This window comes from Rhinoraja longicauda, chromosome 8 (assembly GCF_053455715.1).
Source record: "Rhinoraja longicauda isolate Sanriku21f chromosome 8, sRhiLon1.1, whole genome shotgun sequence".
Taxonomy (NCBI): domain Eukaryota; kingdom Metazoa; phylum Chordata; class Chondrichthyes; order Rajiformes; family Arhynchobatidae; genus Rhinoraja; species Rhinoraja longicauda.
Genome location: NC_135960.1, coordinates 46,773,172 through 46,845,260, shown reverse-complemented (window position 1 = coordinate 46,845,260; position 72,089 = coordinate 46,773,172). Strand labels below are relative to the sequence as shown.

The 72,089-nt window shown below is 43.4% G+C and overlaps 2 protein-coding genes across 2 annotated transcripts; one reads left to right on the top strand and one right to left on the bottom strand.

Moving 5' to 3' along the window:
• Positions 1–20,209: 20,209 nt before the first annotated feature.
• On the top strand, positions 20,210–51,366 carry galnt5 (polypeptide N-acetylgalactosaminyltransferase 5). The gene is made up of 10 exons (XM_078404514.1): positions 20,210–22,468; positions 26,209–26,375; positions 29,528–29,647; positions 34,726–34,861; positions 41,308–41,427; positions 41,927–42,044; positions 43,153–43,488; positions 45,840–45,920; positions 46,570–46,728; positions 49,482–51,366. Exons 1-10 carry the CDS (start codon positions 21,093–21,095, stop codon positions 49,620–49,622), a joined length of 2,754 nt encoding a protein of 917 aa, XP_078260640.1. The 5' UTR covers positions 20,210–21,092; the 3' UTR covers positions 49,623–51,366.
• A 9,006-nt stretch (positions 51,367–60,372) lies between these two features.
• On the bottom strand, positions 60,373–67,593 carry ermn (ermin). Its single transcript, XM_078403861.1, has 2 exons — positions 66,638–67,593; positions 60,373–64,051 (listed from the first exon to the last, which is right to left on the bottom strand). The coding sequence occupies exons 1-2, from the start codon at positions 67,404–67,406 to the stop codon at positions 63,687–63,689; spliced, it is 1,134 nt and encodes a 377-aa protein (XP_078259987.1). The 5' UTR covers positions 67,407–67,593; the 3' UTR covers positions 60,373–63,686.
• Positions 67,594–72,089: the final 4,496 nt, after the last annotated feature.

Below are 72,089 nucleotides of genomic sequence, written 5' to 3'. Positions count from 1 at the left end.
TTAGGGTTGTGCAGATTGGTTCAAGAACATGATGGCTGTAGGAAATTGCTGTTCCTGAACCTGGCGGAGTGTGACTTCAGGCCTCTATATGTCCTGCCCGACAGTAGCAGCGAGAAGAGGGCATGGCCTAGATAGAGGATGGTGCTTTCTTGATGATAGATGCCACCTTCTTGAGACAGCACCCCATGTAGATGCTTTCGACGAGGCCCATCACTCTCTGCAGCCTCTTTCATTCTTGTGCATTGAAATTGCTGTACCAGACCATGATGTAAATAATCAGGATACTCTTCACAGTACATCTGTAGCAGTTTGTTAGTATAGTTTCTAGGTGCACCTTTTTAGTGAATACATATGTGTGCTGGGCCCAGGACATCAAGGAAATTGAAGCTCAGTATCGTCAGAAACGGCTACTCCACCATCAGTGAAGCCTATCGCTTCATTCCTCACCCACACTTTAGAAAATCAGACCACCTGACTGTGTTCCTTCTTCCTGCCTATAGGTAGCGACTGAAGAGCACAGCATGGGTGGTGAGGATTGTACAGAGCTAGTTAGGGGGAGCTGCTACCTCACAGCGCCAGATACCTGGGTTCCATCCTGACGTCAGGTGCTGTTTGTGTGCTGTCTGCACGTTCTCCCTGTGACCGAGTGGGTTTCCTCTCACATCCCAAAGACGTGTAAGATGTAAGTTAATTATTCTCTGTAAATTGCCCCTCGTGTGTAGGGAGCAGATGTGAAACTGGGATAACAGAACTAGTGTGAATGAGTGATCGATATTTGGCATGGACGTGATGGGCCACAGGGCCTGTTTCCATGCTGTATTTCAATCAATCAATATTTCTGTCTTATGTTTTGTTTGACATGATTTTATAATACATAATCCTACAAGTTGCTAGTTGAAAATTTGAATATTTTTCACTGTATATTTTGACTTTTCTTTTCATTTCAGGTTAATAGAATATGCATGTACCTTATCTTCAGACTAAAATGATCAAAAGTAAGTTCCTGATTTCCTTTAACAAAAAAGCTGCTTTAGTTTTAGTTAGAATGCTGCTTAGAAGAATCATCAGAATCCAGATACGACTGCACAAAATATGAGCACAAGAATAATTAAAATAGTCAAATCCCTTATTTTATCCCTTACTTTATAATTCAAAGTATTTATCACAACCATTTCACAAATAAGACAATTTATGCCTGATCTGTTAGATTTCCAATGTGAATCATTTCGTTTAAATAAATTTACATCTTCAAATTTAATTTGAAATTTACACCCAAAGTCAATAAATGTGGGCAAGTCTGACAAAAAGTGCTTATAAACATCTTGCCTGGATCCCTAATCTCAGAATTCTGTGCATTTTTTCATTTGTTTTGTAGATTGTTTAAATTGAGATGATTTATCCGGGTGAAATATTTATGCCATAAAATAATAAGTATAAATAAGCTCTTCGTATTTTTAGTTTTCCAGTCAAGAGAAATAAGTAAAAACAGCCTGACAGTCAATAAAATTGACTGTTACGGTCAATAAAACTCATAACTATACTGCCACTTTCTGGCAAGCAAGGGTAGGGCAGGCCTTTGGTATTTTTCATGAGGCATAGAAACATGCACATTTCCGTAATGTTAAAAAATGATTTAAAATTTGTTATTGTGGCTTTTCTCTAGCTATCGTATCCCTCAGATACCTTTACTCAGATGGTACTTAGAAGAAATTATTCAACAAGTCCTTCAGGATTCACGAGATTGCAAAGGCTGTTTTTCGATTGTGATATTAATGATAGCTGCAAGTCTTTTAAATGTCTGCAAATAATTCAGTTTGAAACTTTATTTATTGCAACAATTAATTTACCCACATACTAGATCAAGAATTTATCGCAACACAATGGGTCAGTGGTGCAGCTGGTAGAGCTGCTGCCTCACAGCGCCAGTGACCCGAGTGACCCGCGCCAAGGCACTCACGGTACTGTGCTTGGAAATTGAATTATAATCCTATGCTGTAAATGGTGGAATAGCCGCACGATGGCAGTTAGGATCAGCAGGCTGTCAGCAAATAGAGTGTGTATGTTTTGAACGATAGATTTTATTATATGAACCATTGAAATGATAAACAAAAAAAGCAATGGAGCTGCTTTCACTTACCTTCATAACTCTGAGTAAGTTTGTGAATTCCACACAAGTGTGTAGCAATGTGAAAGTCGTCAATATCCACACAATTCATTGCTACTGGCAGGACTCTTGCACAACAATGCTGGAAAAATTGCATGCTGGTACTATGGCAGGACAGATCTGGTGCAGATCATTGAGTTAATTCACTTGAGTGGAAAGGAACGGCTGCAAGGAAGAATGATAAGCATAAGATAACCTGTTTTTGAATTAATGTATTTAATCCTCTTAAATGTTGTCTAGTGTCTTAAGTGTTTTTTACTTTTTTTTACAATTGGGGAATACTAAAAAAAGAAACATTTTAAATTATTGATATTTATGTCAGGCTTGATTGCTGGTAAACATAAAAGCACGTTTTAACAACAAATTCTGTGGAAGCAGCACGCTCTTTACAATTGGAACAACCTGCGCTATTGAAGGCCACACCAGTGAACTAACAACTGACTTACCTGAGGCAATTCCCATAAAGAAATGCAGTCCAGCTAGAGTCGGTTTAGTCAGCAGATACCCACAAGCACACATGGCAGACAGTCCACAATGGATTTGACAGATTTAACTCTATATCAATCAAATAGATTGCTGCCCTATAATACATCTTCAGTTATAAAGATAGACACAAGGTGCTGGGGTAACTCAGCGCATCAGGAAACATCTCTGGAGAAGGATGGGTAACATTTCAGACGGGGACCCTTTTCAGTGTCTGAAGAAGAGTCCCGACCTGAAACATCACCCATTCTTTTTCTCCAGAGATGCTGCCTGACTCGCTGAGTTACTCCAGCACCTTGAGTCTTTCATATAAACCAGTATCTGCAGTTGTTTCTTCAGTTTTGAAGGGTTTTTTTCTTTAATCTTGTCTAACTGTTCCTTATTCAATCCATGCTTCCATCCCCCAAATCCTCTCAAACTACATTTATTGCTATTCTGCTTATTTTGGAGAAAGGAACTTGCTGTAATCTTTCAATAACATCACTCCCCCCCCCACCCCTTCCCCACCAATCTATCTTATCTGAAAGAAGATCAATGTTTTTGAGGTGACTTGAAAATAAGGAGATGTAATTTGATATTTTCTTGGCAACGGCAACCCAGTTTGGGCAAAGTAGATGCAATGCTCTGTCCAACTAATCTCTCATTGTTGAGGGACATAAGTTAATTCCTTATATGATCAGATCCTCCAGAATATTTCTTTCTAGATTTGTGCCTGTAGTTTCATAGGAATTCGTGAAGTGTAATTGGTACAATGTGCAACGCTATATCACAGAGCCATCTAGTGTTCAGTTAATTTGCAAATACATGATGGGGCAGTTCTTTGAGACATTTGCCTGAATTCATCCAAAGTTAAGTGTTTTATCATCATATGTACTGAAGCGAAACATATGAATATACACAGTTCAATGGTGCTTTTATTGTCACATGTGCGAAGTGCTAACAGAGTGAAAAGGCTTCCCGCGGGGCCGCAGACTGGGAATGCGGCAGGAGGCCTTTATCCAGGCGCCGCGGTCTCGAAGCCTCCCAGATGGCCGTGGAGCCTCGCGGGGCGGAGCCCGGGTCGTCAGAGCCTGGGCTGGTGGGTCCGAACGGACCCGGGTTGGTGGAGCGGCCGACGGAGCTCACGGCCGGCGACCGATGATGGTGCAGACTGACAGACGGGGACGGACATGTTGATGGCCCTTCCAGAGAAAGGACTGCATTCAATCCCCACTGAAGAATTGAGACTGGGCAAGTTGCTGATATCTCAAAGGAGGTGCAGTTTGGGACCAGTGACCATTCTTTATTAATTCTTTATTAATTATAACTAATTAATTCTAAATTAGTCATGAAAGACTGGAGCGACTGGGCTTGTATACACTGGAATTTAGAAGGATGAGAGGGAATCTTATTGAAACATATAAGATTATTAAGGGATTGGACACGCTAGAGGCAGGAAACATGTTCCCTATGTTGGGGGAGTCCAGAACCAGGGGCCACAGCATAAGAATAAGGGGTAGGCAATTTAGAACGGAGATGAGGAGAAACTTTTTCACTCAGGGTTGTAAATCTGTGGAATTCTCTGCCTCAGAAAGCAGTGGAGGCCAATTCTCTGGATGCTTTCAAGAGAGAGTTAGATAGAGCTCTTAATGATAGCGGAGTCAGGGGGGTTTGGGGAGAGGGCAGGAACGGGGTACTGATTGTGGATGATCAGCCATGATCACATTGAATGGCGGTGTTGGCTCGAAGGGCCGAATGGCTTACTCCTGCACCTATTGTCTATTGAAAAATATAGGACTGCTCCTCCAGTTGAAGTCTAAAATTTGTATGAGGCTAATTTTCATGGCATTACACAGGAACTTGCAAAGGTTGATTGGGAGTGGATGTTAGCAGGTAAAGGAATGTTGGGCAAGTGGAAGGCTTTTAATAGTGAGATGGGAGAGCTCAAGGCCAGCATGTTGCTACAAGAGTTAAGGGCATGGCTGGCAGGATGAAGGAACCTTAGTTGATGAGTGTTATTGAGGCTCTGGTTAGATAAAAGGAGGGATATGTCAGGTATAGGCAGCTGCAATAAAGTTAGTACTTTGAGTAGTATAAGGGACATGGGAGCACACTTCAGAAGGAAATTAGACAAGCAATTATGAGATATTCCTTGCAGGTAGGGTAAAGGAAAATCCTTAAATATTGTACAAATACATTAAGAGATAAAGGCATCTAGGGAGAAGTTGTTCCCCTTAAGGATCGGTGTGGTTATCTATGTCTGGTGCCATGGGAGATGGGTGAGGTCTTGAATGAATACTTCTCACCTGCATTTACCATTGAGGACATAGAAGCTAGTAATTTCAGGATAGAGAATAGTGTTATCCTGAAACATCAAAATCATGAGAGGTTTTTGAGCATCTTGAAATGTTTAACGGTACAAAAATCACTAAGGCCTGAGCAATTATATCCGAGGATGTTGTAGGAAGCAACACAAAAAAAATGTTATTGGTATTGGTTTATTACTGTCATGTGTACTGAGATACTGTGAAAAGCTTGTTTGTGCACTATCCCGTAAAATCAAACTATACCATATATGAATATAATTAAGCCATAGACAAGTACAACAAGTCATGTAAAGGGAAAAATACCAGAGTGCAGCATATAGTGTTACAGCTTTATAGTGTTACAGTTACAGAGGAAAAGTCCACTCCCGAAAGAGATCTCTATTCTGACCTCTGCGATCGAAGATTACCAGGCAGGCAAAGGAGACAATTCAAGGATGTGCTTAAAGTTCCTTCGAGGAAACGCAAAAAAATCACAGAGATTTATGGACAAAACCAAGACCATCATGCAAACCAACCTCCCTTCCATTGACTCCATCTACACTTTAAGGGCCTGTCCCAGTTACGCAATTTTTAAGGCGACTGCCGGCGACTGTCAAAGTCGGAGCAGATCACCAAAATGTTCTTTTACCCTACGACAATGACCACGACAATGCCGAGTCAGGTCGCTACAAGTTACTTTTTTTGTGAAACTAGCACCTGGCTAAGAGATTACATCGTCTTCGGACACATCGCGAAATTCCCACGCTTACCTGACCGTCAAACTGTCGCCTCCAATCTACCTGTCAAATGTCCTGACGGTAAATAAATTGGTTAAACAAAACTATCTTCTGGTATCTTCAAATGCCTTTTCTTAATTTAATATTACGTGCTTCTAAATGCATCTGCGACAATCTCGCAAACCTGGGGACAGCATGCGACAGCGCCCGCAATAAGCTACAATACCTTGCAACAAGCCAGCTGTCGTTGAGAAATTTCTAGGTAAATTTTTCCGCGACACGCCAAGATCCGCTTCGATTCATTGAAGACTCCTCACGATCATGCCTGCGACACCCCGGCGAACGTTCGGCGACAGCTTAGTCGCTGGCAGTCGCCTTAAAATCGCCTAACTGGGACAGGCCCTTAACGCTGCTTCGGCAAGGCCACCAGCATAATCAAGGATGAGACTCCCTCTTGTACCTTCTCAGCTTATTGGACACTGCAAGCATGATATTAAGATGTGGGCCTCATCACAAATATATGGAACTTTAATTACTTTTGGAATAGAATGGATTCCAAAGCAATAATATCACTGATAAAGAGTAATGTGTTTAGATTTTATTTCTTTTGATAAAACCCAAACACATTTGGAAATGTTTGACAAAATAAATGACTTGATAACATGACTCAGAAGTAAAAACAAATAATCAATTCTCGTATCAAGTTAGATTATTGCCCTGAAATTATATAGATAGTAATAATCATAACAGCATCTGCCGCCTCGAAACAGTCTTCATTATGATGTATTCCATGGGGTTCAATATTATTCTCTTACCAATTGTTCAGTTCATTCCAATGAGCTTTATACATATCACTATTGAAAAATAAATGAAATCTCATGAAAAAACTTTAATGTTTTCATTCGGATCATTAATGGGTAATTAACAGTTATTTCCCAAAGGCCTAAATTTCAACAACATTAAAAATAGTTCGATAGCAAATCTTCCTGTTGATTTTGATTATCAGTTGAAAAAGTTTTCAATCCGATATTGTAGATTTAAACCAGAATGTGAATTGACACCATCGCATTTAACCTGTCAATTCTATTCTATTTTGGCCCCATTACAAATATCTATTTTCCCATAGAGTTTCAAATTAGGTTCAATAAGGCAACATTTCTAGCAGAGGAGAGGGCAATAGTTCAAAAGATTTTTAAATATCTGTGATATTGAGAACAAAGATAAACATAAATTGTAAAGCTTTTTGATTGAGAACTCATAATGATCACCAACATGTAAAAACAATAACTGAATTTTAACAGTAACATTTGGATAACTATTCACTTGTTCCAGAATATAGAAGAAATGCATTCAATACCTCTACCCATGAAAGTCACTCCTATCACTTAACATGCTGCTTGTTGCCTTGGCTACAGGGCCACTGTCCTTCATTATATATCCTTCAACAGCATCTTCCACTAGTTAAGACTCAAATGTCAAGAGTTTTTCATTGTCATATCTACCGGCAACGGAACATTGAAATTCTTACTTGCTGCAGTTTTATAGGTCCATTAACGAAGGAGATTACAAAGTGAGGTGGACACTGCCCGGTCCATCACGGGTACTGACCTCCCCACAGCTTCTTCCCAACAACCAGCAGACTATTGAACAGGCTACTGAACACCACACACATCAACGACACTATGAACTCTCATGTGTAGGAAGGAACTGCAGATGATGGTTTGTTTCAAAGATATAGACATAAAGTGATGGAGTAATTCAGCGGGTTAGGCAGCATCTCTGGAGAAAAAGGCTGGGTGATGTTTCAGGACAAAACCCTTCTTGGTTGCTCTAAGACTTTGGGCTTTTTTTCCACTAATATTAGGGTTTTTAATTTATTGATTTTTTAAATTATTATGTTAGCTATGAGTACCGTGTTCACTGGCCTGTTGTGTTGCTGCAAGTGAGAATTTTACAGTTCCGTTGTTGGTATAATGACCATTAAACAAACACTCTTGACTTTTAACGTAATAATAGTAGTGTGACCAAAACCAAGTCCATAGTAGATCATAGTTACTGAGGTAGGGTTGGGGTTAGTGTTATACAGTTCAAAAGTATGATGGTTGCTGGGAAGAAATTTTCTTGAAGCTGGGAATTTTTTTTCAGGCTCCTAAACCTTCTTCCTGATGGCAGGAGTGAAATGAGAGCATAGCCAGGGTGGTGTGGTTCTTTCATGATATTGGCTGCCTTTTTGAGGCAGTACCTCCTATAGATCCCTTCAATAGTGGGGAGGTCAATATCTGTGATGGACTGGACATTATGTACCACTTTCTACGGTTTCCTTTGTTCTTGGACCAGGCCATGGTGCAACCACTAAGAGTGCTCCCTACCGTATATCTGCAGCAGGTCGATCGAGTATCAACAACATACGGAATCTCCTCAATCTTCTAAGGAGGTAGAGGCATTGATGAGCTTTCTTGGTGATTGAATCGATGGGTTGGGTTGGACAGATCTTCAGAGATAGGCATTGCCCAGGAACAAAGTTATAGTCTCTCTCCACCACCGTCCCGGGTGTCAGGGGTTATGGGGACAAGACAGGAAAATGGGGTTAGAGGAGTAGATCAGCAATGATTGAATGGCGGAGTAAGCTCGATGGGCCAAATGGCCTAATTTTGCTCTTATCACTTATAACCATGACAGGTTTGTGGATCCTTAGCTTTCCCTCCCTGGAGTTACTAAAGAATTATGTTTTTGGCCTCATCCTCGTTTTTAAAAAAAGACTTGTTATTCTAACATAATGGATGAGCCAGAAGTAAAGTTTGAAGATAATTGTAGGTACGAATAAATCTTGGGATTTATTGGGACCTTGGGATGTGCTAAATTGAGGAAAGACAAATTACAATGTCTTTAGGACCGGAGAGTATATTGTGAACAGTTACTATGAGCTTGAACTTCTACAGGTATACAGGAGGGAGCATATTGACTGGTTACACCATGGCCTGGTTCAGCAACTTGAACCCCCAGGAATGAAGACTGCAAAACGCGGTGAACACTGCCCAGTCCATCACGGATACTGACCTCCCCACCATCGAAAGGATCTACAAGAGTTGCTGTCTCCAGCATCATCATCATGGGTGACTTTAATCTACATATAGATTAGTCCAACCAAATTGGTAGCAGCGCTGAGGAGGAGGATTTCCTGGAATGTATAAGGGATGGTTTTTTAAACTAATGTGTAGAAGAACCGACTAGAGGACAGGCCATCCTAGACTGGGTATTGTGTAATGAGGCAGGATTAGTTAGCGATCTTGTTGTGCAAAGTCCCTTGTGCAAAGTGACCATAATATGGTGAAGACCCTTCTTCAGACTGGTTAGGGATAAAGGAAACGAGAGATATAGACGGTGATGTGGAGAGATAACGAACAATGAATGAAAGATATGCAAAAAAGTAACGATGATAAAGGAAACAGGCCATTGTAAGCTGTTTGTCGGGTGAAAATGAGAAGCTAGTGCGACTTGGGTGGGGGAGGGATAGAGAGAGAGAGGGAATGCCAGGGTTACCTGAAGTGAGAGAAATCAATATTCATACCGCTGGGCTGTAAGCTGCCCAAGCGAAATATGAGGGGCTGTTCCTCTAATTTGCGTTTAGCCTCACTCTGACAATGGAGGAGACCGAGGACAGAAAGGTCTGTGTCAGAATGGAAAGGAGAATTAAAGTGTCCAGCAACCGGGAGATCTAATTCTCCTTTCCATTGGCCTGCTTCCTTTATCATCGTTAGTTTTTTGCATATCTTTTATTAATTGTTCTTTGTCTCTCGACATCATCATCCATATCTCTCGTTTCCCTTTTCCCTCATCAGTCTGAAGGGTCTCGATCCGAAACGTCATCCATTCCTTCTCTCCAGAGATGCTGCCTGTCCCGCTGAGTTATTCCAGCTTTTTGTGTCTATCTTCGGTTTAAAACAGCATCTGCAGTTCCTTCTTACATAATATGGTGGAATTCTGCGTTCGGATGGAAAGTGACACGGTTAATTCAGACTAGGGTCCTGAACTTAAAAGAAAGGAGACTGAAGGTATGAGATGGGAATTGGCTAGGATAGACTGGCAAATTATGCTTAAAGGGTTGAGGGTGGAGATGCAATGGCAAAGATTTAAAGACTGCATGGATGAACTCCAAAAATTGTTCATCCCTGTCTGGCGAAAAAATAAAATGGGGAAGGCAGCTCAACCGTGGCTAACGAGGGAAATCAAGGATAGTGTTAAATCCAAGGCCAGAGGAAGCAGCAAACCGGAGGGCTGGGAGAAATTTAGAACTCAACAGAGGAGGACAAAGGGGTTAATTAAGAGGGGGAAAAAAGAGCATGGAAGCTTAAGGGAAATATAATAACTGACTCTAAAAGCTTATTTAGACATGTAAAAAGGAAAAGATTAGTGAAGACAAATGTAGGTCCCTTACATTCAGAGACAGGTGAATTTATAATGGGAAACAAGGAAATGGCAGAACAGTTAAACGAGTACTTTGGTTTCTATCTTCACTAAGGAAGACACAATCTCCAGAAATACTAGGGGGCCAAGGATCTAGTGAGTGGAAGGAACTAAAGGGAATCCACATTAGTCAGAAAATGGTGTTAGGTAAACTGTTGAGACTGAAGGCATATAAATCCCCAGGGCCTGATGGTCTGCATCCCAGAGTACTCAAGGAGGTGGCCCTAGAAATTGTGGATGCATTGGTGATCATTTTCCAATCTTCTCTCGACTCTGGATCAGTTCCCGTGGACTGGAGAGTAGTTAATGTAACTGCACTTTTTAAGAAAGGAGGGAGAGAGAAAATGGGGAATTATAGATCACTTAGCCTTACATCGGTTGTGGGAAAGATGCTTGAGTCGATTGTTAAAGATGTTATAGCAGCGCATTTGGAAAGCAGTGACAGGATTGATCAAAGTCAGCATGGATTTATGAAGGGAAAATCATGCTTCACTAATCTTCTGGATCTTTTTGAGGATGTAACGAGTAGTATGGATAAGGGAGAGCCAGTGGATGTGGTGTATCTGAACTTTCAAAAAGCCTTTGACAAGGTCCCACACAAGGGATTAATGTGCAAAATTAGAGCACATTGTTAGGTTCTGAGGCACACAGGAACTGGACTCAAACGCACGACTCACACACAAGTCAATTTGGAGAAAAAAAAGGCGTTCTTTAATTTCCAAATTAAAGAACACTGCGATACAAACCAAAACCCTAAACTTACTTAGCTACAAAAACATTAGTTACAAAAATACTTACTAGGATACTCACTAACTATACTACGCTTGACAAGAACTTGGGAACAATGCGGGTAAATCGAGAATCAATGACCGAGAGCACATGAATCACAAGACGAACTGGCACAGGACAAAGGGAGGCGTGGACTATATATACATGAGGTAAGGGCACACAGGTGGAAACAATCAAGGCGGGGCTGACAATTACAATGGCAGGAAGTCAAGGGACCTGAAATGAGATAAGAGGTAAGTTTCACCTTAAAACAGGAAGTGAGCACGAGACTTGACATGAGTGATTTTAACTTGACGAACCGCACTAAGGACAAGACGTGGACATAACGTGACATGGGAATCTAAACACAGAACATGACACAAGACTAACAGATATGACGGGACATTACAGTACCCCCCCCCCCCCCCCCCCTTTAGGACCGACTCCTGACGGTCCAGGCTGGTCAGGATGAGTCTTGTCAAAGTCCTTGATCAAAGTCTTGTCCAAAATGAAGCTGGCAGGAATCCAGCACCTCTCCTCAGGACCGTAGCCTTCCCAGTCGACCAGAAACTGGCGACCGCGACCTCTCTTGCGGACTGCAAGAAGTGCCTTAACTGTGTAGACCGGTCCACCGTCGACGAGCCGGGGGGGGGGGGGTGGAGGGGGCTTGGAGGCGGGCACAAGTGCACTTTCCTTGACCGGTTTTATTTTGCTGACGTGGAATGTAGGGTGAACCCTTAATGACCTGGGGAGTTGTAGACGGACCGAAACAGGGTTAATGACTTTCGAAATGGGAAATGGACCCACGAACCTTGGAGCCAGCTTTCTGGCGTGGACGAGAAGTGGCAAGTCCTTTGTAGACAGCCATACCTTCTGGCCTGGGCGATAATGCGGAGCGGATCTGCAGTGGCGGTCGGCTGCCTCTTTCATCCGGGACTGACCCCGGAGTAGAACCCTCCGAGCTCCGTCCCAGATTCGGCGACAGCGTCGGATCATGGCGTGGGCAGAAGGCACCGTCACCTCACCCTCATAAGCCAAGAACAAGGGGGGCTGATAGCCGTAGGCACACTGGACGGGTGTGAGTCCCGTGGTAGCCGTAGGAAGCGTGTTGCGTGCGTACTCGACCCAGATGAGATGGTCGCTCCAGGTGGTCTGGTTCTGCGCGACCAGACAGCCCAAGCGGGTCTCGAGCTCCTGGTTCATCCGCTCAATCTGGCCATTGGATTGCGGATGGTAACCAGAAGACAGGCTGACGGTGGCACCTATGAGGGAACAAAACTCACTCCAAAACTTGGACACAAACTGAGGGCCTCGGTCCGAGACAATGTCTGTAGGGAAACCATGGATACGGAAAACGTGAGACATCATTACCTCTGCCGTCTCTTTGGCAGAGGGGAGCTTGGCCACAGCGATAAAATGTACCATCTTTGAAAATCGGTCTACCACCGTCAGGACAGTTGTGTTACCTTTGGAGGCCGGCAACCCAGTAACAAAGTCAATAGCGATGTGGGACCAGGGCCTCTGAGGGACTGAAAGTGGGTGCAGCAGGCCCGCTTGGGCTTGTCTGGAGGGCTTGCTCCTTGCACAGACAGGGCAGGCGGCCACATATTCAGCTACATCCTTCTCAAGTGAAGGCCACCAAAAACGCTGTTTAACCACAAAAACAGTTCTCTTGGCACCTGGATGGCATGTGAGCAGGGACGTGTGAGCCCAGTGGATTACCTGGGGGCGTAATGTCACAGGAACAAACAAACGGTTAGTAGGACAGCCACTCGGTGCTGGAGTCTCATCATTAGCCTGCTTCACATCTGTTTCGATCTGCCAAGACACCGCTCCTACCACACGGTTAAGTGGCAGGATGGGTTCGGGTTCTCTGGTATCAGGTTCAGGGTCATAAAGTCGGGACAGGGCGTCTGGTTTTGTGTTCTGGGAACCGGGCCTGTAAGACAGAGAAAAGTTGAACCTACTAAAAAACAGAGTCCATCTGGCCTGACGTGAGTTGAGTCTCTTGGCTTTACGGATGTATTCCAGGTTCTTGTGATCTGTCCATACCAGAAAAGGCTGCTCGGCCCCCTCCAGCCAGTGCCTCCACTCCCCCAATGCTGCTCTGACCGCCAGCAGTTCTTTGTTTCCGACATCGTAATTCATTTCTGCTGGGGTCAACTTACGTGACAGGTAAGCGCAGGGATGAATCCGGTTGTCCTTCTCCGCTCTCTGGGAAAGTACCGCCCCAATCCCATCGTTGGAGGCATCCACCTCCACAATGAACTGTCTCTGGGGATCTGGGATGGTCAGAACAGGAGCGTTGGTGAACAATGTTTTGAGGCGCTGGAAGGCGGCTTCGGCCTGAGGATTCCACTGGAACTGGGTCTTGGAAGACGTGAGAGAGTGCAGAGGAGCAGCAACAGCACTGAAGTCTCTAATAAAACGTCTGTAAAAGTTTGCAAATCCGAGAAACTGTTGCACCTTCTTTCTGTTCGTGGGGGTGGGCCAATTGGCCACCGCACTGACCTTATCAGGGTCCATCTGGATGTGGTCGGCCGATATAATGTAGCCCAGAAAGGACATTGTGTCTGCGTGGAAGTCGCTCTTCTCGGCCTTCACATACAGACGGTTAGCTAGGAGCTTCTGCAACACACACTTGACATGACGCTCATGAGACTGTATGTCTGGAGAGAAGATAAGAATGTCATCAAGGTAGACAAAAACACACTCATTGAGAAATTCCCTGAGGACCTCGTTCATAAAAGCTTGGAAGACTGCGGGGGCATTGGTTAACCCGAACGGCATCACCAAATACTCGTAGTGCCCGTTAGGGGTGTTAAACCCAGTTTTCCACTCATCCCCCTCTCTGATTCTCACTAGGTGGTATGCATTCCTTAAGTCTAGTTTAGTGAATACTTTGGTTTTGTGCAACAGTTCAAAAGCAGAAGACATCAAAGGAAGTGGGTAACGATTCTTGATCGTAATCTCATTTAGGGGGCTGTAATCTATGCAGGGACGAAGTGACCCATCTTTCTTGCCCACAAAGAAAAACCCCGCGCCTGCTGCCGAGGAGGACGGGCGAATAATGCCCGTCCTCAGGGAGGACTCAATGTACTCATCCATCGCCTTCCTCTCGGGAACGGATATGGAGTACAGTCGCCCCTTGGGAATAGGGCCCCCCGGCAGCAGGTTGATAGCGCAGTCGAAAGGTCGATGAGGAGGTAGGGTGGTGGCCCTGGACTTGTTGAACACCTCCTTCAGTTCATGGTAACAGGGTGGAACCTTCGACAGATCGGGATAGTCATCATCATCATTAGAAATCTTTATTTCTTCAGATTTAAGAACATTTATTCCCAAAACTGCCCCGATCTTCCCGTAACTCACCCCTTTGTTCACTGGTTCAACAAGACATGATTGTGTGCACTCAACCCCCCATCGTCTGATCTTACCAGATCGCCAATCAATCTGAGGATTGTGTTTCTGCAGCCAGGGGAAACCAAAGACCATGGGATGTTGAGCTGAGTCAAACAAGTGAAAAGACATTATCTCCACATGGTTAGCATTGAACATGACTTTGACAGGTTCTGTACGATGAGTTATCTCAAACAACTGACGTCCATCTAAAGCGCTCGCCACAATAGGTTGCAACAAGGGCACAGATTTAACCTTACACAATCGAGCTAGAGTCCAGTCCATGAGACTCTCGTCGGCTCCGGAGTCGATCAAAACCCCCCGAGTCACAATTTGCTGATTCAGAGTGAGGGTTACCTGTGTCAGAGGTCGAGGAGGTAAGTCCGAAACGGGGAATTGACTCACCAGTGTCCTCCTTTTCACTGGTGAGCCACCCCTTTTACCGAGCAGTCGGCCAGACGGTGTCCTTGTTGACCGCAGTAAAAGCAGGCTCCGTCCTTCAGGCGGTGCTGTCGCTGCTCCGGAGTCAGCCTGGTTCATCCTAGCTGCATGGGTTCCTCCGACGGCTGAGAGGGCGCTGTTTTCTCCGGCCAGCGATGGACAGGGAACGATGACTTCTTCGGTGTGAAGGTCCCGGAGGAGCGCCCCTGGTGATTGGGAGGACGATCAGCAGCCTGGTGTCTTTCCTTTTCCTTTATCCTGTTATCGACACGAGTAGCCCTGGTAATTAATGTCTCTAGATCACTGGGTAGCTCAAAAGGTGAAAGTCTGTCCTTTATAGCCTCCGACAACCCATTCATGAATGCATCCACTTGTGCAGGCATATTCCACCCACTGTCTGCTGCAAGGGTTCGGAAGTCAATGGCATAGTCTATCACTGGGCGAGTGTTCTGTTTTAGCTGCAGTAAGACTCGCGAAGCTTCCCTAGCAGAGGAAGTGTGATCAAAAATACTGCTAAATGTTCTTTGGAAGAGGTCTAGATCCTGGCAGACTGTGGAGCCCCGAGACCACTCCGCAGTGGCCCATGCTGCGGCTCATCCCGTCAAATGGGACACAATAAATGCTACCCTGGCCTGGTCTGAGGGGAAGTGTGCAGGGTTATGCTTGAAGTGGAGATCACATTGTACAAGGAATGATCTACAATTCTCAGAGTCTCCAGAGAACTTATCTGGTGAAGCCAGGCGTAGAATCAGCGTGGGGTTCGCAGGTGCGGCCGGAACAGCAGGCGGATGGCCGGCTGGAGGTTCAACCGCACTAAGGACAAGACGTGGACATGACGTGACATGGGAATCTAAACACAGAACATGACACAAGACTAACAGATATGACGGGACATTACACACATGGTATTGGGGGTAGGGTATTGACATGGATAGGGAACTGTTAGGGAGACAGGAAGCAAAGAGTAGGAATTAACGGGTCCTTTTCAGAATGGCAGGCAGTGACTCGTAGGGTGCCGCAAGGCTCGGTGCTGGGACCCCAGTTATTTACAATATATAATAATGATTTAGATGAGGGAATTAAATATGACATCTCCAAGTTTGCGGATGACACAAAGCTGGGTGGCAGTGTCAGCTGTGATGAGGCTGCAGGGTGACTTGAATAGGCTGGGTGAGTGGGCAGATGCATGGCAGACGCAGTGTAATGTGGATAAATGGGAGGTTATCCACTTCAGTGGCAAGAACAGGAAGGCAGAGTATTTCTGAATCGTGTTAGATTAGGAAAAGGGGAGGTGCAACAAGACCTGGGTGTGCTTGTATATCAGCCACTGTAGCAGAAAGCTGCAGACCGATCTCCCTACTATGCCATCTCTTCAAGCTCCTTGAGCGCCTCATCTTGAACAGGCTAGGCCCAATCACAGAACAACACCTTTTTCCCAGAACAAGCTGGCTTCCGGCCTGTACCAGCCAAGTGCTCAATCTAACGCAGCACATTGAGGACGGCTTTGAGAGGAATGAACCAACTGGCGTCATCTTTGTTGATCTGACAGCTGCCTACGACACTGTGAACCACCAGCTGTCCCTCAACCAGCTCCACGACATGACAGAGGACTTCCACTTGACCAAAATGATTCAACTGTTACTGGAAAACAGACGCTTCTATGTTGAGCTAAATGGTAAACGCAGCAGATGGAGGAAACAAAAGAATGGCCTACCTCAGGGCAGCGTCCTTGCTCCGGTGCTGTTCAATGTGTACACTAATGATCAGCCAGTGGTTCCAGGGACAAGAAGCTTCATTTACGCTGATGACCATGGAATAGCAGCCCAGAGCACTCACATGGGTGAGGTAGAAGCTACCCTCTCATCATCCTTAGACAACTTGACAAACTACTACAAGCACAACTAACTGAAGGCAAACCCTGCTAAGACCCAAGTTAGCCTGTTCCACCTTCATAATCGCGAAGCTGGGGGGAAGCTGTCCTTAACATGGAATGGTGTCCCTTTGAGACACTGTGACTACCCTGTTTATGTTGGGGTCACTCTGGACCGAACCCTTTCCTTCAAGCAACACATCGAAAAGGTGAAGGGCAAAGTGAGGAAGAGGAACAGCCTCCTACGCAAGTAGGCAAACTTGTCATGGGGTACCAATGCATCCACATTGCGGTCAACTGGTCTTGCGCTGTGCTACTCTGCTGCAGAGTATGCTTGTCCTGTTTGGGAGAGACCATCTCATGCGAAGAAAGTTGATGCCGCCCTTAATGACAGCTGCAGATGCATCACTGGCTGCCTAAAACCAACGGATGTGGATAGCTTGCATGTCTTGGCCGGTATTGCTCCACCAGGAATCCGCAGATCAGTTGCTGATAAAATTGGAATGTAGTAGCAAGTTGGGGACACCCGCCATCCCTATCATCTCCATCACCCAGCCCCAAACCGCCTGAAGTCGAAGACGAGCTTCCTTCACACAGTCCAGCCACTGTCAGACTCCTCAAGCAACCAGACTAGCCTTGTGGGAAAAGAAATGCAATGGAAACCACCACCACAAAAAGCTGCCAATCCCAACCAAGGAACAGCTACCACCTGGTCACAGGTGTGACTGGAAGACCTGGAAGTCCCTCAATAGGTTTCGTACAGGGGTGGGCCTTTGCAAGACCAATATGAGCAAATAGGGCTATGCAGATGCGGCAGACACAGAACAGCTGCACCACTGCACTGTTATGGGAATAGTTCCCCTCAACGGTTTTGTATGGACAAGCAGGAGATATGAAGAATATGAAAAATTCTAAGAAGGATGGGTCCATGAAGATGGGAGGGAGGAATAGCACTGGAGCTAAACTGATATGGAGCTATACAAAGAGAGTAAGAAATGAGAAGGATACAATTTTATGATAATGGAACAAAACTGCTAGCACTGACCAGCTCACCCACCTGCCCTCCATTTTATGAAACCCAATGCCACTGTGCCACCCCAAAAAACACTTGCTTCGGCCAGGAATCGAACCTGGGCCTCCCATGTGGCAGGCGAGAATTGTAGCACTGAACCACCAATGCATTTGTTTAAGAAGTGCAAACCAACAAATTATATGCTCATGTACTTTAGCTCATGTACTTTACATTAGTAGTAGGGAAGCTACTAGAGACGATTCTTTGAGATAGGACTTACTCGCATTTGGCAAAGCATCGGCTTAATAGGGATTGTGAGCATGACTTTGTGGGGGACAGGTTGTGTCTTACAAACTTGAATGAGTCGTCATTCTGACTGCAATCTGCCAACCTCTCAGGAACAATTCAAGCTCTCAATTGAGCCATTGAGCAATTTTGGCAGGGCTTGCATGCTCTTACCTCATAAAAGGCAAAACCAGGTGGCATCAGTTGCACTTCTAGATGGGCTCAATGCTTTTTATGCACACATTGAAATGGAGAATGATGACCCCCACAGCCCCTAAGATCTCTGTCTCTGTGGGGGAAATGGACAAGAGGCGAGCGGCAGGAATCACAGAGGGGGAGCAGTGAGAGAGGGTCTCATGGAACCCCCGTGGACAGAGGAGATAGGGGCAGAACAGTAGCACAGCGATAGAGCAGCTGCCTCACAGCGCGCACAGACCTGGGTTTGATCCTGACTACGGGTGCTGTCTGTACTGTGGAAGAAAAAATTAACCTGGGATAGAGGTGTCAGAATGAATCAGGGAACTTCTCCAACTAACTTGATCAGTGCACATGCAGCCCACTGATCCCAGCTGATCATTGGCTGCAAGGTGTAACTCAATGCCAAGATGTAATGACCAGGTGCGGAGGTCGATTTGCCGATGTTGTAAACAACCAGCACGTTTGAGTTTGAATGGCAAAGTAATTTCACACTTTGAATGCCCTCTTTTACATTAATACTGTATAACCATAAATTATGGCTCAAATGCGACAATAATCGAACATCTGATTCTACATTATGCCTCATTATTGTCAGCAAACATTTATGGACATACCATGAATATTGACTACTTGTTGCTTTCCTCTCTACTCACTGTAAAACAGTGACGGGCTTAAGCTGCTAAAAGGTTTTTTTTCACGATTTCCTTAGGACCTTAAGACGTATTAAACCATTCCTGTGGCTCGCAACGGCATTTGTGAAATAGTCATTGATAAATAAAGAGGGAATAACTTAATACCAAACAAAAGGTTTTAGACCTGCCATTCCCTTCCACAGATGCTGCCTGGCCCGCTGAGTTCCTCCAGGACTTTGTGCGTTGCTCAAGAATTCAGCATCTGCAGTTCCTTGGGTCTCTCAAAAGTTTGGACAGATTCCGGCGCCGAGCAAGAAGGATGCAACGTTAGCATTGACACGTGGATCTTTCTGGGGCGCACCTTAAAAGGGAAACACCTAGTCTTCCAATGCAGAGCAGTTTGTAAAACAGAGTCAATAATTTGCACACTCAGATCTGCGATTTATTGGGTTTGGAAGGCGCTAGGTGCTCCTTGATAATTGCACCCTTTGCAAACTGTCTCCGGGGCCGTGCAGGAATGCCACGCAAGCAGACCAACTTCACAGGATGCGGGGAAGGGAGAGAGGCAGAGTGAGGAGTTGCTGCAACCGGCGGCTGCAAGTCCATACGATCCGTCCACCGGTAATATGAACAGAGTCAGGAGGCTGTTCCGCGGCAGCGGCAGGGTCCTCGGCTTGATTTTCGCCGCTTCCGTAGCCTGGGTCATCTTCGACATGGCAGCGCTGAGGTTTTCCTTCACCGAGATCAACAGTAAACTTTCCAGGGAGGAGTTGGTGCGGTTGGAGCGGCTGCGGACCAAAGTGCTGCAAGACCAAGGCTTGCACAAGATGTTCCGGAGAAGGCCGGACGGGCGGCGGGCGGAGGGGGCTCCTCTCCATGGTGACCCACCGGGTGTCCGGGATCCTCCCCCGCCGGGTGTCCGGGATCCTCTCCGGGGTAACCCGGCGGAGCGGGCTCCCCTCCGGGATAACCCGCCGGGTGTCCAGGATCCTCCCCCGCCGGGTATCCGGGCTCCTCTCCGGGGTAACAAGCCAGGTGTCCGGGATCCTCTCCTGGGTAACCCGGCGGAGGGGGCTCCTCTCCGGGGTAACCCGCCGGGTGTCCGGGATCCTCCCCCGCCGGGTGTCCGGGGTCCTCTCCGGGGTAACCCGCCGGGTATCCGGGCTCCTCTCCAGGGTGGCCCAGCGGTGGGGGCTCCTCTCCAGGGTGGCCCAGCGGAGGGGGCTCCTCTCCGGGGTAACCCGCCGGGTATCCGGGCTCCTCTCCAGGGTGGCCCAGCGGAGGGGGCTCCTCTCCGGGGTAACCCGCCGGGTATCCGGGCTCCTCTCCAGGGTGGCCCAGCGGAGGGGGCTCCTCTCCAGGGTGGCCCAGCGGTGGGGGCTCCTCTCCAGGGTGGCCCAGCGGAGGGGGCTCCTCTCCGGGGTAACCCGCCGGGTATCCGGGCTCCTCTCCAGGGTGGCCCAGCGGTGGGGGCTCCTCTCCAGGGTGGCCCAGCGGATGGGGCTCCTCTCCGGGGTAACCCGCCGGGTGTCCGGGCTCCTCTCCAGGGTGGCCCGGCGGTGGGGGCTCCTCTCCGGGATAACCCGCCGGGTGTCCGGGCTCCTCTCCAGGGTGGCCCGGCGGTGGGGGCTCCTCTCCAGGGCGACCCGCCGGGCAAGCAGGATCTCCCTGCCCGAGCGGCCGCTGCCGCCGCCGCCCCCCTCGACGACCACCGGCCGCTTCTGGCGGCGCCTGGAACCGTCTGGAAGCCGGCGCGCGCCGCCGTGGCCCCGGCAACCGCCGGGCGCCCCGCGCCAGAGGCAGAGCTCAGGGTCCCGGTGGAGGCGGGCGCCGGGGGAGAGGGCAGGGAGAGCCCGCAGCGCGGCGGGGGAAAGGCCGGGGCAGAGGGACCGAGTGACCGGGTAGAAGGGGCACCAGGCGGTCAAGTAGAGGGGGCACCGGTCAAAGCTGTGGCTGTGCTGATCCAGAGCAAAACCCAAACCCAGGGTGAAGTGAAGCCTGGAGGCAAAGGACAAGCTGGCAACCCCATCGACAATAACATTCCTGTCGCTGGCAAAGCAGGGCATGGAGCCAAAGGTGAAGCTGCCAACATTCTGGGTCATAAACCTCCCAACGATGGCAAAGCAGGGCATGGAGCCAAAGGTGAAGCTGCCAACATTCTGGGTCATAAACCTCCCAACGATGGCAAAGCAGGGCATGGAGCCAAAGGTGAAGCTGCCAACATTCTGGGTCATAAACCTCCCAACGATGGCAAAGCAGGGCATGGAGCCAAAGGTGAAGCTGCCAACATTCTGGGTCATAAACCTCCCAACGATGGCAAAGCAGGGCATGGAGCCAAAGGTGAAGCTGCCAATAGAATGGATCATAAAATCCCTGTTGATGTCAAAGATCAGAATGGAGTCAAAAGTGAATCTGGCAACATTAAGGTTCATAAAAACCCTCTCGGATTCAAAGGTAGGATTGGAGTCGAAGGTGATGCTGCTAACATTTCGTATAATAAAATCCCTGTTGGCGGCAAAGCATGGGACCAAGCCAAAGGTGAACTTGCCAACATTGTAGATAAGAGAAATCCCATTGACCGCAAAGAAGTGAATGGAGCCAAAGATGCAGACCATATTATAGATCATAAAATTCCTCCCGATATCAAAGTGTGGCATGGAATCAGAGGTCAACCTGCCAACAGTACGGATAGTAAGAATCCAGTTGGTATCAAAGATCGAAATGGAGTCCAAGGTGAAGCTGCCAATATTTCTGATAATAAGATTCCTATTGGCAGCAAAGATTGGAATGAAGTGAAAGTTGAACTTGTCAACCCGATAGATAATGAAATTCCTGTCGGTGGCGGCACATGGAATAGATTCAAAGGTGAACCTGCCAATATTATGGATCATAAAATGCCTGTCAGTAACAAAGATTGGAACGGAATCAAAGATGAATCTGCCAACATTACGGATAATAAAATTCCTGACGGTGGCAAGGATTTTAACAGAATTAAAGGTGAAGCTGCAAATCTTATGGATAATAAAATTCCTGTTGCTATCAAAGATTTCAGTGGTGTCAAAGGTGAAGCTGCCAACAGTATGGATCATAACATTTCCATTGGAAACAAAGATTGGAATGGAGTCAAAAGAGAATCTGCGATCCTTATGGATAATAAAATTCCTGTCGGTGACAAAGATTTTAATGGAGTCAAAGGTGAACCTGCCAACCTTACAGATAGTAAGATTCCTGTCGGTAGTAAGATTTGGAAGGGAATACCTGGTCAACTTATCAATATTGCTGTCACAAAGAATGTTGGAAAAAAACAAAACATAATGAAAATTACACCTCTAATAAATGTGGCAAACACAGGGATTAATTTCAAAGCAAACAAATCTGGAATAAATCTATTTGAAGGTAAAAACCTGACTAAGAAAAAAGATTTTTCAGTTATTATTGATAATAAATTGACTGTCAAAAACAATGAAATGAATGATCAGCAGATTGGTAACGCTGTTGTACAACAACCAGTTGTTAACTTGCGATCTGCTCTAAAGGAACACAGGGTTTTGTCGATTGACAGGACTATATCGCCACGGGATCCAGAAGCCATCGGTCAGTTTGGGCAACCTGCAGTTGTCCCGAAGGATCAAGAAGGACAAGCAAAGGAAAAATGGAATGAGGGACACTTCAATGTATATCTCAGTAACATGATCCCATTGGACAGAGCTGTCCCAGATACAAGACCTAAAGGGTGAGATTACAATTAGCAGAAAAATTCTGCATGTCCTTTTTTTGTACATAGTGCTTAAATGTAATCTCAAATGTTGGGTGGCTGTTTATATAATGATATATTCAGCCTGAAGAAGGATCCCAACCCGAAATGTCATTACCCATGTTCTCACGAAATGATGCCTGGCCCGCTGAGTTAAGGGCCTGTCCCAGTTACGCGATTTTTAAGGCGACTGCCGGCGACTGTCAAAGTCGTAGCAGATCGCCAAAATTTTCTTTTACCCTACGACAATGCCATTAGGAGGTAGTGATCATAATATGATGCTTTAATCTACAATTTGAGAGAGAGGAAAATCGTAAGTGTCAATATTACAGTTGAACAAAGGGGACTATGGAGGCATGAGGGAGGAGCTGGCCAGAGTTGACTGGAAAGAGACCCTAGCAGGGAAGATGGTGGAACAACAATGGCAGGTATTTCTGGGAATAATACAGAAGTCTGAAGTAGGGTCTCGACACGAAACATCACCCATTCCTTCTCTCCTGAGATGCTGCCTGACCTACTGAGTTACTCCAGCATTTTGTGAATAAATACCTTTGATTTGTACCAGCATCTGCAGTTATTTTCTTATACAGAAGGTGCAGGATCAGTTCATTCCAAAGAGGAAGAAAGATTCTAAGGGGAGTAAGAGGCAACCGTGGCTGACAAGGGAAGTCAAGGACAGTATAAAAATAAAAGAGAAGTATGACATAGCAAAGATGAGCGGGAAGCCAGAGGATTTGGGACTCTTTTAAAGAGCATCAGAAGATAACTAAAAAGGCAATACAGGGAGAAAAGATGAGGTACGAAGGTAAGCTAGCCAAGAATATAAAGGAGGATAGTAAAAGCTTCTTTAGGTACGTGAAGAGGAAAAAAAATAGCTAAGACAAATGTGGCTCCCTTGAAGACAAGCAGGTGAATTTATTATGGGGAACAAGGAAATGGCAGACGAATTGAACAGGTACTTTGAATCTGTCTTCACTAAGGAAGATACAAACAATCTCCCAGATGTTCTAGTGGCCAGAGATCCTAGGGTGACGAAGGAACCGAAGGAAATTCACATTAGGCGGGAAATGGTGTTGGGTAGACTGATGGGACTGAAGGCTGATAAATCCCTGGGGCCTGATGGTCTGCATCCCAGGATACTTAAGGAAGTGGCTCTAGAAATTGTGGATGCATTGGTGATCATTTTCCAATGTTCTATAGATTCAGGATCAGTTCCTGTGGATTGGAGGGTAGCTAATGTTATCCCACTTTTTAAGAAGGGAGGGAGATGGAAAACAGGAAATTATAGACCAGTTAACCTGACATCGGTGGTGGCGAAGATGCTGGAGTCAACTATAAAAGAAAAAATTGCGGAACATTTGGATAGCAGTAACAGGAGTCAGTTCCGAGTCAACATGGATTTACGAAGGGGAAATCATGCTTGACTAATCTTCTGGAATTTTTTGAGGATGTAACTAGGAAAATGGATAAGGGAGAGCCAGTGGATGTAGTGTACCTGGACTTTCAGAAAGCCTTCGATAAGGTCCCACATAGGAGATTAGTGGGCAAAATTAGAGCACATGGTATTGGGGGTAGGGTACTGACATGGATAGAAAATTGGTTGGCAGACAGGAAACAAAGGGTAAGGATAAATGGGTCCCTTTCAGAATGGCAAGCAGTGACTAGTGGGGTACCGCAAGGCTCGATGCTGGAACCACAGCCATTTACAATATACATTAATGACTTAGATGAAGGGATTAAAAGTAACATTAGCAAATTTGCAGATGACACAAAGCTGGGTCGCAGTGTGAAGTGTGATGAGGATGCAGGGTGACTTGGACAGGTTGTGTGAGTGGGCAGATGCAATTTAATGTGGATAAATGTGAGGTTATCCAGTTTGGTGGTAAGAACAGGAAGGCAGCTGAAAGTTAGGAAAAGGTGAAGTACCACGAGATCTGGGTGTCCTAGTTCATCAGTCACTGAAAGTAAGCATGCAGGTACAGCAGGCAGTGAAGAAAGCTAATGGAATGTTGGCCTTCAGAACAAGAGGAGTTGAATATAGGAGCAAAGCGGTCCTTCTGCAGTTGTACAGGGTCCTAGTGAGACCTCACCTGGAATATTGTGTACAATTTTGGTCTACAAATTTGAGGAAGGACATTCTTACTATCGAGGGAGTGCAGTGTAGGTTCATGAGGTTAATTCCTGGAATGGCGGGACTGTCATATGTTGAAAGACTGGAGCGACTGGGCTTGTATACACTGGAATTTAGAAGGATGAGAGGGGATCTTATTGAAACATATAAGATTATTAAGGGATTGGATACGCTAGAGGCAGGAAACATGTTCCCGATGTTGGGGGAGTTCCGAATCAGGGCCCACAGTTTAAGAATAAGGGGTAGGCCATTTAGATGAGGAAAACACTCAGAGAGTTGTGAAGCTGTGAAACGCTCTGCCTCAGAAGGCAGTGGAGGCCAATTCCCTGGATGCTTTCAAGAGAGAGTTAGATAGAGCTCTTAATGATAGCGAAGTCGAGGGATATAGGGAAAAGGCAGGAACAGGGTACTGATTGTGGATGATCAGCCATGATCACGGTGAATGGCGGTGCTGGCTCGAAGGGCTGAATGGCCTACTCCACCTATTGTCTATTGTCAAATAAATGAGAGCCATAAATCAGAAGCACAATTATCTAAAAAAGCCGAAAATAAGGATATCTTTCTTAAAAGGGGATTTTGGATATGGCCTGAATAATGCTTATTTTCATTTTAATGAATTTGCAACCCAGCATTTATTTTGACTTTCAATTCCAGCTTTTGCAGAATAGATATATTTGGAGAAAAAAAAGTTATTCGTAAATATTGTCTGTATTCTGCAGGCAGGAATAACATAGATATTATTCTGATGGAAATATAAGATATTAATTTTGAGGTGAAAGGGGGAAAGTTTAATGGAGATGTGTGGGGCAATTTTATTTGCACAGAGAGTGGTGGGGGCCTGAATTACCAGGTTTTTAGATAGGCACGTAGAAGTGCAAGGAATAAACCATAAACTGTCCCCTTCCCACCTTAAATCTATGCCCTCTATAGTATTGGACATTTGTACCCTGGGAAAAAGGTTGTGACTGTCTACCCTATCTAGTATGTTATGCAATAATCATGGTGTGGTTTCCTCTACAATGTAGAAACAAAATTGCAGCTTGGACAGTCGTTTTGCAGATCAACTGTTCAGGCTCCTAGAGCAATCAAGCTTCCAATGTTCTGTGACTTTTATTTTCTGTCCCAGTCATTCTCTGTTTTCAATCTCCTACGTGACTCCAACAATGTCCAATGTAAGCTTGAAGAACTGCAACTCATTTTCTAACTGTATGTTTTAGCTTTCAGGACTTAATGCTGAATGTAACAATTTTGGGTAAAGCTGCACCTTATCTCTTTCCTTACATAATTTCACCTTTCTATTTCAGTTTGTTTTGTTTTTTTCTCATTGAATAGTTGTTGCTTCATCGAGATATTGTCTGAAGAAGGGTTCCGGCCCAAATATCACCCACCTTTTTTCTCCAGAGATACTGCGTGACCTTGAGTTACTCCAGCACTTTGTGTCTACCTTTTAGTGCTTTATCAACTTTGGTCTGCACTGCACTCTCTCTTCTGCTCTTTGACCCACTGAATGTACCTTTGGAACAATATTGCGCATGCTATGACTCTTTTGCATTTAATCTTCATATCTCTGGCCATGTGTTTATTACAGGTGCTCTGATCAAATGATTCACAACAGCCTTCCAACCACCAGTATTATCTTGTGCTTCGTGGACGAAGTGTGGTCTACACTCCTAAGGTCTGTTCACAGCATCTTCAACCGATCACCTTCTCATCTCATTAAAGAAGTTATTCTTGTAGATGACTTTAGCACAAGAGGTAAGATAGGAACAGTTTTATTAGTTTCACTAAACCAAATATTTTTGAGATCTACTATAATAGTTTATGCAAATGGAAGTACTTATTTTATTTGTGGTGAATTTAATTATTTCTATTCCCACCAAGCCACCAAAATAATGTTTACAATGTAGGCCACTAGTTACTTGTACCTGAGTTATTGAGTTATCTGTACCCGTGGAATGTTTAATTTCCATTCATCTCCAGGTTTGATCTTAATTTTCCTTACCTGGTTCTCCAGCTTAGCAACATAGGGTACATATGTTTGGGAAAGGTTTAACAGGATATGGACAAAATGTGGACAGGTGGGTCTAGTGTAGATGGGGCATCTTGGTTGGCATGGGAAAGCTGTTGTTTGGCTACAACAATATCATTTGTGAAAACCAAGGTGGCTTGTCTGTATTCCTGCTGATCTTCAGCCAAGGTCATGATGTCAAACTGAGGAAAAGGTCAAAGGATTTCCCAGTAAGTTCCAGTAATTACAAACACAAGGAGATTGACTTTGTTGTCACAAACATGGAGGTCATCTGGTAATTTATCGTTGTCACTCCTTCTTAACCAATTGTGCCAAACTTCTAAGGTTTCTCTCCTTGTATCTTTCTGTTTTTCTCCTGATTCATCTCATGCCCTCTTCAACTTTCCATGGTTAAATTTTGTAGCACGTCAGCAATATAATTCTATGCAAAATACAATTCTTCAGCATTTACTTGCATTTTTATGGTTACCCTCTTGTTTGTTGACGAGATATGAAGTTCCAGTCCAAAGAAGGATCTCGACCCGAAATGTCACATTCCTTCTCTCCAGAGATGCTGCCTGTCCCGCTGAGTTACTCCAGCTTTTTGTGTCTATAAACAAGATACCATAGTCCATTTATTGTAGCAAGCAACTCATTTACTTACATGACCAACAGGTTTCTAGCAAATGTTTACATTTAGAATATTGTAATCTTTTTCTAGAAGTACTGCCTTTTCAAATTGGCTCATGAGATAAGACAGTACTTCTGAACCCATGTAGATCCTGTTCATTCTTCTTGTAGTGATATCCTAATTGGTTTTATATTGAAAGAAACTAGTTTGAAATTTTCCAAGGACAGCAACTTGACAGTTTTGATAAAGTAATAATCTTTCTCAAGTAATCTATTTATTCTTGTGGACTAGCAGAAAAACATAGAAACATAGAAAATAGGTGCAGGAGGAGGCCATTCGGCCCTTCGAGCCAGCACCGCCATTCAATATGACCATGGCTGATCATCTAAAATCAGTACCCCGTACCGCCCCAACGAGCAATCACTTCATACACTGGCACAACCCTATACCCAAAGGACAAATTATATTCTTTTTACCAAGGTCAATTGACCTACAAACCTATACGTTCATTGGAGTATGGGAGGAAACCGGAATAATGCTTTGCAGATCAGAGAAATTCACCATTTAAACATTTTGTTTTAACATCTTAACCCTGGTTCTTTTGCCAGTCATCTTAAACTTTTATGCCTCTGGAAATGGCTTTATCGATATCTATTGATTTCATTAACCTTTGAGTATTAAGTAAAATAACCTCAGCTTTACCAAGACCAGAAATAGTTAATCCTCAATACCTTTCTCGCAAATCTCTCTGCACCCCCTACACTCGCTCCTAAAGTTTACACTGAACACCATTTCCCTTTATAATTGCTTCTTATCTCTGCTATTTACTATCTTGTTGTGGGTCTGGACACGGTAGGAATAAGGCAAGACGCCAGGTAAGTGTTAACAGTAATTTAATCCAGCAACAGAACATCCACTCTCTCTTCAGTCTCAAGCACGAGTTATTTCTAAAGCCCTTTCAGGCAAACCCCGTAGCACTAGTCCCTTCCCCCGGCCCTGTCCAACCCGAGCCGAGAGCGATGATCCAGGGAGTGGCCTAATCAACGGGTACTGCCACAATCTGATACTTCTGAGCTAAAAGTGCTCTGTACACCAACATTGACTATGGTCTCACCTTTTTTTAAAAAAAGGCTTCTTCAGTGCAATTACCAATTTTTTTTGTCTGCACTCAACCTCTCTGCAACATCTTCATAGCTCACTTCTCCACCAACCGCCCATCAACAATACATTACACAATCCAGCTTCCATAACATTGCTATCATCAGTAAACTCAGATACTTTCCACTTGTACTTTTGTTTTAGTTTAGTTTATTGTCACGTGTACCGGGGTACAGTGAAAAGCTTTTGTTAAGTGCCAACCAGTCAGCGGAAAGACAATGCATGACTATAATCGAGCCATCATCCATAGTGTACAGATGCATGATAAAGGGAATAACGTTTAGTGCAAGATCAAGCCCAGTAAACACCAATTAAAGATAGTCAGGGGTACTTTCTGTCACATGCGACCTTCTGGGTAAGCATTGCTGCCTTGAGTGGGGGTGGGGAGGGGAGTAGGGGTGGGTGGGGAGGAGGGGGTGGGGGGGAGGAGGGGGTGGGGGGGAGGGGAAGTGGAGGTGGGGGGGAGGGGAGTAGGGGGGAGCGATGGGGATAGAGTGGGAGTGGGGGGAGGGGAGTGAGGGTGGGAGTGGGGGGGTGGGGGGACATGGACTGTTGTGCTTTGCTGTTGAAGACCACTGGAGCAAGTATGTCTTCAATGAAATTAAGTATGTGCAGTTTTAAATGAAACTCTTTCTTCATAGTAATACATTTTATGACCATTGTTCTTTTATTCAATACCAAGAGAATTGGGATGTGTAAGGAAAAAGCAAAATAGAAAAAACAAAACAATTTTTTTTTTACTTTGTGTTGTAAAAAGTATTTCTGCTGAATAACCTTTCTATAAATAGCAGAATATACTCATGATAGACCTGACATTGTACATGTAGTCCAAGAACTACAAACTGTTGGAAATAATAGACGTTTGTCACACATGAATGTAGCGCAACGCGTATGCGCATTTGGCGTGCATACTTTTGTTTTGCTGAAAAATGGCTTTAAATGCCATGTTATGAATTTTGATGTAAAATTCAGAATTTTGGACATCAAAATTATGAATTTGTAAAATCAAATGTTAGGAGGTCTGGTGCATCTGTGTGCAAAGATGAGCCAATTATTTCTTGGAAGAAATCAATTTAATGCACAAACTCTACTTTTTTCCTTATTATACAGAATACCTGAAAGAAAATTTAGACAAATATATGTTGCAGTTCCCAAAAGTCCGTGTTATTCACCTACAGGAGCGGCATGGTTTAATTCGAGCCAGACTTGTGGGCACAGCAATAGCAACAGGTATGGTGTGATGACTCTTCCCTTCTTTATTTGTGTCACTTTTATGATTTATCTGGCTTTTTGAGAAAATGGAGGTTAATTCCACTATATAAACGCAACAATGTATGGAACAAAGAATGTATGAAAAATTACAAAGTTTTGTCCAGCAAAATTCATGCCCTTGAGAGAGGTTGGATTGATCTAATCTCAATCCAACATTATCCAATTTCTCTCATTGGCATGAACTTTGCTGGATACAATTTGCAGATCAGTCACTATATTCCTGATCCTTGTCGGGTGTTCCCTCGGACTCTTTACTGGAATGTCTTATCTAGCGCATGCGAGCTAGGGAGGCTCAGACAGACTCTGGGGAGTGTTCGAATGAAATGCACAGGATTGGTCTTTTTTTCTACAGCCTCGTGGTCAATAAAGCATGTAATGAAGTTTAACTACTTGTTGTTATTCACACAATTTCATACATGGTGTCAGAAGTATTGTTCCGGAACTTCATCAGCTTCTGATTCGTGAGTTTTTCACTCCTCTTCTCTGCAAGAGAGATCGAAAAGTTTGTTTGCCCAGCAATCATGGCTGATGCATTCCGGATGCCAGACCCACTCATCTTTGACAGCAGCATCGGCGAAAGATGGCGGATCTTCGAGGAAGCATATGATATTTTCATTGCAGCTGCGCACTCCGAAAAGACACCCTGCACTCAAGCTTATATTCTTCTTGACCTGGTGGGACAGGAGGCCATCGAACGAGCGAGGTCGTTTGTGTATGTGGAGGAGGTGAGACAGCTCACCGCGGGTGGAGGAGAAGTGGTTGCCACTCCCGCTGAATCGAAAGAGGATCCGCAGTGTCTCAAGAGGAAATTACGCGAGTTATGCAGCCCTCAAGTTAATCTTACCTTGGAACGGCACAAATTCAACATCCGGAATCAGAAGATGGGTGAGATTATTGAGTCATATGCTAATGCTTTAAAATTACTAGCAAGGAGCTGCAAGTTCGGAGGGCTCTGTGACGAGATTATCAAAGACAGACTGGTATGTGGCATTTGTAACAATAAACTAAGGAAAGTACTTCTGCGTGACTGTTACTTCACTTTAGTTAAGGCTATTTCTACCTCTACGAGATGACTGAATCGCATAATGAAACGCTAACTATTGTGCAGCAATCTACCCAGAGTGTTGATGCTGTTCAGGCTGGGTTCCGGAACGAATGTAAGCCTGAGATAACAAGAGAAACCAGTCAGAAAAGGCATGGACACGATTTATTACTATCTGCAGCAATTGTGGAGGCAGCCATGCGGCTCAAAGGGAAAAGTGTTCAGCCTTTGGTCAGCAGTGTTATGCCTGTAGGAAACGCAATCACTTCAGGAGATGCTGCAAATCCACACAACAGACTAATCGCAGGGAGAAACCCAAACAGCTTGTTCACCAGTTGCAATCAAACCAGTTGCAATCAGATCAAACCGACAGCAGTGCCGATGAGACGGTCGGTGTTGATGGGATCACACTGCAAATGGATTCGTGTGATGCACAGCGGGTAAGAAACGACGAAGCTATGGTCACCATGCAAGTTAATGGTGTTTCGGTAGAAATTAAGGTAGACACTGGTGCTAAATGCAACGTGATGTCGAGTAAGTCCTTTATGCGTCTACAGGATGGTGAACAATTAAAATTATGCAGTAAAGCCACCACCCTAATTCAGTATGGCGGCACCAAAATCAAACCGGTTGGAATGGTGCAGTTGCAGTGCCACCTGGAGGGACAGTTATACACACTTCCATTTTATGCTGTTCAGGAAGGTGTGGTGCCGCTGTTAAGACTTTGTGCATGCCAGGAAATGGGGCTGGTCTTGTTCAGCAAGGATGTACACCAGCTGACCCCTGTTCAAGATGAGACTCCACACCAAATTCCAAAGGAATTTAGCGATCTCTTTACCGACGAGCTTGGAAAGCTGCCAGTGACCTATTCAGTGACACTGGACCCGGATGTGAGACCTGTTGTAAGTCCTGCACATCACATTCCTGTGGCCATGCGGGACCGGGTCAAAGCCGAACTGGACAGAATGCAGCCATTGGGTGTCATCATGCCGGTGACGGAGCCGACCGATTGGATGTCCTCTATGGTTGCGGCCAACAATAAGAATAAACAGGAAATCCATATATGCATCAATCCGAGGGATTTGAATGATGCGCTGAAAAGGCCACACCATCCCATGCGCACGGTTGAAGAAGTGGCTGCACACATGGCGAGCGCAACAGTATTTCCTGTGTTGGATGCCAAGAGCTCTTTCAGGCAGATTCCGCTCGACTACAAATCTTCATTGCTAACAACTTTCAGCACTCCTTTTGGCCGCTACAGGTTTTTATGGATGCCATTCGGACTCAACTCTGCCAGTGAGGTGTTCCAACATACCATGGAACAGATTTTCGATGAGTACCTATGTGCGGCCATTATTGTGGGTAGAAACACTGCGGACGCAAATTTGAGGCGGGTACTTGACCATGCCAGAGAGGTGCATTTGAAGCTTACTCCACTCTCAAATGCAAGTTCCGAGTGAATCAGGTTAATTATGTCGGGCACATCTTTACGAGCGAGGGCCTTAAGGCTGACCCTTCCAAAACGCCAGCTATCGGTGAAATGACGGTACTGGCAGATGTCCCTGCTTTGCAAAGGTTTATGGGAATGGTTAACTACCTTGGTAAATTTATTCCCAATCTCAGCCAGCTGTCGGCTCCCCTGCGACAGCTCACCTACAAAGATCCTGCCTGGACGTGGCATGAGCAGCAGCAACGTGCCTTTGACGCACTGAAACGGCACATGTCTTGCCCACTTGTCCTATCTTACTATGATGTTAATAAGACAGTCACACTCACCTGTGATGCCTCACAGTACGGCCTTGGAGCGGCATGTCTGCAGGAAGGAAGGCCTGTTGCCTATGCTTCACGGACGATGACGGACACTGAGACTAGGTATGTTCAAATTGAGAAAGAGTTGTTGGCGGTGGTTTTTGCATGTGCCAAGTTCAATAACTACATCTATGGCAAGCCAGTGACCATAGAAACAGACCACCAGCCGTTAGTCACCATTCTGAACTTCAGCGGATGATGCTGCGACTTCAGAGGTACAGTATCACGCTGGTTTACAAATGTGGAAAATTCATGTACTTCAGACACTCTGTCTCGGGCTCCCAGGAAGTCTACAGCCCAGCGTGCAGCAGAGAAGGACAACTTTGATGTTCTGGTGGTCAATCACATTTCTTCATCTCGCCTGGAGGAATTGAGAATGCACATGGTAGAGGACACGACTTTACAGACACTTATCACCATCATCAAGCATAGATGGCCCAGCAAACAACGCATGCTCCTATTCAGCCGTATTTCCCTTTCAGGGATGAATTGACCATTGAAGATGGAGTCATAATGAAGGGCCACAAGGCGGTTATCCCGGTCTCCCTACGGAAAGAGTATGTTGGTATCATGCACAGGGGACATCCTGGGGCAGAAGTCACTGTAAGACGAACAAGGAACATGGTCTGGCCTGCAATGCCAGAATTTGTCATTCAGGAGGTACAATCATGTGCGGTGTCCAATAGTACTAAACCACACCAACAGAGGGAACTGCTTCTGCCGCATCCAATTCCGGAGTTGCCCTGGTCCATGGTGGCAACTGATATCTTCGAATGGCACAGTCAACAGTACCTGGTGCTAGTGGACTCGTATTCCGGCTGGTTTGAGATTGACCTGCTTCGCACCACTACTTCAACAGCGGTTAATACAAAGCTAAAGAGACACTTTTCGGTCCTTGGAGCACCGCATACTTTCTTGTCAGACAATCCTAGGCAGTTTACTAGCCAGCAACAAAGACTTCGCTCAACACTGGGACTTTACTCACGTCATCAGCAGCCCGGAATATCCCCAGTCGAATGGGTTGGCTGAGCGGGCAGTCCGCAGTGCGAAGCAACTCATGGAGAAATCTTACAGGGACCACCGATCGGACGTCTTTCTTGATCTCCTTAATCTCCGAAATGTGCCAAGTGATGCAATGCTTGGATCTCCAGTGCAGAGACTGATGTCGAGACAAAAGCGCACTACCCTTCCAGTATCAAAGACACTGCTGGAACCACACACGTGTAAGCCTCAAGAGGTGTAGACTCAACTTCTTAATAAACGGCTGGCACAGAAGGCGTGCTATGATCCATCCAGTCGACCACTCCAGCCGTTAGTAGAAGGACAGGTTGCCCGGTTACACAACCCGCTCGACTACAATCGTATGGACGTAATAAAGGAGACATGCCCAGATCTTACATTGTGCAATCAGAAGGAGGGTTCCTTCTGGTCCTTCAAAGTTCTCGCCACATTTCTGGTCCTTCAAAGTTATTGCTATTGTGAAAGGCGGTTTTTGATGAGGATTGTACTGCCCTGTAAGCAAAAGTTGGCACTAGGGAAATTGCATAAAATAGGTGTCAGCATTTTCAAAGGGAAGCAGCATGCAGATGGTCTCCTCATGATGACAGATAATTAATAAATAAGCAGTACATCTCACTAAACTTACAGCTTGCTTTGTTCATCTTAATTTGCTGAGTAAATTTAATCATGAAGTAGGACGACCCAAGAATTAATCTACGTTCCCAGCTTATCAACCTGACTTCGAAGTAAGAGAATATAAAATAAAGATATCTTTTTTTGTTTGGAAGTTCAAAAACAAAATTTGTTTCAAGCTTTGCAACAACATGCACTAATTCTTTTCATTGCAGTAGAAAGAGACAATCCTGGAGATGCATAGTACATCTCAGTTACTGTGGTTAAAACCGTCTGTATCATGATTGTATCATTTGTTTTTTGAACTCGTATACCCAATTTCTACAGTTCCTTTTTCTTCACGAAATTATAACGGCTGAGAAAAGCCTTTGCACCACAATAATTCATCAGAACCATTTGCAAAACCAATTTATATATATTTGCTGTAATATGAAGTAACAATGTAATATGTAAGGTGAAGTAACAACACTGAACAAGATCAGCCCTGTACAATGGCCTGGCCATAATCTGAATCAGTGGAATGTTAAACAAATTCTTCTCTTCTTATTTTTAGGAGATGTTCTAACATTTTTGGACTCGCATGTTGAATGCAACGTTGGTTGGCTGGAGCCACTTTTGGAAAGGATCCATTTAAAACGAACAAAAGTAGCTTGTCCTGTGATAGAAGTTATCAGTGATCAAGATATGAGGTACAATTAGACAATATCTAGATCTTTACACTTAGTTTGACTTGATTCAGTGGCTTAACGTTAGTGGAATCAATGTTAGAATATTACTCTGGGGAGTTCCTCAAGCATTCTCCCAATCAGCTATCATAACGTTTAAAGGGTATTAGCTGCAACTTTGAATAGATGTATAAATGGGACCTCAAGTTATTTCTGTTCATCATGTATGTCCACTTGTAAATCACAGTCAGTTAATGCTCTGATGTATTTGCATAAGTGGTCGTCGTACTTCGTTTCATGCAACTTCAGTCTTACTCTTTTGGTTGACAGGACCAGTCAAGACTGCAGTGCTAAATTAACCATAATATTTGATGTATTTAAGTAGTTTTAAGGATGCTTGTAACTTTGCATAGCTTTTTATGCTTCACATTAATGGCCATATATTTTCTTAGAGGATTAAAGCACTGTTCCATAAATAACAATATTAAAACACTAAAATATATCAGAAACACTTTTACTTAAGCCTATATATTTAAAACATTTCACTATTAAAGCAACAGCTTTCTCTTTTTGACTGTGAGTCTGTGATAAACTGATAATAATTAATTGTGATCTCATTTGGTGAAGCAGTTGTGAGCAAAAGCATGTAAGCAACAGGACCTGGGTTATTCTATTCAGAGTAACCATCGGGATACTGATAGAAGTCCTCTATAGGACATCTCTTCACAATCCTCTGTTTCCTAATCTATTGTGTCATTCATATTTGGTTTGATGGACCAAAATTAGATTCCTGTGGAAAGAGAAACTACGTTATCACTTCATATTTTAGTTTTAGAGATACTAGACCAAGTGGACCCGTTGGGTCCAAACCTCTCCTGCATTGGTGCAGCACCCTCTCCTCCCCTCCCCCTCCCTCCCCCTGTGCCCTCTCCCCCTCCCTACCCCCCTCCCCTCGCTCCCACCTCGGCCCAACCGTGGAGCCGTTGCCGGGCGGGGAGTGCCCTCATGGCCGTGGGCGGGCAAGCTGGGACAGGGTAAAAGCACTGACGGCCCCATTTTTCCTGCGGCCGGGCGTGGAGCCGAAGCGTCTCCTGACTGCATGGACCCATTGCCGAGCGGGGAATGTCTCCCGGGGCGTGGGTGGGCGAGAGTGGACAGGGAGAAGGCACTCACCTTGGCCCCATTTCTCCTGCGGGCCGGGCGTGGAGCCGAAGCTCAGTTGGGATCGCCTGCGAGCGGCAGGGACGGCCATCTTGTGAATCCTTTGTCGCGCGCTGCACCACGGGAGGAAGGTCCGGCGCGGGGCATGCCGGGACGGGCGGCTGTCCTCCGGCTGGTCCTCCCGGGGGGGGGGAGGGGAGTGCATTTATTAAAGTTTATTAGGTAAATTGTTTATAATAAAAGTAACAAAAGTGGGTTTATTCAGACCACGGGGGAATGGTGAGTAGGATGGGCCTAAAATTGGCACGCTTTCGTGTACCGTTTTGGCTGTGTAGAGGGCATGGTACACACATAAACACATAAACATATACACACAAACAAACCGAGAGTTTTAGTAATATACTAGACCAAGTGGACCCGTTGGGCCCATTCCTCATAGAGGGGGGACAGGAAAAGGAAGAGGGTGTGACTGAGTGAGCCCTGGACCCAAAGCCTCTCCTGTATCGATGTAGCACTCTCAACCCCCCCACTCAATCCCCCTCTCCTCCCTCCACTGACCCACTCCATCCCCCCAACGCACCCCCACTTGCCCCTCCCCTGTCCCCACCCCCACTTGCCCCTCCCCTGCCCCCACCCCCACTCCCCCAGCCCTGCCTCGTTCCCCCTTCCCCACTCTCCCTGCCCGCACCCTACTCTCCCCCCGACCCCAATCTTCCCTCCTCCCCACCCCCACTCTCCCCCACCCCCACTATTCCCTCCTCCCCAGCCCCACTCTTCCCCCCCACCCCCACTCCCTCCTCCTCCACTCCTCCCCACTCTCTCCTCGCCCACCCCCACTCTCACTGTCCCCCTTCCCCCCTAACTCCCCTTTCGCCCACTCCCCCCACTCTCCCCTCTTCCCCACCCCCACTCTCCCCTGACCCCACTGTAGGAAAAAAAAAACTCAGATGCTGGTTTAAATCGAAGGTAGACACAAAATGCTGAAGTAACTCAGCGGGTCAGGCAGCATCTCGGGAGAGAAGGAATGGGTGACGTTTCGGGTCGAGACCCTTCTTCAGACTGATGTCATTAGTGTGTAGGAATGAACAGCAGATGCTGATTATATACCAAAAATAGACACAAAATGCTGGAGTAACTCAGCAGGCCAGGCAGCATGTCTGAAGAGAAGGAATGGGTGACGTTTCGGGTCAGGAAGGATCTGAAGAAGAGTCTCAACCTGAAACGTAATTTTCTCTCCAGAAATGCTGTCTGCCCCACTGTTACTCCAGCACTTTTGTCTATCTTGATCATTAGTTTCAGATAAATTTCTTGTGTACTTTATCCCAGAAAATATCATAATCCTTGATTATCTTAAGTACAAAACAGGCAAAGTCGTGTCCAAATTGTTCTTCTGCTACATCGGATATTTGCAGACCAGTACTTAAAATCTTAAAGCTCCTGGATCTTTCAATGTACTTTCTGCAGTTCAAAAGCCAGCATCGTCTGTTCAAAAGAAATAACCATGTCCATTGCGACTCGACATAAGTGTCCAGGAGTTTAAATTAATCGTTTTCAGAAAAATATCATTTAAAATTAAACACCATGAGCAGAACAGCTGTCAATGGACAGGATTAACCTTTTTGCAGCTATGTTGACACTGGTAGCATTTCAGAATACGAATCGTCAATGTATGATTACAATACACCATGGTTTGCATTGATTTTTTACTTTTAAAACTCGCATAAGGTCTATTTTGGGGATCCGAAATCAAATAGAACATTTGAAACTATAATTAACAATTCATTGTTAACTTAAGAAGTTATCCTCATTTAGGAAAATAATATTTGAAATTATGGTAAATTGTTCTTAAACTGTATCCCAGATGCCATTTCAAATTATGCACTAATTAGCAATTTTTTACATAAGGGAATCTCATATTATGGCAAATTGTATTGGTTCAGATAACAAAGGGGGAAAAGAAAAAAAACAAATGAACATGCTCTTAAACCAGGGGAAAAGAAAAATTCTTGGTTTGTTTTATTTTTCTTAAGAAACTTCTGCAAATATCTGAAATGTAAATATAATTAATTTTCATGCTGAAACCAAACTCTAATGCTCATGCCAAAGGCAAAGAAAAACAAGAAATGTAAATAGAGCTTTACAGTAGTTTCACAGTGACAGCCTCTAAAAGAGACAATGCCCTTCCAAACATCAGGTTCTGCAACTTTATTTTGCATTCAATAGTAGTATTTGCAAAGGTTACATCCTGTTTCCTGGCACATAATAAATTGAGACAGAATATACGTTCAAGTGTCCTAACAGAGGCGAATAAACATCTAACAGCGTAGGGAAACAAACTGCAGATGCTGGTTTAAATTGAAGGTAGACACAAAAGGATGGAGTAACTCAGCGGGTCAGGCAGCATCTCTGGAAAGAAGGAATGGGTGACGTTTCGGGTCGAGGCCCTTCTTCAGACTGATGTGCATCTCTGGAGAGAATGAATGGGCAACATTTCGGGTCGAGACCCTTCTTCAGACAAGAAGGGTCTCGACCCGAAATGTCACCCATTCCTTCTCTCCAGAGATGCTGCCAAACATCTAACAGCCTTTTCATTTCCTCACTGGTTCACTTACATTCTCTCTACCCCTCTTTATATAGAAAAAAAGACTTTTGTGTTTAGCAGGCAGGGTAGCTTAATCCTTTGGGACAAAAGAATGCCAAAAATGCAAACGCATACAAGCCACAGCCTCCAAGTCAACCCAAACTCCACAAATGGTCACATTATACGAACGGTTTTGACCTACAATCCGGGGTAATGCATGGCCCGAACAGACGAACAGACATCCCTTTCGTTGGTCGCAAACTTTGATTTACAGCTCACATATGTATATAGGTTAATATTTTCTAGGAGAACAGTCCATTATATGTCATGAATTGTGATATGATCTTGGGTAGTCCACATTAAAGGCATATTATTAAGGTACACTTTTTCCCTTCTTAAGCAGTCTCATTTACCATCATGAATTAGACGTTAGAAATACAGCAGGCAAACAGGCTCTTCAGCCCACCGAGTCCGCGCCGACCAGTGATCACCCCTTACACCAGCACTATCCTACACACTAGGAACAATTTATAATTTTACCTAAGCTAATTAACCTGCAAACCTATACGTCTTTGGAGTGTGGGAGAAAACCAGAGCACCCGGAGAAAACCCATGTGGTCACAGGGATAACGTACAAACTCTGTACAGACAGCACAGCATAGTCAGGATCAAACCAGGATCTCTGGTGCTATAAGGTAGCATCTCTTCTGCTGCACCACTGTGTTACTTCGAAACAAGTATCTGAATGCTAGGGATGTCGATGAGGATGATGTGCAAGAAAGAACTGCAGATGCTGGTTTAAATCTGAGGTAGACACAAAATGCTGGAGTAACACAGTGGGGCAGGTTTAGTTAAACTGATGTTTAGTTAAGTGCAAATTTTCTCCTATCTTTGTTATCACATATCTAAAGTGATTTGTATAGCAAAGATCTCATCATGTAGATATGTACATCGATTAAAGAATAAATGGCAGGTCACTTAGTAAACATGTTGAAAATGGCATGGTTTATAGATGATCAAACTAAAAACCCCATAGAAAAACTCATTTCTGTGAGACCTATTTCTAGGATAATTGATCCTATTAGAAAAATCTAAGCATGGATCAGATATATGGACTTCTTCATCGGGCTGCTGGTGGAGCAACTGCTGCTATGACTATTGGTGAGGTTCTGCGGCTTCCTTTCATGCTCCTGCAACCAGAGAACCTACAATCACCAAGCCCTAACTCGTGCACTGACTGGATTAGTTTACAGTTATACGAGTAATATGAAATTTCTTCTTCATATGGGATTTTCTCTTCAGAAGGAAGGAAGAAGCAGAGTACTTAGCATCGAGGGAGGCAGCCTGGCTGGATAAAACCGTTTTTAAAAAAGAAGACACAAAGTGCCGGAGTAACTTAGTGGGTCAGGAAGCATCTCTGGAGATCATGGATAGGTGACGTTTCAGGTCGGGCCCTTTCTTCAGACTGGTGGTGAGAGGGGAAAAAAAAACCTGGAAAAGAGGAGAGGCAGGATAAAGTGTGGCAGGTAATAGGTGGATACAGGTGAGGGTGGGTTTTGACAGGCAGTTGGTTGGACAAAGGCCAGAGATGCAGAGACAGAAGGTGTGAGACAAAAGGATTGAAGAGTTGTGGATTGTGACACTAGAGGAAGGAATGTATGTAGAAGGGACGGAGGAGGAGAGAAATGGGCGTGAGTCCATGTGGGGCACAGGGGAGAAAGTGGTGTGTGAAGGGGGAGGCGGACGGAGTAGTTACCTAAAATTGGAGAATTCAATGTTCATACCGTTGAGTTGCAGGGTATATAACCTTAATTAGAACTATTAATTTCTTGGCCATAATCAACATGTCGGTCCTCCATGGTTCCTGGCACTAAAGCTGATTATTGTTTTCCTAGCTCTAAATTCTTGATAATAGCACTGCTCTAAAATGTGCGTCTCCTTAGGAATGCTGCAATCCAGCAACTGTCAGGAATCCCCTGGCTGTAGTAACTCGAGTAAGGCAATCATTATATTTAATCATGGTTCACACTGGATACCTGACTACCTTTGGAGTTATGCTTACCTAACCCCACCTGACTAGTATGTACACTGCTTCTGAGCAATCCTGGTCGGTTTTTGGAGCTCAGCAGAGCAGAAGCTCAACCTGATACCTTGTCAACCTGCTCAGGTACAATGTTTCAATGTTACTTTACTGTCACATGTACCTTGTTAAACTGGAATTCATTTTTTGCATACAGTTCAGGAAAAATTTACTATACATCAGCACAATCATGCTTAAGTACAAGTGTGTAGGAATAGTAAATTACAGTGAGACAGTACCAATACCCGATAGATATATATCAAATAATGAGTTAAGGGGAGAATTCAAAGGTTTTGGGGAAAAAAGTAGGAGAATGGGGTTGAGAGATCATGAATGAATGGATAGCCCGAATGGCCTAATTCTGCTCCTATCACATAATCTTAAGAACTTTTGGGAGGCTTTGTTAGGATAGCCAGTCAGAACTTTCTTCCCAGGGTGGAAATGTCAAAGACTAGCAGGCATTACTTTAAGATGAGAAGGGCAAAATTTAGAATTAAAATCTTTGACTTTCTCCAATCTCCTAAACTATCTCACCTCTTTTCATTTGTGAACTTCAGAACATTTAATTTAATATTTTTTCTAGGAATTTCTTCACTATGCATTATTGGTATTTGCGATTAATATCCAAATTGTCTGTTTCTAATTTAGCTATATAGGAGTGAATGGTTTTTTACGAGGAGTATTTACCTGGCCCATGAATTTTGGGTGGAAGACGATACCTGATGAAATTATTAAAAAATACAATCTAACAGAAATGGACCCAATAAAGTGAGTTGACTTACAATAAACATACCTTTGCAAGTTCTTGAAGAATTTATGGGCTGAGCTCCAAATCTGAGTTACCAGAGCTAAGAAATAGATAGAACTTTAATAATTATTGTCCATTTTACTTGTTTATGATCTGATATGAATTTATCGCCCACCTTTGTATAGCTAAACAATAGGTTGCAACTTTGTAGGACATCAGTGTGTTTCACCTTCTATTACCAGTCTAGCATTATTTTTCACTCTCTATTTCAAGGTTGTTATACCTGTTCCCTATCCCTGTGATCAGTTTCTCACCTATTTCAATGCTTTATTGCAAAAGGATTGCTTTCTTCTGATTAAATTTGAATCTTAAGTTTAGGGAAGGTCGTAGATGCCGAATAACATTGGAACTATACTTTAGAACACTGTTTTTAATGTTCTATTTACACATTTTCCAATTGATTTTTGATGCAACATTTTCTACCGTTATTTCATTTCCATATCGGTTTTTTCCCCCTAGATGTCCAATAATGGCAGGAGGATTATTTTCAATTGATAAGAAATACTTTCATGAACTGGGCACTTATGATAGAGGCTTGGAGGTCTGGGGAGGAGAAAACATGGAACTCTCATTTAAGGTATTTCCACAGATCTTTGTCTGGAATTGGACATATGCATATTCTATTTACTTAAAGAAAGTAAATGTCAACAGCTAAAAAAGAGTTAGCTAAAATCTCCAGAGAATTATACTTTTAGTATTTTGACAACAGGAACATGAGCTTGATACATAATTAATTTTCCAGTTTAAAGTATCATAGTCATACAGCATAGAAATAGGCCCTTTGGACCAACTTGCCCATGCCGAGCAACATCCCTTGTCCCATCTGCTTGCATTAGGCCCACATCCTTCTAAACCTGTCCTATCCATGTAACTGTCCAAATATTTTTTTAAAGTTGTGACAGTACCTGCTTCTACTACCTCCTCTGGCAGCTCGTACCACATACTACCACCCTGTGTGTAAAGAAAAAATTGCTCCTCAGGTTGCCCTGCCCACCGCCCTCCCCCTCAGGTTGCCCCCTCTTACCTTAAACATGTCCTCTGGTTCTTGATTCCCTTCATAACCTGTTCAACATCTCCTAATAGCTCAGGGTTTCAAGTCCTGGCAACATCCTCGTAAATCTTCCCTGCACCCTTTCCAGCTTAACAACATCGTTTCCATAACAGGGTGACCAAAACTGAATACAATACTCCAAATGTGGCCTAACCAATGGCCTGTACAACTGTAACGTAAACTCCCAACTTCTATATTTGATACTTTGACTAGTGAAGGCCAATATCTACCTGTGATACCATTTTCAAGGAGCTCTGTACCCACACTCCTAGATAAAAAAATCCATAAATTAATAACCCCAATGCTAGTGCAAAAAAACCCTGAGGTCCTCAGTGCAACCAAAGATAGTCCATTGTAGTTAAGGTTAGTGTTGTGTATGTTCACGGGCCTGATTATTGTTGGGAAGTAGCTATTCTTGAACCTGGTTGCACTCTGTAATTTGGCTTGTACTTTCATGGTCTGACATGCCTACATACATGATCATTAATTGTACATTTATTTGTTCTGTTGTTGCATTTAATGTGTCTTTAAAGCTGCAGCAAGTAAGAATTGCATTGTTTCGGCTCTTGTTCGTATGACAATTAAATACTCTTGGACTTGTCAGACTTTTTTTTTCATTGTGTTTATGGCACAGGTTTGGATGTGTGGAGGAGAAATTGAGATTATCCCTTGTTCAAGAGTGGGCCATATCTTTCGAGATGGCAATCCATATACATTCCCCAAGGATAGAATTAAGACAGTGGAGCGGAATCTGGCCCGTGTGGCAGAGGTTTGGCTGGATGAATATGTCGATGTTTTCTATGGTCATGGTTACCACCATCTTCTTAACACAAATAACGTTGAATTTAACATTGGAGACCTAAGTGAGCAAAAAGAACTCCGGAAAAAGCTTCAATGTAAGAGCTTCAAATGGTACTTAGAAAACATTTATCCTGATCTACAAACATCTTTAGTGAAATCTGATGGCTTGGTAAGTTCTTATGATAAAGCAATATTTCTTACAAATTTCTGGAAGGTATTCTGGGAAAACATGAAAGCTAATATTATTTGTAGCCTTCAAATTCATGCACACCTTTCTTGGAGTTCCACGTTTGAATCCCATCAATTGGATTTTTGTGCTAGCCACATAACTGAAATAGTACTCATCGTGATCTTAAATGAAAGTTATGTGACTGTAACAAAGATAATGATCCTCCAATGGTAACAATATTAAACTGGAGGATGAGGGAGTGACATGGTTAAGAGTTCATGTGTAGGAAGGAACTGCAGATGCTGGTTTACACTGAAGATAGACACAAAATGCTGGAGTAACTCAGCAGGACAGGCAGAATCGCTGGATAGAAGGAATGGGTGACGTTCCGGGGCAAGTCTGAAGAAGAGTCTCGACCCGAAACGTCACCCATTCCTTCTATCCAGAGATGCTGCCTGTCCCGCTGAGTATTTCCAGCAGATTGTATCTATCTCTGGTTAAGGGTTCAACTGTCTCAAAAGGACCCCATCCTCATCAATCTCCAATCCCCTACGACGAAGGCACAGCGGCACCATGGTAGAGTTGCTGCCTTGTAGCACCAGAGACCCGGGTTCGATCTTGATGAAGGGTGCTGTCTGCACGGATATTGTACTTTCTCCCTGAGCTCTAATTTCCTCCCACATTCCAGAGATGAGTAGGTTTGTAGGTTAATTGTCCTCTGTAAATTGTCCCTAGTGTGTAGCATAGAAATAATGTTCAGGTGCCCGTTGGTCAGCACGGACTCGGTGGGTTGAAGGGCCTGTTTCCACGCTGTATGTCTAAACTACATATCTTTGTGAGATGAATGAAATTGTACCTACCTAGTTTAATTGTTCATCAAAAACTTTGATGCAAATTGCATCGAGTTCCATACTTTCATCACACTTGTATCTCCTTGCCCACATTGATTCTTCGTTCAGAAATATCTCAACTTTAAAAATTTGTCTGTGATGTTGTTCCTCTCTGTAACCCTTCAATATTTAGCTATTCTAATTCTTGTCTCTTAAACAACCTGAAACTTGTGAAAAGAGATGGGTAACGTTTCAGGTCCAGGACCTTTTATCAGAACTCGGAAAGAGAGAAAATAAGTTTGCTTGCAGTAGCAAAGAAGGTGGGGGAGGGATGGATAGAACACAAAGAATATCTGTGATAGAGAGACCAAATGACTTATTGTGACAATTAAGTAGTTGATTGTGACTGTAATGTTTTGCTAATAGTAAGGCTGTGAGATATGTTCAACCGGCCAGACGATAAGAAAATGGAAAAGTGAACCAAAATAATGAGGTGTAGAAGTGTCCAGCTCTTTTAGACGGAAAGGAAGAAAGAGCAAGTTGGGAAACTCAGTATTGAGTCCTGAATGCTACTGTGCCCAGGCCGAAGCTAGTGTTGTTCCTTATGCTTTTATTGGGCCTGGTTTGCAATAATGCAGCAGACAGTAGTTGAAGCAAAATTATGAATTCAAGTACTAGGCTACTAGAAGATAGACACAATGTTGGAGTAACTCAGCGGGACAGGCAGCATCTCTGGAGAGAAGGAATGGGTGACATTTCGGGTCGAGACCCTTCTTCAGACTAGTAGGCTACCAGAACTCCAGGGTAACTCCTATGGTCTGAGCGCAATTTCTCTACAAAAGTAATTCATTAACATCCACAATGGACCTATATTTTTCAATGCTGCAAACAAAACATGTAACAAATTGGTTGTAAATGTCTTCAGAGGTATTCAATTGTTCCACAATTAATTTATAGCTCAATATAAAATCTACTTTAGTTTAGTACAACATATATTTATCATGAATATCTGCTCAAGAAGTACAACATCTGTCTTTTCCGACTGACACCTTGTTTCTATGTTTCCTATTCTACTTTACATATTCAAAATAATTGAAAGAATTTTTATGAAATTCCATGTGACGTTGACATAAACACACTACAATCTTTGGACAGTATTTCACGGGATGTGGTTTTACAAAAGTTTTTACACTTTTTTCATTTTACAGCTAAATTTCATCAAACAGTTTAATTTAAAAACAACTAACTTGCCTTTGATAATGAGCGGAACCAATAATTCCCGGATTACGTACTGTCCTAAAATGTGCAAAAATGTCTCGGTTTCCACTTTCCATCAATAAAACATTCTGACGATCACTCCTGCAGTCTTGGGCTGATATTTAGTCAGTGAATTTCAACTCTGCAGTCAAAATTGTTATAGATAGGTGAAAATTAATAATTAAGTGTTTACCATCTGTTAATGGTATTTTAACAATATGCTGTATTTTCTGTGTCTGATTAACACTTCTTGTTAATTTTTAGCTATTTAATGTTGGAACAAGGAAATGTCTTGCTGTTGAAAATGGCATGTTTTCAATTGAAATATGTGACATTAATAAAAAGGTAAGACATTCCCAAAATTATATAGGACTGATTTTGTTCCTTTATACCATCCTGTTTTTATATTACCACTTCCTTTGTACCTGCATCAATTTTGGTCCAAGCCTTGAAGTAATCAGGTAAGGACTTCATTAATATTGTCCATGAACTTCTGTAATATAGAATCCCAATATAATTTTGGATAAACAAACAGTGCCCAAACTGTGCGAACTATAATCCCAAAAATACAGCGGAATATTGTCAAAGCAGTATTTGGAAACTCTTGAAAATGTGGATTCTGCACACTGTTTAGAGTAATTTTTGGAAAGTGTACAGTAAATGCAGAATCGTTGGGTGCTTGATGGGGTATGTCCATAACTCCCTAAGAGTGGCAACTCACGTCGATGGTAAAGAAGACAGCCTTCATCGGTCCGGGCATTGAGTATAAAAGTAGAGAGATCATGTACATTTTTGAGTGGGGCATTTTTGGAATATTGTATGTAATTCTGATTGCTGCATTACTGGAAAGATGTGGAGGCTTTTGGAGAGGATGCAGAAGAGGTTTACCAGAATGCTGCCTGGATTAGGGGTTAATGCTATAATGCCTGATACTTTGCAAAAGGCTTGAAGCACCAGTTGTCAGAAACATTTACAATATTTATTTTCTTGACAGAGTCAACATTTTAGCCATTCATGGTTACGGCTAATTCAACACATGGACTTGTGCGTAGCTTTTTTGGACATGAAACGGGAAATTGGGATGAAGCCTTGTGATAAAAAAAACACTAACTTAAGGTGGCTCCATGAGTCATTTACAGCTGAATCAACATTAGTAAGTAATTAAAATATTTTGAAGTTTATTTTTCAAACAATAAATTTAAATCTGAATCTCTTCCCTTCATCCCTGATGAAAGTAAATTAGTTTATCATAAGTAATTATAATGTAAGCAACGCCTTCCTTCAATGTGGAGAGTGCACACAGCAAGTAGATGGACTCTTAACAAAGCACCAAAGCTCCAAGCTCATCATTAATTCATTCCAACTTGGCCACATCCCACCAGCAGAGGGTCAAAGGATCCCGATCTTTCAAATGAATGCCATTTTTTCACAGTGTTTTGGGATTTCTTCAAAGTAGGAATTAAAATGCTCAAAATGTAGAGTATGGGTGAAATTTAAAATGTAGTTTTTCATTATTGCATGGACTGTTATCTGTATTAAATAACGTTACTCGGATATAAATCTTTGCCCAGCTGTATCGGCAGCTGTTGATTACTTTTTTAACTATGTATGAATGGAGTAACCACTCCACAGAAGTTAAATTCAGATGTACAATGGGCCACCAATTTAATTTGGCCTTCTTTCAATGGTTGAAGACTTCCGATAAGTACATTTTTGACACTTTTGCTCTTTAATTTTAATCCATATAGCACCTATACTGTAGGTTAAAACCATTAAGAAAGGTAAGAGCAGATTGGAAAAAATGTTTAAAAAATCACAAAAAGTACAAAGCCAACATTTTTTTTCACTGCAGAAATGGCAGACGAGTTAAACCGTTACTTTGGATCTGTCTTCACTGAGGAAGATACACACAATCTCCCAAATGTTCTAGGGGCCGGAGAACCTATGGTGATGGAGGAACTGAAGGAAATCCACATTAGGCAGGAAATGGTTTTGGGTAGACTGATGGGACTGAAGGCTGATAAATCCCCAGGGCCTGATGGTCTGCATCCCAGGGTACTTAAGGAGGTGGCTCTAGAAATAGTGGAAGCATTGGAGATCATTTTTCAATGTTCTATAGATTCAGGATCAGTTCCTGTGGATTGGAGGATAGCAAATGTTATCCCACTTTTTAAGAAAGGAGGGAGAGAGAAAACGGGTAATTATAGACCAGTTAGTCTGACATCAGTGGTGGGGAAGATGCTGGAGTCAATTATAAAAGACGAAATTGCTGAGCATTTGGATAGCAGTAACGGGATCATTCCGAGTCAGCATGGATTTACGAAGGGGAAATCATGTTTGACAAATCTACTGGAATTTTTTGAGGATGTAACTAGGAAAATTGACAGGGGAGAGTCAGTGGATGTGGTGTACCTCGACTTTCAGAAAGCTTTCGACAAGGTCCCACATAGGAGATTAGTGGGCAAAATTAGGGCACATGGTATTGGGGGTAGGGTACTGACATGGATAGAAAATTGGTTGACAGACAGAAAGCAAAGAGTGGGGATAAATGGGTCCCTTTCGGAATGGGAGGCAGTGACCAGTGGGGTGCCGCAAGGTTCGGTGCTGGGACCCCAGCTATTTACGATATACATTAATGACTTAGACGAAGGGATTAAAAGTACCATTAGCAAATTTGCAGATGATACTAAGCTGGGGGGTAGTGTGAATTGTGAGGAAGATGCAATAAGGCTGCAGGGTGACTTGGACAGGTTGTGTGAGTGGGCGGATACATGGCAGATGCAGTTTAATGTAGATAAGTGTGAGGTTATTCACTTTGGAAGTAAGAATAGAAAGGCAGATTATTATCTGAATGGTGTCAAGTTAGGAGGAGGGGGAGTTCAACGAGATCTGGGTGTCCTAGTGCATCAGTCAATGAAAGGAAGCATGCAGGTACAGCAGGCAGTGAAGAAAGCCAATGGAATGTTGGCCTTCGTAACAAGAGGAGTTGAGTATAGGAGCAAAGAGGTCCTTCTACAGTTGTACCGGGCCCTGGTGAGACCGCACCTGGAGTACTGTGTGCAGTTTTGGTCTCCGAATTTGAGGAAGGATATTCTTGCTATGGAGGGCGTGCAGCGTAGGTTCACTAGGTTAATTCCCGCAATGGCGGGACTGTCGTATGTTGAAAGGCTGGAGCGATTGGGCTTGTATACACTGGAATTTAGAAGGATGAGGGGGGGATCTTATTGAAACATATAAGATAATTAGGGGATTGGACACATTAGAGGCAGGAAACATGTTCCCAATGTTGGGGGAGTCCAGAACAAGGGGCCACAGTTTAAGAATAAGGGGTAGGCCATTTAGAACGGAGATGAGGAAGAACTTTTTCAGTCAGAGAGTGGTGAAGGTGTGGAATTCTCTGCCTCAGAAGGCAGTGGAGGCCAGTTCGTTGGATGCTTTCAAGAGAGAGCTGGATAGAGCTCTTAAGGATAGCGGAGTGAGGGGGTATGGGGAGAAGGCAGGAACGGGGTACTGATTGAGAGTGATCAGCCATGATCGCATTGAATGGCGGTGCTGGCTCGAAGGGCTGAATGGCCTACTCCTGCACCTATTGTCTATTGCCTATTGTCTATTGCAGCATCGATTTGATTATAATATGGCACGGATAAAGTTTTGCATTATTATTGCATAACTATTTGTATGTTCTCCCTGTGACCGCGTGGGTTTCCTCCTGCACTCCAAAGATGTACAGGTTTGGAGGTTAATTGCCTTTGTTAAAAATTGTAAATTGTCTCTAATGTGTAGAATAGTGCTAGTGTACGGGGTGATCGCTGGTTGGCACGGACACGGTGTGCCGAAGGGCCTGTTTCTGTGCTGTATCTGGTCCAAAAGCCTACATGCTAAATAATACATTTTTTTATTTTGTAGACGGATCATATCGTTTGGGAGATTTCTCAATTTCCTTTGTGTTTAGAAGGCAATCCAATCGGAAAAGTCTTAACGATGAACTCTTGTGATCCTTCTAATCCACACCAGAAATGGAAATTCACCAACTATTACAAGGATTGAGGGAGGCAATGATGGAACGTCAGCTTGTGGTGATGCAAGCATTATAAGGGGTTGACTGAAATATTATTTGTTTGGAATGGTGCCAAAACCAATGACATTGACCAAAAAACATGCAAACCCACACTCCATAGCCTGAAAACAAGTTTTCAAGATAAATGTTTCCATGTGGGCGCCAAAAGGAAGTGGAATGCAGGGCATTAAGCAATGCTTGGCTGTAAGCATGAACAATGATATTTTTCTGCTCTGACAGAAAAATTAAACATTACTTTGGTTCAGCTAATGTGATGTAATTCTTTATTTGTAGAAAACTGGAAATTAATTTATTATAACATAAGTAAACACAAATCGATTGTGAAATAATGTAATTTTGACATGATTCATTTGATAGGTAGTTTTAAAATCATATTTTAATATCTATTAAAAGGAAAGCTTTTAAGTGACAAGATGAGGTGAGGTGAGAAAATAATGAAAACTAATTCTACTTTTAGATTTTCAAGATTTTTTTTGGTTCAGCTGACAATGAAAAGAGCATTCAGTTTGTAATTTTCTGTGTTGGAATAGTTTCTCTACCTGCAAAATGCTTTCTTTTGACATAGCGGCCAAGTATTTTTTCATCAGAAAGGATTGGAAATCAGCAGCAGTTCTATATGCACTGCACTATTTGTAACTCAAATTTATAATCCAGTAAATAACTATCAGGAAAATACAAAGTGCTGGATTAACTCTGCGAGTCAGACAGCCTCTGTGGAGAAAATGGATAGGCGACATTTCAGGACCTGAAGAGGAATCCTGACTCAAAACGTCATCAATCCATCCCCTTCACAGATGCTGTCTGACCCGCTGAGTTAGACCATTACTTTGTGTTTCACTCAAGATTCTAGCATCTGCAGTTCCTTGTGTTCCAAGAAACTACCAGAAAAAGTTTGTACTGGCAAAAGAACAGATAATAATGATGGAAAATGAAAAATGAATATTGTAGGTTTTCAGCTTGATTCCCATGATGGTGTATTTGTTTTCGGAGGAGATGTTGAGCAGACGATGCCTGTACCTTAGAAGAATGAGATGTGATCTCACTGAATCGTACAAAATATTCCTACGTGTGACAGGAAAGATACAGAGGCGATGTTTCTCTTGGCTGGAGTGTCTGGAACCAGGCATCACGTCTCAAAATAATAGGTGGACTGTTCAGAACTGAGATGAGTAAAAATGTCTTCAACTAAAGTGATGAACCTTTAGCATTCATCATATAAGGGTGCTGTGTGTGGTCAGTTGCTGAGTATATTGAAAAGAGGGAGAAACTGATAGAAGTCTAGATATTGAGATATATGGGGTTAATATCGTAAGGTGACACTGCAGTAAGTCATCGACCATGATTTTATTGAATACCAGGATATGCGTGAGGGTGCCAAATGGCCTATTCCTGTTGCACCTTTGTAGGACGTTGAGCACAAACATGCCTAAATAAAGATCAGAAGACCAGTTGACAAAAGAATAGGCTGAATTTTGTTTGTGATGGAATTCGAATAGTAATCAGCAATATAGGCATGGGAATCAAGATGTTTTCTTTGCAACCTTTCAGGAACATTTTGCAATAATAAAAATATTTTCAATTGTTAATCACAGTTGACTTTGATGGTTTGGAAGTGGATTTAAAAAACAGCAAAGGAATATGCCTGCTTTTAACATGGCATTTGTGGTTGTACTGTTGGATGCCAGAAGAGGTCAGTCTTTAATTACAAATACAGTTACCCAGTCACACATTACATAAACAGTGCAATGTCTAATGTTTTAGCCGTACTGTGAAATAAAAGACTTTTGTTTAATTTGGCTTTTTTAAATTGTGAACAACTGCTTGGCTGATACACTGATGAGCCAAAACATTATGACCACCTGCCTAATATGCTGTTGGTCCTCCGTTTGCCACCAAAACAATACCGACCCACCAAGTCATGGACCCCTGAAGGTATCCTGTGGTACTGGCACCATAACATTAGCAGCAGATCTTTCAAGTCCTGCAAGTTGCGAGATGGAGCCACCGTGGATCAGACTTGTCGATCCAACACATCCCACAGATGCCCAATCGGATTGAGATCTGGCGAATTTGGAGGCCAGGGCAACACCTTGAACACTTCATCATGTTCCTCAAACCATTCCCAAACAATATGTGCAGTATGGCAGGGTGCATTATCCTGCTGAAAGAGGCCACTGCCATCAGGGAATACCATTGCCATGAAGGGGTGTACCTGGTCTGCAACAATGTTTAGGTAGGTGACACGTGTCAAATTGACGTCCACATGAATGGCCGGACCCAGGGTTTCCCAGCAGAACATTGCCCAGAGCATCACACTCCACACTCCCTCCACCGGCTTGTCGTCTTCCCACAGTGCATCCTGGTGCCATCACTTCCCCAGGTAAACAGCGCACACGTACTCAGCCATCCACGTGATCTGAAAGAAAACGGGACTCATCGGACCAGGCGACCTTCTTCCACTGTTCCAAGATCCAGTTCTGACGCTCGCGTGCCCAATGTAAGCACTTTCGACGGTGGACAAGGGTCATCATGGGCACTCTGACCGGTCTGCGGCCACGCAGCCCCATACGTAGCAGGGTGTGATGAATTGTGTATTGCGACACATTCCTCCCATGACCACCATCAAAATTTTCTGTGACGTGCCACAGTAGACCTGTCAGTTCGGACCAGACGGGATAGCCTTCGTTGCCTTCGCACATCGAAGAGGGTTGGGCGCCCAACACCCTGTCACCAGTTTGTGGTTTGTCCCTCCTCGGACCACTGTCGGTAGGTACTCACTACTGCTGACCAGGAGCACCCCACAAGCCTTGCGATTTCAGAGATGCTCTGACCCAGTCGTCTGGCCATAACAATTAGGCCCCTGTCAAAGTTGTTCAGGTCTTTACTCCAGCCCATTTCTCCTGCATCCAACACAGGATGCTCACTTGCCGCCTAATATATTCCACCCTTTGACAGGTGCCATTGTAACAAGATAATCAATGTTATTCACTTCACCTGTCAGTGGTCATAATGTTTTGGCTCATTGGTATTTAATGATTTGCATGTACATTTCTCAAGAAAGAAAGGGCATCGCAATGGTAGGGTTGCTGCCTTTCAGCGCCAGAGACCTGTGTTTGATCCTGACTCTGGGTGCTGTCTGTACAGAGTTTGTAAGTTCCCCTGTGACCACGTGGGTTTTCTCCGGGTGCTCCAGTTTCCTCTAAAGACATGCAGGTTTGTAGGTTAATTGGCTTTGCTAAAATTGTAAATTGTTCTTATTGTGTAAGATAATGCCAGTGTACGGTGATCGCTGGTCGACGCAGACTCGGTGGGCTAAAGGTCCTGCTTCCACACTGTATCCCTAAAGTCTAAAGAACTGTTTCACTCAGTTAGGCAACGGAAACGGGCCAAAATGAAATGGGAGCCATTTCTTCAGCTTCAATAATAAACAATCTTCTTTCTGGAGGATGTAGGGGTTTTCTGTGTGGGCGTCATAGATGTAAAACTCTACTTAATGTCCTATAATCTGTTCAATCATTTTGTGACATTACTGTAATTGTCTGTTATTGTGATTTCCTACTTAATATTTAAGTCAGGAAGTGCTCTTTTTATTACTAATAAATATTTAAATGTCCCACTTGGTTGGCACTGCTGTTTAGTGTTTCATGTTTTTTGTTATTTGATCTTTAAAGCTAAATCAAATTATCAAAGTATTTGTTGGTCATTTTCTAAACCCCTACTGATTTTACAAAGTTACTCACTTTTGTCTTTTTAAATTCTGGAAATTTTTTTTAGATATCATGTTTTCTGTCAAGTGTTGAGCAGGGAAATAGTTTCAGGCCTTTGCCATTTTTTGTCTTGAGACAGCATCACAAGTCATTGTGTTACTTCAAATGGTTGAGACTTGCCACCAAGGAAGATTCTGGCAGTGGAGAATATACCTTCAATGAGAGCAAGATTGGGAATTCAGTATGAAGAAGGGTCCCGACCTAGAACGTCACCTATTCATGTTCTCCAGAGATGCTGCTTGACCTGCTGCGTTACTCCAGAACTTTGAGTCTTTTGTTTTGCTGACTAAAGAGTTTTATTTTAATATACATTTACTTTTGTATTATTGAAATGAATGGATTTAGGAAATGTCCAGTCCTTGTTCTGGTCTGAAATAAAATTAAGCTGTCAATTAATAAGCATAGCATCGTATGGATGCGTATAGAATGATCTGGTGGGAACACGCTTTGGTTGAAGTTGGGTATTCCAAAATAAGGAACAGGTTATATGGCTCACAACTGCGAAGAAGGACCCGGTGGGCCACTGCCTGCAGGGGGGAAACTCTGAAGCCGCTGAACTCAGCCCTGAAGACCGGAGTGGGCCGGTAGGAGAGGGACCAGAGCGTAGCCTCCAGTGCCTTCAAGGTCGGCTACAGGAGGCGTCCCTGGGACACAGACAATCTGGCGAGGAGAGGGATGTCGGTTGGCGGACCGAGTATGTCAAGGGTGATGGAGGAGGCCCTGTAGCTGCCTGGGGCTTACCTGGATCGGGAGCCACTCCTGTACATGTGAAATGGACATGGGCTTTTGTAAATGGCGACAAAATATGGTGACTCGTGCATGTGTAAGTTGTGCAAAAATAATTTCACTGTGCAGTGCATACGTGACAATGAAGAACCATTGAAATGGTTTCCAAAATTTATTTTAAAAATATCAACAATAAATAATTAGCAATATATGACAAAGTCAGAAATTTGTAGATCTTTCATCTTCATACCTCTTTCTGCTTAGATGTCTACTTACTATACACTGCAGTTTGATGTACGAAGTGGACGTGCACATTTTTACATGAAAGATTATTATGGAATATTTCCACTATCCAGAGAGCTTTCCTGTTGTGGTAATCAGTATTTTCTCCATCAACCATAAATAGTAATGAGGAATGGTGGAACTGGTTAACAATCTTGGTGTTCATGGTAACTTTCTTATTGCAAAACAGTGGCAATCATATAGGTCAATAACAATAGTAACTGTGCAATATACTTTGGTTAACTTTAGAAATACATTGTGGAAACAGACCCTATGGCCCACCGAGTCCACGGCGACCAGTGATCACCCCGTACGCTAGCACTGCCCTACACACTAGAGACCAATTTTTACAATTTACAGAAGCCAATTAACCTACAAACCTGCACGTCTTTGGAGTGTGGGAGGAAACCGGACAAAACCAACGCGGTCACAGGGAGAACGTACAAACTCTGTAGGGGCAGCATTCGTAGTTAGGATCGAACCCGTGTCTCTGGGCTGTAAGGCAACAACTCTACCACTGTGCCACCCTAATATAATTATAAACATTCTGCGATACTCTTGAACTGTGATAAAAAAATATTGACGCAAAAATTTATGCAGCGATAGCCGACAGAGCATGTCTACACTTGCTTAGTACTGACCACACGGGTTAACCCTACTGAACGGAAATGCCACCATTCTTCCCACCACTGACCAATGCACCAACAAAGCCTTCCTTAGTGTAACATTGTAACAAGCACTACCTGCCAAAATGCTGAAAAATACTTTGGCATTCAGTTAAGACAAGCCCCTGATTTAGCCCTGTGACAAAGGTATCAATTACACCTTCAGAAACATTCAAAAGCATCAGGAAACCATCCAAACATTCAATCTATTAAACTCGTGTAAAATTAAGAAACAAAATGCATACACTTACAAACAAATCATCTAAGAATTTGGAAATTTAAAAAGTGCCCCCCCAAAATTATAAATTATCTGATCTTTTCATTAGTGCTGTGCAGAATAGAGGCAGTGTTCCTGTGAAAGATCTAATCTGGCATAAATTGCTCAAAGCAAATATGGTGAAAAATTAGCACAACTTTGTATCCCATAGATCAGAGTCAAGTATTTATGAAGTACTGTAAGGAAATACATGCATATGCAGAGGAATCCCAAACATGCAGACAACTAGCAGGGAAATCCTGGCAATTAAATGTGGATTTCTCTACAAAATACAGGCAATAACCTTTTTTGTTTTCATCATATAAAGTCAGAATCCCAATAACTATCACCTACAGAATTCTCACAGAGTCATACAGCGTGGAAACGGGGCCTTCTTGCCCAACTTACCCATGCCCACCAACATGCCCCGTCTACACTAGAGGGAACCCACGCAGTCACAAGGAGAGCCTACAAACTCCCAACACCCAAGGTTTGGATCGAACCTGGGTCTCAGGCGCTGTGAGGCAGCAGCTCTCCAGTTGCGTCACTGAGGCCATTTACTTTATTATACTAGGATAAGGAGTTTATTTACAGTGCATTCAGAAAGTATTCAGACCCCTTCACTTTTTCCACATTTTGCTACGTTACAGCCGTATTTTTAAATGGATTAAATTCATTTTTTTATCATCAATCTACACACAATACACCATAATAAAAAAGTGAAAACAGGTGTTTAGAAATGTTTGCAAGGTAATTAAAAATAAATAACTGAAATATTACATTTACATAAGTATTCAGACCCTTTGCGATGACACTCAAAATTGAGCTTAGGTTCATCCTGGTTCCATTGATTATCCATGAGATGTTTCTACAACTTGATTGGAGTCCACCAGTGGTAAATTAAATTGATTGGACATGATTTGGAAAGGCACACACCTGTCTATATAAGGTCCCACAGTTGACAGTGCATGTCAGAGCAAAAACAGAGCCATGAAGACAAAGGAATTGTCCATAGACCTCTGAGACAGGATTGTGTCGGGACACAGATCTGGGGAAGGGTATAAAACAATTTCTGCAGCATTGCAGGTTCCGAAGAGCACAGTGGCCTCCATCATTCCTAAATGGAAGAACTTTGGAACCACCAGGACTCTTCATAGAGCTGGCTGCCTGGCCAAACTGAGCAATCGGGGGAGTCAGGGAGGTGACCAAGAACCCGATGGTCACTCTGACAGAGCTCCAGAGTTTCCTCTGTGTAGATGGGATAACCTTCCAGAAGAGCAACTATATCTGCAGCACTCCACCAATCAGGCATTTATGGCAGAGTGGCCAGATGGAAGCCACTCCTGACAGCCCGCTTGGAGTTTGCCAAAAGGTACCTAAATTACTCTCAGACCATGAGAAACAAGATTCCCTGGTTTGATGAAACCAAGATTGAACTCTTTGGCCTGAATGCCAAGCGTCACATCTGGAGGAAACCAGGCACCGCTCATCACCTGGCGAATACCATAACTACGGATTGGCAGCATTTTGCTGTGGGGACGCTTTTCAGTGGCAGGAACTGGGAGACTAGTCAGGATAGAGGGAAAGATGAACGGAGCAAAGTACAGAGAGATCCTTGATGAAAACCTGCTCCAGAGTGTTCTGGACCTCAGACTGGGGCAGAGGTTCACCTTCCAACAGGACAACGACCCTAAGCACACAGCCAAGACAATGCAGGAGAGGCTTCGTGACAAGTCTGTGAATGTTCTTGAGTGGCCCAGCCAGAGCCCGGACTTGAACCCGAGCGAACATCACTGGAGGGACCTGAAAATAGCTGTGCATCGACGCTCCCCATCCAACCTGACAGAACTTGAGAGGATCTGCAAAGAAGAATGGGAGAAATTACCCAAATACAGGTGTGCCAAGCTTGTAGCGTAATACCCAAGAAGACTTGAGGCTGTAATCGCTGCCAAAGGTGCCTCAACAAAGTGCTGAGTAAAGGGTCTGAATACTTATGTAAATGTGATATTTCAGTTATTTATTTTTAATTACTTTGCAAAAATTTCTAAACACCTGTTTTTGCTTTTTTTATTATGGGGTATTGTGTGTAGATTGATGATTTAAAAAAAAAGAATTTAATCCATTTTAAAATAAGGCTGTAACGTAACAAAATGTGGAAAAAGGGAATGGGTCTGAATACTTTCTGAATGCACTGTATACATTGCCTGTTGTCTATATAACTGATGTAGTGATGCAGATACTGTGGCACAGCGAAAACTTGAAGTGGTCGTTCCTAGAAGTCTAGTCAACAGTTTAAATATAATAAAATAATGCAGATCAGTGCGGCTTGAACTTTTAAAAGAAAAAAAATCTGATTGTGTAAATCATTTTAAATGTGAATTTGTATTTCATTCTAACTGCCTGGCAGCCCATAGGCTCTTTTCTCATCACAAAACTTTAGTCTGAACTTAAATATCAGTAAACAACTTTCTGGGAGCAACAGTTACACACCTTCAGAGAACTAAAACTGCCTGACAAGAAGGTGTTATAGATTCAAGGGTAGAACTCTTTGATATAACTGAATCATTTTGCTACAATAAACTCAATGGAAAGTAAAGGAGAAAAAGACTTTCACTTGGGCAGCTTACAACTCAGCAGTATGAATATTGATTTCTCTCATTTCAAGTAACCCTAGAATTTGCTCTCCCTCCCTCCCCTTCCCTGGTCGTCTTGCTAGTTTCTCTGTTCATATCCCTTCATTATCACCTGGAGTTTATAAAAATGAGTGGGGACCTCATTGAAACATACAGAATAGTAAAAGGCTTGGATAGAATGGATGTGGAGAGGATGTTTCCACTAGTGGGTGAGTCAAGGACTTGCGATCACAGCCTCAGAATTAAAGGGCATTCTTTTAAAAAGGAGATGCGGAGACATTTCTTTAGTCAGAGGGTGATGAATCTGTGGAATTCTTTGCCACAGAAGGCTGTGGAGGCCAAGTAAGTGGATACTTTTGAGGCAGAGATAGATAGATAGATAGATAGATAGATAGATAGATAGATAGATAGATAGATAGATAGATAGAAAGATAGATAGATAGATAGATAGATAGATAGATAGATAGATAGATAGATAGATAGATAGATAGATAGATAGATAGATAGATAGATAGATAGATAGATAGATAGATAGATAGATAGATAGATAGATAGATAGATAGATAGATAGATAGATAGATAGATAGATAGATAGATAGATAGATAGATAGATAGATAGATAGATAGATTGATTCTTGATTAGTACAGGTGTCAGAGGTTATGGGGAGAAGGCAGGAGAATGGGGTTAGGAGGGAAAGATAGATCAGCCAGGATTGAAAGACAGTGGACTTGATCGGCCGAATGGCCTAATTCTACTCCTATTCCTTATGAGCTCTTCCACAGCCAACACTCAACCATTGTGGGCTCCACCTCCCCTGAGTCATCTGTGCTGGCTCTGATTTGTTCTGTATCTTTTCATACCTCTTGTTTCCCCTTCCCCGGACTCTGAAGCTGAAGAATGGTCTTGACGCGAAACATCACCTATTTCTTTTCTCCAGAGATGCTGCCTGGCCTGCTGAGTTACTCCAGCATTTTTGTGTATCACTGGAATGTAATATGGGCATTGGATAGAACAAGATTTTGAAAGAGAAGAACAACATTTTCGATACAATAACAAACAAATAACAATCAAAGTTGACTCTACTTCCCGATGAGACAGAGCATTTAACATTTCTCCAGTGACTCTTACAAACAACCACAGATGCACCATAGAAAGCACACTGTCGGGTTGCATCACAGCTTGGGTTTGGAGCAGCTCTGCCAAGACCACGAGAAATTGGAGAGTTGTAGTTGTAGCCCAGTCCATCACACAGACCAGACTTCCCATCATCAACTCCATCTACACTTCACGCTGCCTCGGAAAAGTAGCCAACATAATCAAAGATGTCCCACATCAGTCATTCCTTCCTATCCCTGCTCCTGTCTGGCAGAAGGTACAGACGTTTGAAAGCATACACCACCAGACAGGAACAGTTTCTTCCCCTCTGTTAATAGGCTTCTGAATGGTCCTTCCTTAAGCCAGGGTACAGTCCAGTTCCCCTCTACCCCATTGAGGACATAGGACTTTGTCTATGGAACTGATACAATACAATACAATACAATACAATATATCTTTATTGTCATTGTACCCAGGGGTACAACGAGATTGGGAATGCGCCTCCCATACGATGCAATAATTTAAGTAATTAACAGCAACCCAACGAAACGAAACAATTGTAACAGTTTTTAGACAGGGTAAAGTGCAAGATGCACTACAAAGCTGAGAATTATATTCTGCACTCTGAACCTTTCATCACAGATTGGTTTGAGAATAGCTCTGCCCAATACTGTGATAAATAATCCCAAAATGATAGGGGTGGGGCGGCATAGTGGCGTAGCAGTAGAGTTGCTGCCATACAGCGCCAGACATCCGGATTCGATCCTGACTATGGGTCCTGTCTGTTTGAATTTGTATGTTCTCTATGCGACCACATGGTGCTCTGATTTCGTCCCACACTTCAAAGATGTACAGATTTGTAGGTTAATTGGCTTCATTAAATTTTAAATTGTCCTTAGTGTGTAGGATAGTGCTAGTGTATGTGGTGATCGCTGGTCGGCATTGACTCATTGAGCCAAAGGGCTGTTTCCACACTGTATCTCTAAAGTCTAAAGTAAAGTTTAATCTTCCCCTTTGCTTTATCGTGCTTGAGTTTTACTTGATTGTATTTAGATACAGATTAGGTATGTATGGTATATCTGATCCGTTTGGATAGCGTGCAATACAAAGCTTTTCACCGTAAATAAACCTAAACCTACTGTGTTGTCGGTGTCAGCACAAGATTATCAATCGGTCTTCACTTTATGATGCAAATGAATGCAGAATATCGCCAAAGAAAATCACCACCAATTAAAAGACAACAATTAAAATAGTTCAAGATCTTGGGTGCACTGATTTATTATTTATGCACAGAAAGAACCAAATTAAGCAACTGGGTATAAATATAGAACGAATATATGTTTTAAGTCACACTCATAACAGTTACTGAATTTCTAATTGTAATAGCTTGTTCACAACAAAATAGTACAGGATTATAAAGACTACTCAAAATATAAAGAAAACGAACAAAAACATGAGTGATTTGCCATAATAACCATTTGACCCAATTAACAATGGTCACATGAAAAGAATAAGGTTTAATTCAGATTATCTACGTATAATGCACAGTTGTTCTACATTTCATTACAAAGTTTTTGCAGAAACATACTGATTCTTAAGGTGCCTTGTGTTAGTTAACTTTGTTCAATAAATCATTTATTTAGCCCGTAGGATGGAGTAAGCATTTTTTTGTTGTTTTTGCTTTGTTGTTTGTGAGCTGCCTGATAGAAAGAGTTGTGGTGCATATTAACAAAGTAATAATAATCTACAAAGTTAAAAGGTAGACCAAGCAATTCTTGATGGAGACTGTTGTTATGTACATTAACAAGGTAATAATAATCTACAAAGTTAAAATGTAGACCAAGCAAGTTACCATTCTCATTAGATTACTGTTAAAATAAATGTATCTCATGTACTTTGCTGGTTTGAGGTTCAATAAGCTATATATATATTTGCATTAAATTATTGCAAGTTAGGATATATAGAATCAAAAGTGAAAGCAACGACCTAGAAATTTAATTGGACATTGCCTGTTTCTTTCAGCTTTACATTATCGAATTTATTTTTAAAATTCAAGAAGGATTTGCTATAATTTCTAATTTTCCTTCCAGATCTTTTAGGCATCTGTAACACTGCACTCCAGATGCTGCTTCACTGATTCTAATTCACACATAAAAGACCTGTAGATAGTGACGTCCACTTATGCAGAAGCAGAAGTTCACAATACTGGAAAGGGTGCAGAGAAGATTTACGAGGAAGTTGCCATGACTCGAGGGCTTGAGCGAGAGGGAGAAGTTGGACAGGCTAGGACTCTATTCCTTGAAGCGCAGGAAGATGAGGGGTGATCTTATAAAGATGTACAAATTCATGAGAGGAATAGATTGGTTAGATGCGCATAGTCTTGCTCAGAGTAGGAATCAGGAACCAGAGGCATAGGTTTATGGTTTCCACGCTGTAAGACTCTATTACTTGCAAGGCCTGTGTTTTGTTTTAGCCGGTCCCAAACCATGATGTTCACTGCCTAGGACATACCTCATCTCCCATCAAACTTTTGTGTCTTTCCTCATCCTGCTGCCTGGCCCCACCTGCACTGGGGCTCAACTCTCCAGTGGCCCCGTGCAATGTTGTACTCTTGATGTTTCGGCTGTGCAGTTTTGGTCTCCAAATTTGAGGAAGGATATTCTTGCTATTGAGGGCGTGCAGCGTAGGTTCACTAGGTTAATTCCCGGAATGGCAGGACTGTCGTATGTTGAAAGGCTGGAGCAATTAGGCTTGTATACACTGGAATTTAGAAGGATGAGGGGGGATCTTATTGAAACATATAAGATAATTAGGGGATTGGACACATTAGAGGCAGGAAACATGTTCCCAATGTTGGGGGAGTCCAGAACAAGGGGCCACAGTTTAAGAATAAGGGGTAGGCCATTTAGAACGGAGATGAGGAAGAACTTTTTCAGTCAGAGGGTGGTGAAGTTGTGGAATTCTCTGCCTCAGAAGGCAGTGGAGGCCAGTTCGTTGGATGCTTTCAAGAGAGAGCTGGATAGAGCTCTTAAGGATAGCGGAGTGAGGGGGTATGGGGAGAAGGCAGGAACGGGGTACTGATTGAGAGTGATCAGCATGATCGCATTGAATGGCGGTGCTGGCTCAAAGGGCTGAATGGCCTACTCCTGCACCTATTGTCTATTGTCTATTGTCTATAAGACTTCCAACGCTCTACGGCTGTGTCCTTAAAAACTTTACTTTAGTTTACTTTAGAGATACAGTGTGGAACAGGCCCTTTGGCCCACCTAGTCCGTGCTGATCATCGATCACCCCTTACACTAGCACTATCCTACACACCAGGAACAATTTATAATTTTACCAAAGCCAGTTAATCTACAAACTTGTTTGTCTTTGGAGTGGGGGAGGAAACCAGAGTAATTCTTCGCTTTCCTCCCACACTCCAAGACGTACCGGTTTGTAGGTTGTGTAGGAAAATAAAAACTGCAGATGCTGGTTTAAATCAAAGGTAGACACAGAATGCAGGAGTAACTCAGCGGATCAGGCGGCATCTCGGGAGAGAAGGAATGGGTGACGTCTCATGTCGAGAAGAAGGGTCTCGACCCGAAACAAAATCTGAAGAAGGGCCTCGACCAAAAACATCACCCATTCCTTCTATCCCAAGATGCTGCCTGACCCACTGAGTTACTCCAGCATTTTGTCTACCTCAGGTTTGTAAGTTAATTGGCTTGGTATAAATTGTCCCTAGTGCGTGTAGGATAGTTAATGTGTGGGGATCACTGGTTGGCGCGGACTCAGTGAGCCGAAGGGCCTGTTTCCGCACTGTATCTCTAAACTAAACTAAACCAGGAGAAAACCCATGCGGTCACAGGGAGAACATACAAACTCCATACAGACAGCACCGGATCAAACCCGCGTCTCTGGCACTGTAAAGCAGTAACTACCACTGCGCCACTGTCTGGCCCCATCCATTCCCTATAGAGGATGCAAAAGAGGTTTACCAGAATGCTGCCTGGATTAGAGTGTATTAGCTGCAAGAGGAGTTTGGACAAACTTTCATTGTTTTGTTTGGAACACCGGAGGCTGAGGGGAAACCTGAGAGTAATATATAAAATTGTGAGAGGCAGATGCAGGGTAGACAGTCAGAAGCATTTTCCTAGGATGGAACGTTTAAAGGAGATGTGTGGGGAAAGTTATGTTTTTACAGAGGGTGGTGAGTGTCTGGAACACACTGCCGTGGGGTGGTGGTGGAGGCAGATATTGGCAATTAAGAGACTTTTGGATAGGCACATGGATATGCCGGGGATGGAGGGATGTGGATTATGTGCAGGTAGTTGGTGTTGGCAACATGTTTGGCACGGACATTGTGGGATGGAGGGACTGTACCTGTGCTGTGCAGATGAATCCTTACACTTGCAGAGAACAGTACAGCAGAGGAGCCGGATTCACTCCCCACAATGTCGGGATTCACTCTCCACAATGTTGCAACATTGTTCCCTCAAACAAAGGTTTGTTGTCCTACTGCACATCAGCCCATTACTGAGTTTTTACAGGCACTGTTCAATTTCTAGGTCAATGAATTCAGTTCAATTTAATAACAAGAGGCAGTGGTTATCTTTGTTGCCACGCTTAAGTTATTTGTAACATCGACTCAAATTCATCAATACGCTGCTTGGTGTTTCCTTTTTTGATCTTGCGATAAGAGACAGTATTGTACCTGGAGTAGCTATGCTTGGCAATGTCAGGTCTTCTTGAAGGTCCTGATTGCTCTTCAGCACAATCAGTATTAGTTGGTGACTCTGGTTGGATGGGACTAGATGAAGGCGACTCCAAGTCATTTCCTTGCTGGAATTCTTCTGAGTAAATTTCTTCTTCGTCAGACTCCATATCATCACCAATCTCACCGGCATTGTGATTCCCTACATTGCTGTGCTCTCCCTTCTCGTTATAGTCTTCCTCTGGTGGTAATAGTATCTTATCCTCCACTGTAGGAACTAATGTTTAAAATATTAATGTGTGTTTTGGTAGATGGCCATCTTAATGTTGAATGGCTGTTGAATCATGACACTTAATTATTTTATCTTAATTATAAACCAGTTGCTCTAAGCTGCAAAAGAGTACCAAACATATTGGATAGATGTTTACCTTGGGCATTAGCACAAAACATGTGGCATTCTACAAGCTATAGAACCACGGAATGGCAGATGCTGGTTTACAAAAAGGACACAAAGTGCCAGAGTAACTCAACAGGTCAGGCAGCATTCCTGCAAAACATGGATAGATGTGCAGGAAAGAACTTCAGATGCTGGTTTAAATTGAAGGTAGACATAAAATGCTGGAGCAACTCAGCGGGACAGGCAGCATCTCTGGAGAGAAGGAATGGGTGACGTTTCGGATCGAGACCCTTCTTCAGACTCATGGATAGATGACGTTTCAGGTCGGGATCCTTCTTCAGACAGAAGATAGTCAAAAAAAGCTGGAGACCCTTCTTCAGACAGTCTGAAGAAGGGTCCCGGCCAGAAATGTCACCTATTCATGTTCTCCAGCGATGCTGCCTGACTCCTGAGTTACTATTGCACTTTGTGTCCTCCATTATACAGGCTGTCTGACTCCTGAGTTACTCTGGCACTTTGTGTCCTCCATTATACAGGCTGTCTGCTCTAAGTCCAGTTCATTATTTATCTTTGTTAAAATCTGGGGAACTAAATAATTGGAGGAAATGATACTTGTGCCCCCAGACCTCCTCAACCCAATTGTACGTTAATTATCAAGAATAGGTTATCTTCTAGTATGCCCTTTGCAGTGAAGTCACTATTTAAGTGGCCCTTCAGCCATTTCCTCATTCTTGGAAAGAACTGTTAGTGAACACAGTATTTTCATGAAGACACAAGGGGCTACAGATAGGACAGATTTAGAGGGATCTGGCCCAAATGCAGGCTGGCGCGACTAGTGTAGATGGGACATGATGGTCAGTGTGGGCAAGTTGGGCCGAAGGGGCTGTTTCCACACAGAATGACTCTATGACTCTACAGATGCTGAAATTGTGACCAAAACACAAAGTGCTGCAGGAACTCAGCTGGTTGGGCAGCATCTGTGGAGGGGAAGGACAGGTGATGTTTTGGGTTGGAATTCTTCAGACTTATTTCATCTTTTATTTCAAACTCAAGGCTCCAGAATATTATGTCCTTCTTATCCTAGGTGCTTCGTGGATTTGTGTTGTTCGGCACAAGATTTTAGCATTTTTTATTGCTAATCTAATAGCTTTAACATCTTTGGATTTAATAGATTCAGAAAGGGGCAAGGATATTTCTTCAAAATTTCCAAGATTTATTGAAAAAGTTATGCTACTCTAAATGGTAGTTATTCGTCTCATCAAATTAGATAAGTAAATTTCTGGCTGTAACGATTTTTAAATATTTTTAAATTTATGTTTTTGCAAGTAAATAATGGAATAGAAATTAACCTTGTGCAGGAACATAAAATGGGAAGCTTTGCCCCATTATTTGCATTGATTAATGGAAGAAAATAATTGACGAAATACAACACATAGATGATGTAATCGCACACAATCTGTAACACAGAGCAAGATGAATTCCTTTCCTGCCGTTTGTTGTATTCATAGTGTTCAAAGAAAAACATTTATTGAGGTCTGGCAATGTCACTGATCTAGCATTGCCACATAACAATCCTCCAGTAAATGCTCAGGAGAATGAGTGATCTTATAGAGGTGTATAAAGCCATGAGAGGAATAGATTGCATAGACGCACAGTTTCTTTCCAAAAGTAAGGGAATCAAGAACCAGAGGACATAGGTTTAAGGTGAGGGGGGAAAGATTTAATTGGAACCTGAGGGATTACTTTTTCACATAGAGGGTGGTGGATGTATCGAACAAGCTGGTAGTATCACTATATTTAAGAAACATTTTAACAGGTATATGGATAGGGCAAGTTTAGAGGGATGTGGGCCAAACGCAGGCAGGTGGGACTAGTATAGATGGGACATGCTGGTCGATATGGGCCGATTGGCCTGTTACCACACTATATGACTCTATGACTCTAATTTGTTCACTGCTCAGGATTTCAGCATCAGCAATCTCCACATATTATTTTTACTCTTTAAAAAAATGAAAGATACCCTGTGCAAATATGATGCAGATCACTGTGCATCCTATAATGCATGTTATTTAATCTACAATTGGGACAAGTAGATTCAGTTGCATAGAATACTTGGATTTGTTTGCAATTTTTCTGTAGTTATGGATAGCAAGTAATAATATTTAACTATTTTCTAATTACAATATCACTAATACAACTATTATTGATGCCATTTCATATGCTACCACTGGAAATATTTTCATCCAAAAATATATAGTGAGAAAGATACATGAACAATTAACTCAATCTTCACAGCAAAAGCTCAGAAATTTATAAATCATAGGAGCAATAATTATGCCATTCGGCCCATCAAGTCTACTCCGCCATTCAATCATGACTGATTTATCTTTATCTCTCAACCCCATTCTCCTGCCTGCTCCCCATAACCCCTGACACCCGTACTAAAAGATTACTAATCTATTTTACCTGCTTCACTCCTTGCATTATCAGCAGAGTTTTCTGGTGTATTATTCTGCAGTATTATTTCTTCTTCTGTTAAGGGACTTGAAGGCATTGTCTCAGATTCTGGTCCGGAGCTCTGAATAGATGGGACTTCGGGAGTAAAAGTTCCTGCTGTGAAGGATTTAGCATTCTCTGTAGGTAAGACGGTTTCCTCTGCAGGCTGATGTGCTTTCTCTGGAGTTGCAACTGTCTCCTGCACTGGCATGACCGTCTGTTCACCAGGCGAAGATGTGGTCTCATCAGCAGTGGAATGATTCATCTCGGCAGATTGCTCAGCCAACTCTGAAGACGAACAGGCTTCTTCAGCACCTGGAGAAACCTCAGCAGTGGGATAACTGATTTCTTTAGCAGTTGTAATAACCTGTTTGACAGCTGAACTGGCTTCCTCAATACATGGGACGACTTCTAAAGCTGGACTGTTCACTTCATGATGTGAAGTGGCTTCCTCAGTGTTGGGAGTAGTTTCCTCATTGCTTGCAATGGTCTCGATGATTGTAACATTCTCACCTGAAGGTGAACTGTATTCTTCTGCAGTTGAGTTTGACCCTTCGCTGGGTGTTACATTGTCAGTCAAAACACATTCACTTACCACACCTAATGAGGCTTTTTCTTCAGTTGACTGAATGGCACCTCCTGCCCCTTCCAAATCATCGACCACTTCTGGTTGATAGTCACTGGTCACTGTGTTATCGGTTTCAACTAAACCAGGTACATTAGTGTCTTCTTCAGCCATTCTCTGCTCCCTGCCAATAAAACTGTTCCACTGGGCTTCAGATCTTTTGAAAATAAACCTCACCTTTTTCTTCCCCGTCAAATTCAGAAAAAGAAAGCGTTTCAAACATACGAGGAGCTGTTTAAATGCTGTTCATGATGTTAGATCGCATCAGAGACTGACTGATGGGAGGCCACCCAGAGAATAACTCTCGTCTTACTGGGAAACCAGGAGCCGATCATCAATCACATGCTTAATTATATTCATCAGATTGCACAATGAGGCGAAAGATCCATTTTGCAGTTTAATTAATATGCAGTGTTAGGAGTTGAACACATGCCTGTTGATGCCTCATATTCCTCGCTGCACCAATTGGTAAACACCAGCCTTCACTGAAACCACAATGGCTCTTTGTGTCTTGACTCGTGAAAAATGCAATGATTGTTCTAAACCTTTAATTCCTCATGAGTAGCCACCTTGTATCTCACTGTCGGGCAAAAACGGTTTTATGTCGGTAGATTAAAATTCCCAGTCATTCATGCATCAGAAAAACACCGGTCATCTTATTAGCAAACAACGACGGAGGTGCAATTCGGGGTTAGTCTACAAATAATTAAACATGAACTGTAAAGTAGAAGTATGTTTGATTCAATCAAATTTAAATGTGAGCCAAACCCAAGAGTGCTGGAGGAACTCAGCGGGTCAGGCAGCATCTGTGGAGGGAATGGGCAGGCAACATTTTGGGTGGAAAGGAACTGCAGATGCTGGTGTATACCAACGAAAGGCACAAAGTGCTGGAGTAACTCATTGGGTCAGGCAGCATCTCTGGAGAAAAAGGGTGGGTGACGCTGTAGAAGGGTCCCGACCCGATATGTCACCCATCCCTTTTCTCCGTAGATGGAGGCACGGTGGCGTTGCAGAAGAGTTACTGCCTTACAGCGCTTGCAGCACCAGAGACCTGGGTTCAATCCTGACTAAAGGTGCTCTCTGTAAAGAGTTTGTACGTTCTCCCCGTGACCGCGTTGGTTTCCTCCAAGTTCTTCGGAAACCTCCAACACTCCAAAGACGTACAGGTTTGTAGGTTAATTGGCTTGGTATAAATGTAAATTGTGCCTAATGTGTATTAATTGATCGCTGGTCAGTACGGACGCAGTGGGCCGAGGGGCCTGTTTCTGCGCTGTATCTCTAAACTAAACTAAACTAAGATGCTGCCTGACCCGCTGAGTTATTCCAGCACTCTGTGTCTATCTTCTGCAATGTTTTGGGTCTGGCAAAGAGCCCCCCCCCCCCCCCCCCCCTGCTCCTCCACCCTCACACTCAGCACTGGCTCTCCACAGGGCTGTGTGCTGAGTCCACTCCTCTATGCTCTGTACACTTATGACTGCCACCCCCATCCACTCCACAAACTCCATTATTAAATTTGCGGTTGACACCACTGTGGTCAGGCACATATCAGGAGGAGACGAGGCAGCATACACAGGTGAGGTCCTGAAGCTGTCAGAGTGGTGTTCTGCAAACATCCTGGCACTCAATACCAGCAAAACAAAGGAACTGGTCATCGACTACATGAGGCACAGAGCGGACCCTGCCCCGCTCTACATCAACGAGGACTGTGTCGAGAGGGTTTCCTCCTTCAAATTCCTGGGAACGCACGTCGCTGAACACCTCTCCTAGTCTGCCAACACTTCAGCAGTGGTAATAAAAGACCCAGCAGCGATTGCACTTCCTGAGAGTGCTAAGGAGGAACAGTCTAGAGGAGACGCTGCTGGTGGCCTTCTATCACTCCACCATCGAGAGTGTGCTGGCATATTGCATCACAGTGTGGTCTGCCGGCTGCTCAGCAGCAGACAGGAGAGCTCTGCAGAGAGTCATCAAAACTGCCCAGAAAATCATCGGCTGCCCTCTGCCTTCCCTGGAAGACATCTCCAGCTCTCGGTGCCTCTGCAGAGCCAAGAAAATAATCAAAGATACCTCCCATCCTGGACAGTTCCTGTTCAACCTCCTGCCCTCTGGTGGGCGGTACAGGTGCATCAAAAGCCGGACAAACAGACTCAAGAACAGTTTCTTTCCCTGGGTCATCAGAACTCTAAATTCCTCAAATATTTGCACAACATGAGAAATGCTGTCATCCATTCCACTAATTTCTTTTAAAGTATTTATTACATTTTAAAGTGCAATAATCTCCCAAGTGCAATATTCTACCTTGGTGTGATAAATATATATTCATTTACTACTTTAAGCATTTAAATGACGTATTGGATGTGTTTTTGACTTGTTTTAACTTGTTTTGGTTGCCCTGATCAGGAGTAGCTCTCCTAATTTCATTGTATCTCTAAGTACAATGAAAATAAAGGCTTATTATTATTAATGTTATTAGACTGAAGAAGGGATCCAGCCTGAAATGTCGCCTGTCCATTCCCTCCACAGATGCTGCCTCAACTTCTGAGTTCCTGCAGCACTTTTGTGATTTGCTCCAGATTCTAACATCTGCTGTTCTTATGGCTGCAGATTTACATTTGTTGTGTTCATCTGATTTAACATCAAAGTCAAATCAGCTATGCACTAACGTTAAAAAATTTGGAAACAAGGAAGTGCAGATACTGGTTTACACAGAAGGACATGGTGACACAGTGGTAGAGTTGCTGCGTTACTAGAGACCTGGGTTCGATTCTGACTATGGGTGCTGTCTGTATATTCTCCCTGTGACTGCATGGGTTTTCTTAAAGGACTGAGCTATTGGGAGAAGTTGAGCAGGTTAGGGCTTTTTCTCTTGGAGTGCAGAAGGATGAAAGGTTATAGAGATGTACAAAATCATAAGGGGAATAGATTGGGTAAACGCACCAGTTTTTTGCCCAGAGGAGGGGAATAGAGAACCAGAGGACATAGGTTTAAGGTGAGGAGGGAAAGATTTAATGGGAAATTGAGGGTAACTTTTTCACACAGAGTGGGTAGGTGTGCGGAACAAACTAGGAGGTTGTTGAGGCAGGTACTATTGCAACATTTAAGAAACATTTAGACAGGTACATGGATAGGACAGGTTTAGAGGGATACTAAACCAAGTTTCCTGTTGGGCCGAAACCACTCCTGCGTTGGTGCAGCACCATTTCTTCCCCCCTCTCCCTCCCCTCTCCCCCCCTCCCTATCTCCCCTCCTCTTCCCCCTCCCTCCCCCCTCCCCCTTCCCCCTAACCCCCTCCCCCTCCCTCCCCCCCCCGCTCTCCCTCCTACGCCCTCCCCTCCTTCCCCTCCCTCCCCTCCTCCACCCCCCTCCCTCCCCACTTTAAAGATACAGCATGGAAACAGGCCCTTCGGTCCATCGAGTCCGTGCCGACCAGTGATTACCCTGTACACCAGCACTATCCTACACACTAGAGACAATTTACAATTTCCAGAAGCCAATTAACCTACGAATCTTTGGAGTGTGGGAGGAAACCGGAGCACCTGGGGAAAACCCACGCTGTCACAGGGAGAATGTACAAATTCGGTACAGACAGCACCCGCAGTCAGGATCGAACAAAGGTCTCTGGAACTGTGAGGCAGCAACTCTATTGTTGTGCCGCGGTAGAGTTCATTTGTCCTTGACATTAACTAATGCACTTTATTGCATGCACATGATTCAGACTTTTAATGCACATTTAGTTAACTTTAATTAAATGAATAACATTCAGTTCTAAAGGATGTTTACAGTAATTCCAAACCTTGCAACACCCTTTGTAAAGGTTAGAGCAACAAGGATATCTCTACGGCAGGAAGGTCTCAAGGCCCTAAGATCCAATCAGTTTCGCCTCATCCCATCAGTCCCATTTTTTTAAGTAATCTTTTTTGTGATATTAAAATATGAAAATGGCTTGATTGTTCTCATGTATAGTCTTTTCGCCAACTGGATAGCACGCAACAAAAAAGCTTTTCACTGTACCTCAGTACCTGTGACAAAAATAAACAAAAAATAACACTGTGCAAAAAAAATGTTCCATGGGCTAAAATAATCTCATGTGTAGTTATTCACTTTATACTATACAGTAAGCAAAATACCATACAGCATTAAACAGAAATGTAGATGCTTATCACATTGGATGGATTTAAGAGAGAGTTAGATAGAGCTCTAGGGGCTAGTGGAATCAAGGGATATGGGGAGAAGGCAGGCACGGGTTATTGATTGGGGACGATCAGCCATGATCACAATGAATGGCGGTGCTGGCTCAAAGGGCTGAATGGCCTCCTCCTGCACCTATTTTCTATGTTTCTATTGAACAGTTTACTGAAAAGATCAGGTTGCATTGTGGCAATCAAATTGACAAAGATAGACACAAAATACTGGAGTAACTAACGAGTCAGGCAGCATCTCGGGAGAAAATGAGTAGGTGATGTTTCAGATCGAGACCCTTCTTCACTAAGTGGTTTCCTCCCACGCTCCACAGACTTACAGGTTTGTAGGTTAATTAGCTTCAGTAAAGATTGTAAATTGTCCCTAGTGTGTAGGATAGTGACTAACACACGAATGACTAGCACTAACACACTAGTGCTAGTGTACAGGGATCGCTGGTCTATGCAGACACAGAGGGCCGAAGGGCCTGTTTCCATGCTGATTCTCTGAAACTGAAAAAACGGAACTAAAAATTAGCCTCATTGTTCCTTGTTCTAACTTTTAGACATTTCTCAAATTTGTTGAAAAATGTTCTTGTCCCAAGATCACTGTTTACATTGA

Excerpts from the sequence above, each read along its gene's own strand:
- galnt5 (XM_078404514.1), top strand. The coding sequence starts at position 21,093 with ATGGATCATAAAATCCCTGTTGATGTCAAAGATCAGAATGGAGTCAAA. Across the intron at positions 43,489-45,839 it reads TAGTGAAATCTGATGGCTTG|CTATTTAATGTTGGAACAAG; the intron begins GTAAGTTCTTAT and ends GTTAATTTTTAG. Across the intron at positions 46,729-49,481 it reads TTACAGCTGAATCAACATTA|ACGGATCATATCGTTTGGGA; the intron begins GTAAGTAATTAA and ends TTTATTTTGTAG.
- ermn (XM_078403861.1), bottom strand. The coding sequence starts at position 67,406 with ATGGCTGAAGAAGACACTAATGTACCTGGTTTAGTTGAAACCGATAAC. Across the intron at positions 64,052-66,637 it reads TAATGCAAGGAGTGAAGCAG|TTCCTACAGTGGAGGATAAG; the intron begins GTAAAATAGATT and ends TTTAAACATTAG.